Genomic DNA, 72089 nt, shown 5'->3' on the forward strand with positions numbered 1-72089 from the left:
TTTTTAAACCCTGTATATTTATTTACAATTTTGAAGTATTATGTACTATAAAAATATTTTGACTAATCAAAGAGAGGCACATGGTTTTTATTTTATTCATTATACAATAAACTCACACATGTAACAAATTATAACAATCATTAAAGATCTGTGTTAAATAAATAAAATCTGGAGTGCATCATAAGATGGGTGAAAATTCAGTCTCGACTCAAACGAGTCCAATTCGACACTGATTTTTCATTTCTTGTTCTATTTAGATAAGGTCATCAAAAGGTAAGGCGGAAATTAGTTTGGGAAGTTTATTAACTTTTGTTCCCATACACGTGAAAGAATTTCATATGCTAGAGAAAAATAGAGATAAGGTCCTTTCTCTTTTTTCTTTTTCTTATTAATTTATTCTTGTTACATCTCAATGGTTATCCCATCCCTTATATCCTCCCATTCTTCCCTCCCTCCCATTTTCCCCTTATTCCCCTCCCCTATGACTGTTCCTGAGGGGGATTACCTCCCCCTGTATATGCTCATAGGGTATCAAGTCTGTTCTTGGTAACCTGCTGTCCTTCCTCTGAGTGCCACCAGGTCTCCCCCTAATAGGTGTGTGTTTTAACTTATGAAATTTATCTTGATTATTTTGGGGTTTGTCTTTAGAAGTTAGTTTTTTCCCTAAAGCAGAGGGCATTAAGTAAGGAGACTTATAAATCATAGAACTAGCTATTATTGAAGCAGCAGAGAAGAACCCAAGCCAGGGGGACCTGGCTTCAAATCATCAGCATCCATGTACAAATTCCAGACTTCTGGGTAGGATTATAGGCTGCTTCCCTCCCCTGGAAACTTTTATATATAGTACCTTTTGGCCATGAAATCTAGTTTGAGGGATGGAAGCTTCCAAGTCAGAGTCGGGTCTTCATGGTTTTATGTCCACAGTCATTGGCTTCTTCAGCAATGGGGACTTAACTTCTGGGAGGCAACCAAGGGCTACAACCATAGCACACATAGTTTTGGATGAGCCACCTAGACTCAGCCAACCAACAACTCAAAAGAGAGTTTCTTATGTTTGGCATTAGGATTTTTGTTAGATAGTCTGTGGCTCTTGAAGAGGCTTTGTCAGCTCAAAGACTATAGCATTCTGCTACTCTACAAGAGTCAGTTCTTATAAATATATGAATCGGGTCTTATAAATATGAGAATATTTAAGCAAACAAAAATGCCGCTCGCCGTCAATTACTCCTAGTCATTCTCACTTTCATATTGATCACTTTTTGGCCCAACTTCTGAGAAATATTTGTCATTTCCATCCTTCAGTGATCAGCAGGGATAGAGACACATCCATTGAATAAGCTAAATGAAAATGAACCCATCAAGTACATGCTTAGAGAGATGGGATACTGCACAGTTCCCGGCCAAAGCACTTTTACTCTCCCATGTTCTTCCTGTACATGTTACCCTAAGATGGAGAGTGGTTCTTGAATAGAAGAAGTGGATAACTGCATTTTATTAACAGAAGCCTGGCATCACTGAGCAGTCTATGACAGAATTTGTTCTGTCTCATAGGTGAAGATACCAAAGCAGGGGGCTAGGGTCAATAAGAAATTCTTGGTGCAGGCAGTATGGATGAGGGGAAGAGATGAGGAACAGCTGCAGGGAGATGTAGGTGCACGTTCCTGCATGCTAAGGTTCCACTGGCTCAGGATACCTTGTCCCAAGCCCTGCTGGGGAACAGCTAAGGCAAAGAGGGCCATTTGTAACGCCTCCTTGCCAGTCTCTGAATTAATCCCTAAAAACAAAAAAGCCACCTCTAACCATCTCCTGCCCTTGTCCCTGACTTTTCTAATTTGGCAAGGTCCTGTCCTCTACCCAGAAAAGAATGCTTTGCAGAAAATCTAAAGGATCTGTACACATGGGACCTCTTAGATCCCCTTCAGGTTGCTCCCATAAGTACAGTCATATTTTTTACCATTGCCCATAAGGAGGCACATGGTTTCCTTGTCTTTTGTCCTTATTTCTGAAGGTTCCCATGTACTGTTAAACTCATGTTAAATAAATCATGGGTTTACTTTGTTAATATACCTTTTGTTACTGAGGCTACAATCAAGAATCTTGTGACAACTGTGGAAAATATACTATTTTTTCTCCTGGAGAACCAGAGCTCTGCATTGGTTCTAATGATTTTTCTCTTTATTATTTCTACAGGAATAAATTTTATTTATTATTAAAGATAAGAAGGTCTATGATATAAGGTTAATTTAAAATTCAACAACAATAACGCACATATATGGGACAGTACAAGATAAGAAAATACACATGTAATTAAAATACAAGGAGAAGTATAATTTTTAGGACTATAATTTGAATGTATTTGGTTGGGGAATTTAAGTAGAATGAAGCAGTTGAGCTGAATAGGTGAAATTTTGACAGCTTGAATTCAGGAGGCAGACAATTTGCTAAGAGGTAAGGAAAAAAATGGAGCTCATGAATTAAGACAAAGATGAGCTGTTTTATATGTCAGAAATGAACTGTGACTTGGTACAACTGTGATGTAAAAAAAAAAATAAGTTAAAAGAGTTTTAGATCAAACTAAAAAGGTTTTATTTTCCATCTGTAGACAACATTGATCCATGCGCAATGTTTGGTACAAATAGGATATGCCTTGGAAACCTGAGAGAAAGTAAGAAAACCAGTCCAAAGTCAATGTAGTCATCTGGATAAGGGGTCTTCTAGTGGATCAACTACAAGGTGAGCAAAACCATGCAAAATACTTACATGATAATATTAGTCAATAATTAGTGAATAAGCCTTTGACCTACAGCAGACATACTAGATGAAGGGAAGGGAAAGACGGGAAAAGAGCTGCAGTGAGTTGTTAGTTTCCCATCACAATCTCAAAACACCTGAAGTAATCAATCAGCAAAAAGGAAAGAATCCTTTGTGGCTCACAGTTTTGGAAACTTGAGTCTATTTTTGAGTTCCCTTATTGGCTTTGGTTCAGGGTCACAAATATATCAGTGTAGCAGAGTGTGTAGCAGAAAAAGAAAATCACTTAACTGGTGACTGAGAAGAAAGAGATGGACTACAGTCCCCTAATCTTCATCATGGGCGCATCCTTAATAATCTGAAGAGATTGCGCAGGGTCTTCCTTTCTACCACTTTCTGATATTACAACCCTAGGGACCAAGCCTTGAACATGTGGTCCTTAAGATCTAAACTCTCATATAGATAGGAGGAGACAAAGACTGTAAAAGCAGAAAGGGTGGAGGATACCAGGATAAGAAAGCCCTCTGAATCAACTAAGTAAGGTGCATATAAACTCAGAGAGAGTGAAGGAGCAAGTGCAGTGTCTACATGGGTCTAAACCAGGTTTTCTGCATATATATTATAGCTACTAGCTTAATTTTTTAATTTTTTATTAATTCATTCATATTACATCTCAATAGTTATCCCATCCATTGTATCCTCCAATTCCTCCCTCCTTTCTGCTTTCCCCTTACTCCCCTCCTCTATGACTGTGACTGAGGGGGACCTCTTCCCCCTGTATATGCTTATACGGTGTTAAGTCTCTTCTTGGTAGCCTGCTATCCTTCCTCTGAGGGCCACCAGGCCTCCCCATCAAGGGGATGTGCTCAAATATGGGGCACCAGAGTTCGTGTGAAAGTCAATCCCCCCTCTCCACTCAACTGTGGAGAATGTCCTGTCCATTGGGTAGATCTGGGTCAGGGTTCAATGTTTACTGCATATATAGTTCTTGCTTGGTGCCATAGTTTGAGCAGGACCCCTGGGCCCTGATCTGCCCATCATAATGTTCTTCTTGTAGGTTTCTAGGACCCTCTGTTTCCTTCTATTTCCCCATTCTCCCATGCTTCTTTCGCCTAAAGTCTAGCTTAATATTTTTATGGAATCTTGACTGTGATAATCAGTGGTTGTTTTACTCTTAGCCTGCTCTTGGAACTCATTTCCTCCTGAGATGGTTTGCTGTGTCCAACTAAACTTCGATATGATAGTTTTTACTTCATCTTATCGTATTGATTTTGTCATATTTGGTTGTTATCTCTTAGGAACATGTTCTTTTCTAATGAGAGAGAAAAAGGGAAGTGGATCTAGAGGTGAAGAGAAGTGGGGAGGAACTGGGAGTAGTAGAGGAAGAGAAAGAAATAATCAGAATACACTATATAAGAAAATAATTCATTTTCAATAAAAGGAGAAAAAGACAAAACAAAATTAAATCCACCCTCTCCCCCGAAAAAGACAATTACCTGTTTTGTAAATACATCACTCTTTAAAAAACAGAAAATTGTACAAGACTTTTTAATGATTTCACAGAAATACAATTCACATTACAGAAAGCATACCTGCTTAATAATGCAATTCAAGAATTGCTCAGATATCCACACACTGTTGTCCATCAGTACCACAATCCATCAATGGGATCTTTTCCAAAATGAACTTGATACTCATAGTATTTTTATTCTTTTCATTTGCTCTTTCTCCTGACCATAGCAGTAACAAACACATACATCATTTTTTCCTGGTTTATACATTTTGACAAGTTTGAGCTACTAGAGGAAAGTCTTAAGTGTTTTGATAATAAATATTTACTGAGTAAGACTTTATTTTTTTTAATTAACTATTTCTCTCACCTTTTTTTGTCTTATACGCATATAACAACAAGAGAAACATGCATCACGTATTTTTTAGGGTATTAAACACATTCTATTTCTCTTGTTCTTGAATAGACAAGAAGACTCCAAAGTGCCACTCCAGTGCAGAATTGAGCTAAGGGATACTTGAACTTTAAAGACACCATTATGTTTTTCCATTTTTCTCCTTGAAGGTGGCATCTTGAACTCTCTAAGAAAACTACTTGTTAAGGCCAAATTAATATTCAGTTCTAAAATACCTAGGCCCACACAGACTGCCACAAATAGGTGTAGATGATATAGTTTAGATGAAAACATGCATGGAATAGGAAAAAATCAGCAATTGAAGGCATAGTATATCTTCTGTGAGATTCCATATGTTCACAAGACTCCTATTAAATCCCCCTTTCTCTGCAAGCACTAGGGGACTGTCTGATGTCTCTAAGCTGCTTGATATTCTGATTGATGAAACTCGATACATTTAGATATTAGTTCACACTTTAAGATCATTAATAATGATGAGAAAGGTGTGTGAGAGAGACAGAACTTTTACCTCTTATGATATTCATTAGATAAACCCTACAGTGTGTTTGCGCTCATTCTCTACCATGCTCACACGTTTGCATCAGGTCAAAGAGATTCATGTTTAGCTCTTTGATTTGCCTCTGGAATCCATAGACTATTCTAATCAGTGAAGCATCATGAACTTGCCTGGACCCTTGGGTGTTTATTTGCCCTGGCTTGTTCCTTCTGAGTCATATGACCAACTCAACTCACTATGGTAAGCCATTCAGGCTCCTCTTAGGGCAACTAGATGTAGGTTCTTTCCTACTGTAGGCAGCGACAAGATCTAACTTCTGTCAGCTATCTTTCTTCTCTGTACACGTAGTGAGCTGTCACCCTCCGTGTCCTTACATGTGAAAAGCCCTTTATATGGGTTTCAGAGTTGAAGATTTTGAAAAACACAATTTCATATCTCTGCCCTGTACTACCTAAAATATCTCATGTGTCATAAATATTCTTTAGTATTTGAAAATTCATTATAATTGTTTTCTGGTTATATAACTTTTCGTATTTAACTAGCAAACAATGTGTCATAGAAATTCGCAGCCTTGAGTTCAGTAAATTAATGCTCTTTTCAATTTTATTTAACCAATAATTGAATATATTTTACTGCTTAAAGGTGTTTTTAATTGAGCTCGGTGTGGTGGCACACACCTATAATCTCAGCACTCAGGGAGGCAGATGCAGGTGAATCTCTGTGAGTTTGAAGCCAGTCTGGTCTACAAAGTGGGTCCAAAATAGCCAAGGCTTCAACAGAGAAACCCCATCTCAAGAAAAGTGATTTAATTTATATAGCAAAGAAAATTCAGTTGTATTTATGAACAAACCAATTGTTTACAGAACTTCAACGTGTATAAATACTATTGTATTTCATTTTATGAAGTAGCTTACTATTTTTGTGCTCTTTACAAAAAGTAAACTGAAAATGTTATGAAAACTTTTTTCACCAAAGTGGTAAAGTTAATTAATTTCTCTTATGACAATAGCCCCTGTTTTATTCAGAGCAAGCTACAGTTAAAAGCCCTTTATAATAGAAATGTTTAGGAACAGTCTGTTGCACTGTAAAAATATAAGCACAAGTACTTGATTTTATTCATATATAGTTTTCAGTACTATTAGGAGTGAAACAGTTGACTTACATTAACTTGCATAAAGGCTTCTTAGGGACACCAAACTAAATAGCTTTGACAACACAGAATTAAAGAAATTTTAAAAATTTAAAGCTCTTTCTCTTATGTTTGTTACGAATGTAGTTCCAATTTATGGTCATGATAACATAATCATTAGTCAATGAACCTTTGTATACATAAACTCTGTTTACTTGTTATATAGCTCAGTGTTGAAATTAGCTGTCCAGAGGCAACATTTAGAACACATAAATAGTGTAAAAAAAAAACTGTTCCTGATTTATTGGAACTCCCTATATTTTTCCATAGATCTTTGGTTGATGTAGCAAAGAATTACAAATGTTGTAGAGTTTGGCTTTCCTTCTGGTTTTGTTTCATTGAGACTAAATAAGTATTTCTTCCCTAGAAGAAATCAGAGGTAGCCCTGTAGATACAATGCTAACGGACAGATAGCCCAATGACCTCTTAAAGCAGGTCTGTGTAAGGTCACATTAATGAAAAGGAGAAACCAGGCCCCTAATGGTTGGCTCCAGCAAAATTGTCAACATTTGGTGTTAATGACTTTGCAGGACCTGAGATCTCTTTGTCAAAAATAATTATCAAATATTAGCTTGGTGACAAGTATCATAGAAATCATGTTTTCCTCATCCGCTAATCCCCTAGTAACACAGCCACCACCTGACAGCATGTCTCAACATGCAATCACGTGTAAGTATATTATTTATCACGTGTCTCTAACTTTGTCTTGAAAGGAAAAGCAACAGTGCTAACAACGGCACCGTCAGAAATCTTCTATCCACAATTCTCCAGCCAACTCCAGAGATGCAGTACACACTCTTGAAACTTGGTGTAATCTCTGTAGGAATGTGAATATGCATGCCAGGTTGACTCACTTTTTTCAAGGCCTATAAATAATTGTAGTCACATATTAAACTCATAAAAAATAATTTTAATAATGTGGCTAAAGATATGTTAGCAATGCTTTTCTCAAATATGATTTCCTATGGTAACATTTTCAAAATCATTTAGTATTATATTCTTTATTTTTGAAGGCTTGTTTAGTATATTTCCGCAAAAAGTCAAATGCATGACCACTAATGTGACAAGTTAATTGACATAAATGTTTATCTAAAATCTGGTCAGCCTGGCAAGGATAGTGTTCACAAAATTTTCAGCTTATATTTCAATTTATTTTTCATTTCCAAAGCACATACTAGAAATAAAGGTGACATTGAAACTGAAAGTCGCATTTAATAAGATGTTATTGTTTTAAAAGGTTAAATATTCCACTTAATTTATTTCTATAATATTATCATAATATTATAATAAAAGTGATAGAGGGTATCATTAAAATACCAAATCAGAAAAATAAATATTTTCTATTCAAATCCTACTGAACATTTTCCCATTTCAAAATATACTCTCTGATAGATTTTTGTCGATTTCTATTTTTACTTGTTCAAACACTGACTTCAAAGAAATCTCTAGTGTTTCATGTAGTCTCAGAAGTAATCCGATTTAAAAAAAAAAACACCTTATCCTGCCTTTTTTTTTTTACAAAACTTGCAATAGAAAGACATTGAAGCCTTAAATGCAGACACTTCAACCGTCCACCTGTCTGATGCCTTAAAAACCTGCCTTGTTTTTTTACTTAGTCCTGGTATCTAGCAGGTTGTCCAAGTTCTGTGAAATACAAAACAGCTGGGAAACTGTTTTTTGATGTAGTGAAAATAATAGTATATAAAACAAGGGAATTTACTAGCTACCTTACAGCTCATCTTAGCTCTGTCTACACAGAAATAGCTGAGTTATTTTTCAGCCCATCATCCAACTTTTACTCTATGTTTTCTATCTGCCATTCAGTGAAATATATCTCTTCTCTGATATTTATATTAAATCTATCTAATACATATATGGAAAACTGATATATCTATTTAATACATATGTGGCAAATAGATAAATATGGCCCATAAAGAAAGAATAGAATATACAGGCATACAAACACAAATATATTTACTATTGCTAAGCTAAGTAGACATAGTATTAAACTGACTCATGATGACTTAATATAAGGAAAATATCCTTATATTAAATGGTCTTACATACCCGCTTCATGCTATCTCTTTTCCCATAAAACAGAAACAGAAAATAATGAAACAATAAAGACTAGATGGGGGGCCGGGGGGGAAGGTTAGGAGGCAAGGTAGAGGAGAAAGGAGAGAGAGAACCAAATACAAAAACCAGTGAAAAGGTCACATGGAAAAGGAAAGAGAATTGTTAATTATGTTATAATCTCAAAATATGAAATAATTTTTAAAGGTCACATATAAACCTACTACTAGAGAGTTACCCTATAATTGGGAGACAGTGCCGCTCCTTGACCTTATAGACAAATAAAAAGCCCAGAGCCTAGAATTGGATTACCATTTTGGAGTTGTTAGTCACTGGGGTCCCCAGTCATTACCGGCTACCACCATAGTTCTTGATGTCCCTCAAGGAACTCAATGATGAGACTCTCTTGCTGAAAATACCACATACTCGAGTTACGGAACATGGTGATATCAAGATACTAACCTGAAATCTTGTTTGATATTGGCTAGTTTTCATAGTTCTGGAAGGTACTGCGCATACTACCAAAGGAGGAAAATGATTATCAGTCTTACCCAACTGTGAGCTCTGTAAGCTACAGTAGTGACCAGCCTGATAAAATAGGTCCGCTTGTACAACAATGTTGCAAATGTTATGTGTGTAACTGGTTGGATTTAGGGCCCACTCTATAAGATGGAATTTATGTCTGACATTGTCATCAGGGCCAATATCTTGTGGCTAGGTAGATTATAGACCGTAAAAGAGAATTTACTATATATTTACTATTGCTAAGCTAAGTGGACATAGTATTAAACTGACTCATGATGACTTGGTATACCCATAGATTAATACATTTCTTAAGCCTCACTAGAAAATTTCTTTTTAAGTAGATGGTGATAAACAGAGAGATACACAAATATTCAGTGCAAACAGAATAAGAGACTGTAGCATTTTCTTCTATAGATAGAACACCCTTGTGCTAAAGGCTCAGAGATCATCAAAGAAGGAAGACAGAAAAATAGGAAAAGCCAGCCATGGCAGGTAACTACAGTGAAGCTATGTTTCAACAATAGGTGTGGACCAAGGGAAGCTCCAAGCATCCAGTATCTGCTCAGTCCACAAGAATGGATGTCTCCGCGCATCATCAGTATAGGCCAGAGTCTCCTGCACATCTTCAGTATAGGCCAGAATTCTGAAGACACAGGCACTGACGCCAGTGAAAGGATAAACTTGTGAGTAACAGGAAGCACAAACAGACAAAGGGAGAAAATGTCCTTCTTCCATGCCCTTTATGTAGGTTGCCAACAGAAGACGTGGCCCAGATTAAAGGTGTGTCTTCTTACCTCAAAAGATCTGAGTTAAAAGTAGGTCTTCCCACTTCAAATTATTTTAATTTGAAATAATCCTCTCAGATGTCCCCAACTCCTTGCAGTTCAGTTAATTCCAGCTGTAGTCACCATAACCAAGAATTGCCACCACAATTTAGAAAACTTTGATTTTTAGTTTTTGGGTTTTTTGTTTTCATTTTTTCAGACATGCTTTCTCTGTGTAAGAGCCTTGGCTGTCCTAGAGTCATTTTGTAGGCCAAGCTGACCTGAAACTCACAGAGATCCATCCACCTGCCTCTGCCCGCCCCCCCCCCAAGTGCTGGGATTAAATGCGTGTGCCACCACGCCTGGCTTGAAAACTTTGAAATATTTTAAAGCAAGAGAATGGTGCAGACTTTTTAAAAGGTATTGCTCACAGATGAAGAATATGTCAGCTGGTATTATTTGCCGTGTTAACCAATTGTAATTATTTACTGAAGTGTAATTTTGGAATTAGGGAAGAAATTATACAAGGGTGCACCCTACGAGAAGTACAGATTAGTAGAGAATACAAATTTGCATTTTTATGTCAGTTGTTCATGAGGCAGATGAGCTCAATTCCCTCACTGAGGCACTGGGCAAGAGTTAAGCGCTGTAGCATTCACTAAGATCTGTTAAGATCACTGCTACTGTTAATGGTGAGTTCTTGAAATTTACGTATATAAGCACTCCTTCTGATGCTCATTTCCTTGTAAATAAGCAAACGCATTAGCGATTGGAGCAATTTGACTACCTAATTAGCAGTTACTTGGTTCCTGCTTGCTGCCTGGACTTTCGGTAGCAAAGGGACTGCAAGCCAGCAACACTACTCTTATGCCAGCATCAGCTGTTTGGAACAAGCCACAAATGCCTTGAGACCTCTATGCAAGGACTGCACCTGAGTCCCCCCAGCTCGCTGAAAACGCAGCCATAGCCAGGACTTGTGGAAACAGATTAGGCCAGGCTTTTGCAGGCGCAGCATCTGTGACCTCTCAATGACCCCGCAAATCGCATTGCCGGGAGAACACTTAGGCTTGTAGAGGGACCAGTGCTAAGTAACAAGGCTGTGATTGGTCCAAAAGCAACAGATGTGACTGGTTGGGGAAAAAAATAACTCGAATTGTGGACTATGTAAGCAGAATGCTCAGCGACTCCATCTGGAGCATCTCTCCTGTGCTGTCTCCCTTGAAGGTGTAGCAGTAAACACAGTGAAGGCTTCACCCCCAGGGGCCGTTTCTTGCTTATCTTGAGTAGCACAGGCTGTGCTGATCACATGAGCAAGACAAGCGCAGAGAGCAACCATGAATTCAATGGCACAGCATAGCTCTTAGTGCAGAAGAGGCCTCAGCATTATTGCATAATAGCTGACTCAGCAGAAGCTCACCTGACCCTGCCTTACGACACCGTACACTGCTATACCAACAGCGATCCCTGAAGGCCAACTGTAGACACCCATTCCTGAGTGATTCCTTCTCCAGCAGACAGCTGGCTCCTGACTGGCTGTTTAAATACTGATGAGAGCTTCCCTGCCTCAATCTCCGGTTCCCAAACACAGGTCAGGCAGTGCTAGACCATCTATAGCCACTGAGCCCTGAAAGGAGAGGCAGCCAGCTTTCTACCAGCTAAAGAAGCAGCTGGGCAATCAGGAGTAGCCTGGGAAGGATGAGGAGAGGCAGGAAAAGAGAAGAGAAAGCGAAGTTGAGTAAAGAGAGGTAAAATGCTGGCACAATTTGGGAACGAAGCCTGAAGGCAAAAGATCTCTAGAGAGTTATGAAGTTGTCATTGGCAACAGTGTCAGACCTAAGCGGAAAGGTGCTGTGGTGACCCCTGCCCCTGGTGAAGGGTACTGATGACCAAGGCCCGTACTGCAATGATAAAGCTAGAGTGCTTTTTTTTTTTTTTGCTAGAATAAATTCAAGAGGAGCAGTCTTCTAGAGTTTCCTACAGAACTATGCATTTTTTCAGTTAATGACTCAAAGATTATACCCTTGGTTCTTTATGCAAGAAGATGCTTGGAATCGCTCTGCTTATGATCGGCAAGACTTATCTACAAGCAAGTTGCCTTTTGCAAAAAGCATAAATGAGCTGTGGATAGACTATTGAACTTTTTCATTTCTAAAGGTGAATGAGCCAATCTGCCTTATGAAAGTACACAGAGGAAGCAAACGGGCATTATGAAGTGATAAGCCTGGGTCGAAGAGCTGCTTCCAAATGTAAGACATTCTCTAAAAGGCAAAGAAGGGGGAGTTTGCAAGAGCATCAGTGAAGGTGACCAGGAAAGGAGAGAGAGAGAGATAGATGCCGTACTGGTTAGGCTCAGGGGAGTGTACATAGTCTCTGTGATGGTGCAGCAGCTGCAGTGTCTCCATTCACATGTTGAAACCCCACAAGATGAACAGCACCTTACACTAGAGGTGGGTAACAGTGATACGTGCTGCAGGCTCACATGTTAAACAAATGTAACAGTTTTGATGATGAGGGGCCCCATGCATGTATAGAGGCAAGAATATGTGATTCTAAAACCATTCTGAAAAGTCCAGTCTATTTTAAAAAGGTACAGAGTGGAATGGTGGATCTCTCATTTAGGATGCCCTAACTCCTCAGTAGGAGGTTTCAGTCCATATCCCAGGTAACTCCAACAAGTCTCCCCCCTTTAAAGCTGTAGCTTTAATTAACCATTAAGAAAGATCTTCTGGAATCATACACTGGTTTGCAGCCACAGTTTTGCTCACCACTGATATTTTATTTCCACAAAAATTGATTTGGTGCAAGTTTTTATGAACTCAGTAAAAATCACTAAAAATTTATAGCCCGGTGTGTCACTGAAAAGTTAATTCTAAGCCTGAATCTAGTTGGTTTTTTTTTTTTTATGTTCTTTGACATTTTGTAAAAATAACCATATTTTTTCATTAGGCAGAGAAAAAATAAGCAATATCTCCACCTATCTTGCTTTGATTGAGCTGAATGAGTGACAACTTCCATGATTTTCTAGTTCCATCTTTACAAGAAAACAGCATCATCGGCTCCCTTGTATGAATATGCAAATTCTTTACATTCATAAATGTTAAAAAAAAGAGTAATGTCATAGATTGCATGCTAATTTTACTGAGTACTAAATTGTTTTTACAGGCTCTGAAGAATGGCTGATAATTAACTATCTTTAAATTTAGCACTTGAGTAGTACCTAAGGATAAGGAAGATTTTTAAGTTTCGTATACACACACACACACACACAAATAATAATTCTTCCACTGTGTGTTCTTGTTGATGAACATATCAGAAAAATATACATTTTCCAAATCTCTGGCCATCAGTCTATAGAGAATAGGTGAGATAGGGTAGAACCTCCTATTTTGTTTTGGTACCAACTGTCACAGTAGAAGAGAGCCATGTAGAGCCTTAGAAAATAATTCTTAGGGAAAACAGTCATATTGTGAAACAAATATGATGAGTAACCTAGTAAAATCACTTTTAAATGTCACTGTTATAAAATTATCTTATTTTTATTAAAATGTGTTTAAAGAAAATACAATAATATTTCCTGTTATTTATAATAATTCAACTTAAATTACCAATAAACATGAGTGGTTTAATTTCTTCCAACTTATAGTAAGTGACACAAATCCTATACTTTTAACTATGCATGTCAAAGTTCTGATTTATATCCGACTACTGTATTTATATCATATATCTTCCTTTATGTTCTGATAGTTCCTCTTATTGTTATGTTTAAGAGCATATTCTCCACACACACAGGAATGTATACAAATATATGTTTGTATATATTTTATATGTATAATATGTTGATAACTCTTTAAGAACAACAAAATGACCATATTATGGGCATTTATATTTATTATCATTGGTCCAAGAAGTATATAGTGAAGGCAGGAGATCATACACAGACGAATACAGAATTTTTAGATGATGCCAGGGAAAAAGAGAAAGAAAGGCCACAAGGATTTAAAGGAATGGATTTGGATTTAATTTGAAGTACCTTGATAGTTTACGAAGGTAATAAATTTTATAATTATACTACATGCTTTATATTTTCTTTAATAATTAGTATGTTTTATTTGTTTTCAAAACCCACTTTGTTGAATCTGTTTATAGGATACAATAGAATATTTATATTATGAAGTGACTTGTTTAAGTTAATCAATAGCTTCATTATCTCACATACTCAAGTTTTCGTGGTGGAACATCTAAATCTAATCTCAGCAATTCCCAGGTATATAGAACAGCGCTATTTTCCGCCTTCAACAGATAGCACGATACATCTCCAGTGCTTATCCATCCTTTTTTCCTTCTTTTCTCTTTTTGCTTTCTTTTTTCTTTGGGCTGGTTCAGGCTCCATGTTCCCCATTACCCTCTTGGATCCCTGGGAGTTTCCGTGCACTAGGGTTCCAGCTCGCCCCTGAAATGTTCCCCAATCCCAGTGGTCTCTCCAGTACTCTCTTTCTCCCTCCTCCAGAAACCTGGTCCCTCCTGTTCCCCATCTGCCTCCAGTCGGCCTGCTACATTTATTCTATGTCCCCTCCCCAGAGACATGCATGTGACGCCCTTGAGCCCTCCTTGTTACTTAGACTCTAGGTCCTTTTCCTTTACAGCTAACATCCACTATAAGTGACTACACACCATGTTTGTCTTTCTGAATCTGGCTTTTCTCGTTCGGAGTGGCGATTTGTTTTCTAGTTCCATTCATTGGCCTGCAATTTTCTTGATGTTATTTTTCTTTCTTAGTTTAAATTTGTTTTTAATTTGTTCACTTTATATGCCCAATCATAGACGCCTCCTCACCTCCTCCCAATCCCACCCTCCCTCCTTCTCCTCTCCCACCCCCCCCCACCCCCCGCCATTCCCCCTCCCAAGCCCTCAGAGATAGGGAGCCCTTCTCCCCTACAGGAATACTCTGTTGTGTAACTGTACATTTTCTTTATCCATTCTTCAGTTGAGAGACATCTAAGTTGCTTCTAGTTTTGAGCTATGATGAGTAAATCTGTCATGAACATAGTTGAGCTGAGTGAGTATCCTCAAGACAGAATAGAGAATCCTTTGCGTATATGCCCAGGAGTGGTATAGCTAGGCCCTAAGGTAGATCGATTCCCAGTTTTCTGAGAAACCGCCATGTTGATTTCCAAAGTGGCTGTACAAGTTTGCACTCCCAGGATTTATCCCTCTTAATGAAGGCTTGTGACTTTAACCAACATTTCTTCATCTTTTCCTCCCTGTGTCTCTTTTTAAAACTAAGTTTAAAAATACATTTTAAGTATAACATAATAACATCACTCCATGAAAGATCCCCAAAGGGAGACCCTCACTCAAGCCTTGGGATGGCGCGCACCCAAAGACACACAAACGACCATCTTGCTGTAAACACATGAGGCAGTTTATTGGCGGAGCTCCGGGTCGACATGTATCTCACCAGGAGACAGAGGGGTCGACCCAGAAGCCCAAGGCTTAGGGGTTTATATGGGCAAGGGTCGTGGGGAGTGGGAAGTTTTGGCGCGGCCACACACGATTGGTTGTTTCAAACATTTGAACATCAGCAAATTGCGTAGGCAGATCTGGGGTAAGCTCAGACTTAATCACATGGGTACAGTCCTTGGTTCCTGTCTTTCTTGGAACCTGAGGGTAGATGTTTTATCTGAGCTGACAACACATCTGGTTAAACTCAAACCTGGAACATTGTGTGCGGGCCTCAAAGAGGATTAAGCAAACACCATAAAATTGGATGAGAGGTCTTGGCTCATTACTCACTTGATCATGTCCGGTACCTGCTTCTCTCAGGAATTTGTCCTTGTGTATCCTCCCTATCTTTTATGGCCAGCCGGTCCCTGGAACACTCAGTAGGCCTTTGTCTCTTATCTCCGCATTCTTTGTGACTTATCATCTGGGACCTTGGGCTAGAATACCTGTCGACCTGCACTTATGAGTTAGAGAGCTCTGCTGTTCTGGTTGCTTTAATGCTAATTAAAAATTTTCCCTTGCATCCCCACCATCAATTTTCTCTCCTCCTGCAGAGGAAAATAACCAGCACTTTGCTATCTGTTTCTATGACTCTTACATTTTTAGATGAGTGAAATCATGCAGTATCTGCTTTTGTATGTATGTTTAATATAATGTCCTTCATATATATCCTAGGTGCTGAAAAGGTATATTCTATTTCTTTATTCATCCACTGATGAAAACTTTGGTTGGTTCTATATCTTGTTTATTATGAATAATGCTACAATTACAGTAGTAATGTAGATATAATTTCCTCATAATTATTTTATTTGCAAATATTCATAGTGCAAATACTGAATCATATGGCAGTTATTTGTGTCTTTTTGTGGAACTGTCACACTGCCATAATGGTTGTATTAGTTAATATTATCATGAACAGTGTGAAACTTTTTATTTTTCTAGGTGTCACATTGTTTCATACATATTTTATTTTTAAGTAGCTGCTTTTCTAGTGATGCTTGTATCTCCTCTATCAACAAAAAAAGAAGAAAACAAACTTGGTCATAATAGTGAAAGATCCAATTATTGTATTATTATTCTCATTATTCATTGGTATTATAAACTGTGTTTAAATTTAGTACTGCTCTGAGTTGCATTCACAAAGCAATTATAATGTAATTCTCATCCTATGCAGCATCTCAGTAAACAACCATATTTGAAAATGAAGACATTAGACGGGTAATCGTGTTAAGATTATTTCTGTAGAATGACCAAATATATCCACTAGTCCCACCTCTTCTTGATATAGTGCTCAAATCCCTCGCTATGGCAGTTAGAAGAGCAAAGGAAATTAAAGAGATATAAATACGAAAAGAAGACAAAAGTTCCCTATTTACCAATGATATGATTTTATACCTAAAAGATCCTAAAATTTCCACAAGGTAACTTCGAGAAATGATCAGCATGTCCAGCAATGTGGAGAAATACAACATGAAGCTACAAAACTCGCTATTCTTTCTATATCCTATAATAAACATGATTAGAGAGAGGGCATGGACACACTCCCATGTGCAATAGTCTTGAAAAACATCTAAGAATGAACCTAACCAGGATTGTGAAACACAACTCTGCAATGAAAACATTAAAATCCCATAGAAAGAGATTGAGGAAGATACAGAAAAATGAAAAGACAAGCAAGAAAACAAATAAAACAAAACAAAAACAAAAACAAACAAAAAACCTATGTTCGGAGGTTTGTAGAACTAATGTTGTAAAAGTTACTATTCTACAAAAAAACAATTTAGAAAGCCAATGCAGTTCCAAACAAATCATGACGTTTTTCACAAAAAAATAGAAAAAACACTCTATGGAATCACAAAGCACTCTAGTTAGATACAACAATTATTGAGCAGTTAGGAAGCTGTTATTTACTGTCAAGGTGTACATCTAAGGAAACGCTTCCACACCTAAGTTTCAGAGACATTGTGGAAGAAGTGGTGGCAGAAAGATTGCAAGACCCAGAAGGTCTGAGAGTTTGCTTTGATATTGTATTTCCTAGTGACATAAGAAGGTACAGCCATAAAGTCATGCCAACATGTCTATACAAACATGGACTGGACGAGGATGATGCTGATGAACATGCCAAAGTAAATGGGGCAAAGTCCAAAAAGCCTCAGTTCCACACCAAAGACCGAAAAACGCTGGAAGGAGAAGATGTGGTCTTCCCTAGAGAAGAGTACAATTATTGCTTGTCCGGTGCCAAACAGTCAGGCTTTAAAACATACATACAGGTAAAATTGTATGGACTGAACAGGTTGTATTTAGAAATATATACACATGTGTATTGTATATATGTGTATATATATGCATATATTAATGCAATAACAATTACTAAATAACAGGACACGAATTTGAAGAAGCAAATAGAGGGATATATGGGAGAGTTTGAAGACGTGAAAGTGGCTCTAATACAATGGGGATTCTGTCACTTCAGGAACAACACATATAAAGAGTTACATGAAATGGCAAGCAGGCCAATACTTTTCTGGTGGTAATTACATAAATTAGAATTTCTCATTATTCATCCTTTTGTGGGGCACAAACTGAACTCAGTACTAAAAACAGCAAGAATGAGCAGGGCGTGGTGGTGCACGCCTTTAATCCCTACACTCAGGGAGGCAGAGGCAGGTAGATCGCTGTGAATTTGGAGCCAGCTTGATCTACAGAGCAGGTTCAGGACAGCCAAGGCTATGCAAAGAAACCCTGTCTCCTACCGCCTACCCCCAAAGAAAACAGTAAGGATGTAAGGAAAAATTTATATGTGAACGAAAAGAGAATTCTTCAAAATCTGAAAACAATTCCCTACATATAATAGATATATTACACAATATATATATATATATATATATATATATATATATATATATATATAATGTAATGTTTCATTAACAGATTATAATACTATAATTATTTCTCAATCAACCAATGATTTTTATAAAAATCAACTGGGCTCAAAGAAGAATTCATTGTGTTTTCCTGGAAGCTACCATTTAAAAAAAAAAAAAAACCCTTCTATGTCATCCTGAGGTTATAGAGCAGACATCCTTAGGGGTGAACCATACAGGCACCAGCTCGACCTCTCTAAGTTCAGTGAGGTGTGTGGAAGTTGTCCTTGGCAATGCTTCCCAAGCTCCCATGTCAGCTTCCCCAGAGCAACTTTCTGTCCTAGCATGGCCCTGGTTTCTTTAGAGATTTGCACAGGACCCCCTCAGCCAAACCCTCAACCAACCCAGTCCTACCACTGGATACTTTGGTTATAACAGATAGCCAGTTCAGACTCCAAAGCCTAGGAGTTCTCACTAGGGTCACCCTCATAAATTCCAGAGAGCTTCCACTGCACAAGGTTCCCACACTGCTCTCCAACAGCCTCCCCGCCAATTTCAGCTGTCTCTCCTCCTCTCTCCCTCTGTCCTTTCTCTGCCACCTGATTCCTTCTGCTTCAGTCACCACCCTCCCCCCAGTCAACCTGCAAAATATAATATATTTCCCCTTCCCAGGGTGATCCATGTGTTCTCTCTAGATCCCCCTTCTTTACTTAACCTCTCTATAAATTGTACAATTATTATCCTTTCCTTTCAGCTAATATCCACTTGCAAGTAAGTACATACCACATTATTCTCTCTAGGTCTGGGTTATCTCATTCAGAATGACTTCTTTCTAGCTGTATCCATTTGCCTGAAATTTTTATGATGTCATTTATTAACAAACAGCTGAGTAATAATTCATTGTGTAAATGTACTACATTTTTTAATGTTGAGGGACATCTAAGTTGTTTCCAGTTTTTGGCTATAATGAAGGAAGCTACACTTCAAATAAAGATTTCTTTTATTCCATATATAACTTGGTGCTTATAATTTTTGCATTTAGCAAACTGCAGCATAAATCTGATTAAATCAAAACTTAAGTGATTCCTGACTCAATGGCTCAATTAGCCAGATCCCAAACACATCCTTTTCAATGTCATCTGAAATGAGACAAGTGGAGGCGGGAAGGGAAAATAGGAAGAAAAAAAAAAGATACTGATTTCAATCCCTCATGTGTGTTTAACCTTATAGAATAATTTATAGAAATGTTATTTTGTGAATATTCACTTAACTTCTAGTGTCCTGAAAGGCATTTGTTAATTGACACTCTCAGGAACCACAGCTCTACTTGTTCCTCTGTCAACCAACCCCTTCTCCGCCCAAGTGTCAGCTCAATCACTCCCTATAATTCTATATGCAGTTACTCATTCAACGGGGTGACAGAGTAGTCAGTGCACAGCAATTAGTTTTGAGATGTGGGACTCACCACCGTGTGCAAGGCAAAGTCCCTGTTTTCATACGGATTTTCTTGCAGTTGTAGAGAAAATAAATTTGAAGATAACCAGGGATATTTTAAATTGCTCCAAAAGATTTTCAGAAAATAAGACATGGAATAACGACACTGGGTGTGGTAATGAACGGCATCAGATAGTCTTTAAAGGTGATTCTGAGATTAATGGTTTTATTTGCGGTAGACAGAGGTCTAGTAAAGAGCCATTTGTACAAACGTTTGGGAAGAAATACTTTAAATGCAGCGAGCAATATGTGCACATTTTCAGGGACAAGTGGGAGTATCACCAAGATTCTAAGAGTACGGAGGAGGCAAAGCAGAAATTAAGGAGCAAATGACTTTGTGCTCACCAGTAACTCTGTCACTCTGACTTAAGGGAGGAAGATTTCTTTTGGCTCTTGGCTTCAGAGTTCATAGCACCACGGTTGGCCGGCTTCGTTGTTTCTATGTCTGTGATAACCCAAAGCACTGTGGAAGAGAAGCCTGGTAGAGTAGAGCTGCTTGTCTCAGAGAGCCAGGAAAAGCAAAAACACCTGGCCCCAAGCCATCTTCCTTTCTTTAATTCCTTTGGGCTTCCAACGTTTGGATGTTACTGCCTGAATTCAGACTATTCTTTCTCTAACATTTAATCTTGTCTAAAAATGTCCTCATAGACTCGGGTAGCCAGACGCATTGATCTTCTGGGTGTCAGTCAATCCTGTCAAATTGACAACCAAGACTAACTATCAAGAGTAGCATCGCATGAGAGTTCTACGGCAAGGCTATAATGCTTATGGATGTTACTTGAAATGCCATGGACCATTCCCTTGTGATGTCCCAACAATACTTGAAATTTAATAAGTCTAGAACCAATGCATCATCTTTCCTTCATAAACACATTTATGCTTCTGTGTTGGCCATTTTAGCCAATAAAACCATCCTAAAATCTCCATTCTGATGTAATTCTTCCATTATTTCCAAATCCTGTCAACTACTGACTTCCATAGATCACTTCTTCCTCCTAAATATGACCCACCACAAGACCTTCTGCATATCACTGCCACTGCCCCAGCTCCCTGCTGTGCACCCCTGCTGGACTGACATAATCCTTTAGTCTTAAAAGAGCCACAGCATGTGATTTATCTCTTTCAGCTATATTTTACACAGAAACAACGACTCTGAGGCAAACACCTGTGGTTCTCCTCCTCTGTTTAAGTTCTCTATTACTTCACCACTGCATGTATGACAAAGTCTGCACCCTACAGTATGGAGTCCATAGGTCCTTAACATTTGATTTTTGTCTCCAACTCCAATCTCCAACTTGCCACCAAAATTAATTCCACAACAAAATGGAAACTACCGTCAATTTCCTTACATTCCTACTGTTGGGAGCTCTACTCATGGTGCGTTCTGCTTCTGACAGGAGAATGACTGACATCATTACGTCCCTTTGTACCCTGCAGTGAACCTGAACACTTCATTCTTATGACTGAAGTTTGGTGTCAAAACTGAGCTTGATGTCATGATAAATGAGAGAGAGAGGGGGGAAGGAGGGAGGGAGGAGAGAGAGAGAGAGAGAGAGAGAGAGAGAGAGAGAGAGAGAGAGAGAGAGAGAACACTCCCTTGAATACTCACACTCCTTTCCGCACACACCTAGTCAATACTACCGCTTGACTTTGTGTTGCTTCTGTGTTACTCCAGCCGCACTGTTCATGTTGCTATATTCTGTGACTGTTTGCCTCAATGCAATGTGCAGTGAAGGTCTGTAGAGACTGTGGCTAACCCAAATAAAGGCCAGTTGTAAAGTACTAGACACATGAATATAATAATTATGAAGGCAGTCCTTTTAGGAGACAAGTGCAGAGACTGGTATCCAGTATGACTTACAGACAGAGCCACCAAAGCGAAACGTTCCTGAGCCCGTAAAACTTCCAAATTTGCTGAGCAGCAGTGGTGCAAATCCTTTCATCCCAGCACTCACAAAGCAGAAGAAAGGATATCTCTGTGAGTTCGAGGCCAGCCTGGAATACAGAGATAGTCCAAGACAGCCAGGGATGTTACACAGAGAAACCCTCTCTCAAAACAAAAACAAAAACAAAAACAAATAGAAAAACAAAAAACAAAAAACAAAAACCCTTCAAATTCTTCCCCACCTAGGGAACCAACAAGATAGGAAAGATGTTTACTTCAAGTTTGCCAAATACAAATAGTAAAATCACTATGAATGTAACATTTATGTAATTCCTGATTGTCTCGTGGCTCTTCCTGAAGTATGTAGTTTATTTTACCCATATGTAATAATATAAATGTATAGGTTAAAAAAGAAACATAATAAAAATATTAAATTAAAAAAGAAGAAAAAATAAAAAAATCAATATGTATTTTATAAAAACAAGGCTTGAGCTTCGAGTTGTCCTACCGACACTGTCACTTGCTGCATCCTTCTATGCATTGATCTTTACTTCATTTACTAATTCTCTTGCCATTTCTTTACAACTTGTAAATGCGTATGCCTTATTTGGTATTGAGAGTGAAATGCAAAAAGAAACACAGTCTCCGGCTTCCAGTGAATCACAGAAGGATTCACACATTATCAGGACATTAAGGCAGGTTAAAAGTTCTACAACTGTAACATGAATAAACCAAGCCCATGATTTTGCTAAGAAATATCAATCTAGACTCTTTAGCTCAGTGATTCTCAGCTTTCGTCATGCTAGGACTCTTTTAAACAACCCACAACCATTGTTTTCATTTCTACTTCTTAATTGTAATTTTTCTACTGGTATGACTTGTAATATAAATATCTGATATACAGGATATCTGACATGAGACCCCCTGGGAAAAGAATATTTGACCCCAAGAGAGTTGCAACGCACAAGTTGAGGAACAACTGCTTTGGATGAAGTGATAACGGGGCCATATGTTTATTCAGTGACCATTACTAAACTTTGCCATAATTTAAAAGTAGGAAAGCAAAACGACTAAACGTGAAGCGACAGCTGAGGTCACCTGTCCTCTCAGCTTGAAATAAACTCCTAACTGACAACACAAATTTATCTGTCACTCTACCAAAGAAGAATCAACAATATTTGCTACCCAAGAAACTTAGAATTTGTTTTTTAATTTTGTGTATGCTTAGTCTAGTTTAGTTCTCTAAAATACTTTACCACATTTCAGGATTAAATATTGATTTTCAGTTTCTTTCTTAATTTTCTGAATTAGGTGCAAGCCTATATAATTCATTCCTGAGGCCCTTTGCTAATATACAATATGCCAATTTTGCTTGCCACGCAAAAAAAAATGTTATGATGATGTTCCACAAAGTGTGTTGATAAATGAACTGAAACTGTTCTGCCTAGATAACGAGACCGTGTCTATTTTTCAATATAACAAATCCTGACTGAGAATATCATAAAATTTGAGGTTTCCTACTTCATAGGTTGCTCTCTTTCCAAAGGCAAATATTCACCTGAACACACTCAGTCCTTGTCATGGTTTTCTAGAACTCTGAAAAAGGCACAATTACAGGACGTCACCAGATTGATTCCCAAGCATAGATGGCTATCACAGTCATAGAAACATCTGGGGGCTCCAGTCATGTATTTAAATTACCTTATCTGATCCAAAGGACCTATCATTGTTTTTCGGTGTTTTATCAGCCATCAGTTTTAAGCCACTGAATTAAATCTCTCACTTATTTTTAGTACTGAGCAGAATGATACCTTGACACTTGGTTCCTTTGTGTTTAAGGACTACACCATGAACCAAAAAAAAGTATTATGAGTCCTAATAATTTAGTATTCATGTGAACATACACATATTTAATATGTAAATCATTAGAAAATTAAGCATGCACTTACTTTTGTATAGTTACATTGTGTGCTACATATGTACATGGTGCCAGTATTTCTTTTTCTTCCTTTTTTTTTTTTTTTTTTTTTTTTTTTTTTTTTTAGAAAAAGATTTATTGTGAAGACCAAACTGCCTTGCAACTTATGATCCTCTTGCATTAGCTTATTGACTTCTGGGTCATAGATATATAAAACCACATCCAGATATAGTGTTCGTATTTCTAATAACAATTAGGCTAATACAGACTTGCTTCAGTGTTTTCAGAACACGTAAGATGCATGCCACATGAGGACCACAACACAATCACTGGAGGGCATCCAAATTAAAATGATGTATTCAACTTCATGCACATAGGCTATCTACCAAACTAGGCTTGTTAAAAGAACAGGTAGGCCATGAATAGATTGTTTTTATTTATGCAAATATATTACTTGGGCATGATCTTTTATTTTGTGATTAAATTTCCAAAGGGCATCTTTGACATTCACATTAGCTTAGTTTGAGTGGAGATTAATTTCGTCTTGACAAGTGTTATGAGTTTCAAAATATCCCCTGTGCACTTGTTTGTTGAAAAGGTTATTTGTATTACAAATGTTCATGATAAAAAAAATCCAAGCTTTATTATGCTTACATATCTTTATACACATCGCACCATTTTTAAGTTAATGTGATCACTATAGAATACTAAGCTCAGAAACTGGCCTGGTACTTAATAATTATACAATGGTTTCTCACTTTATTTAAAAACTATTTTGGCTTTTAAGTTTTTAATTTTGTAAGATTGATTATTTATTGACACAATTTTATTGGAAGGGTTACATCAAATCCAGGGAGTAATCAGCATCTATTTCAGGTAAACCAAGTAGGAATTCCTGCCTTCACTGTCGGAGTGAGTGCGCTAGAACTGGAGGCAAAAGCTTTGGGGTAGAAGTGTATTTGATCTCAGATGCTCAGAGTGCTGAGCTGTAGGATCTCATCAGAACAAAGGTGACAGCACCTCTACATAGTAACTTATTTTTTCTGAGTTGTAGAAGGAGCCACGCATCTTGCTTGCCTGCAGTGGCTGGAAAACCCACTAAACATATGCCATAAAAATCCTTTCAATGTTGAGAATTCTCTGTTTAATTCTGAGCCCCATTTCTCAATTGGGTTATTTGGTTTGGTGGCATTTAATTTCTTGAGTTCTTTATATATTTTGGATATTAGACCTTTGTCAGATGCAGGGTTGGTGAAGATCTTTTCCCAGTTTGTAGGCTGTCGCTTTGTTCTTTTGACAGTGTCTCCTGCCTTACAGAAGCTTCTCAGCCTCATGAGGTCCCATTTATTAATTGTTGGCCTTAAGGCCTGGACTGTTGGTGTTCTGTTCAGGAAGTTGTCTCCTGTGCCGATGTGTTCCAGGCTCTTCCCCACTTTTTCTTCTAACAGATTTAGTGTCTCTGGTTTTATATTGAGGTCTTTAATCCATTTGGACTTGAGTTTTGTGCATGGTGACAAGTATGGGTCCAATTGCATTTTTCTACATATAGAAATCCAGTTAGACCAGCACCATTTGTTGAAGATGCTATCCTTTTTCCATTGAATAGATTTGGCTTCTTTGTCAAAAATCAGGTGACTATATGTGTGTGGATTCATATCTGGGTCTTCAATTTGATTCCATTGATCAACCAGCCTATTGCTGTGCCAGTACCATGCTGTTTTAAGTACTATTGCTCTATAGTACAGCTTGAGATCAGGTATGGAGATTCCTCCTGAGGATCTTTTATTGTATAAGATTGTTTTAGCTATTCTGGGTTTTTTGTTTTTCCATATAAAGTTGAGAATTGACCTTTCAATGTCTTTAAAAAATTGTGTAGGTATTTTGATAGGGATTGCATTGAATCTGTAAATTGCTTTTGGTAAAATGGCCATTTTTACTGTTGATTCTCCTGATCCACGAACAGGGGAGATCCCTCCATCTTCTCAAGTCACCTTCAATCTCTTTCTTTAGGGACTTAAACTTTTTTTTCAAACAAGTCTTTCACTTGCTTGGTTAGAGTTACTCCTAGATATTTTAACTTGCTTTTGGCTAGTGTGAAGGGTGTAGATTTCCTAATTTCTTCCTCTGTATGATTGTCATTTGTATATAGGAAGGCTACTGATTTTTTTTTGAGTGAATTTTGTACCCAACCAGTTTGCTGAATGTGCTTATCAACTGAAGGAGTTCTCTGGTCGGATTTTGGGGGTCACTTATGTACACTATCATATCATCTGCAAATAGGGATAGTTTGACTTCTTCCTTTCCCATTTGGATGCCCTTGATCTCCTTGTGTTGTCTTATTGCTCTGGCTAGGACTTCAAGAACTATATTGAAGAGATATGGAGAAAGTAGGCAGCCTTGTCTGGTCCCTGATTTTAGAGGAATTTCCTGGAGTATCTCTCCATGGCTGAGACACACTTAAAGAAATGCTCAACATCTCTAGTCGTCAGAGAATTGCAAATCAAAACAACTCTGAGATCCCATCTTACACCCATCAGAATGGCTAAAATCAAACATTCAAGTGACAACACATGCTGGCGAGGATGTGGAGAGAGAGGAACACTCCTTCATTGCTGGTGGGAATGCAAACTAGTACAGCCACTTTGGAAATCTATCAGGTGCTATCTCAGAAAAATGGGAATAGGGCTTCCTCAAGACCCAGCTATTCTACTCCTAGGAGTATACCCAGAAGATGCTCCAGCACACAACAAGAAAATTTGTTCAACCATGTTCATAGCAGCCTTATTCATAATCGCCAGATCATGGAAACAGCCTAAGTGCCCCTCAGTAGAAGAATGGATTAAAAAAAACATGTGGTACATATACACTATGGAATACTACTCAGCTATTAAAAACAAGGATTTTCCAAAATTTGTGGACAAATGGATTGAGCTAGAAATGATCATAATGAGTGAGCTAACCCAGAAGCAGAAAGACTCAAATGGTATATATTCACTTATTACTGGACACTAGCCCAAGGGACAGGTCCCATGAAAGTCTGCACCTACCAGGAAATGGGGATAGAGGTGAGGACATCCTATTGAGACTCTAGATGAGGAAAATATAGGGGATAGGCAAGTAGGGGGACCCAGAGGGTCCTAGAAACCTACAAGAAGAACATTATGATGGGTAGATCTCAGCCCAGGGGTTCTGCTTGATCTAAGGCACCAACCATGGACAAAACATGCAGTCATCATCAAACCCCTACCCAGATCTAGCCAAGGGACAGAACATTCTCCACAGTTAAGTGGAGACTGGGGACTGACTTTCACAGGATCTCTAGTGCCCCATATTTGGCCATGTCCCTTTGTTGGGGAGGCCCAATGGCACTCGGAGGAAGGATAGCGGACTACCAAGAAAAGACTTGATACCCTAGCACCATATTCAGGGGGAGGAAGTCCTCCACAGCCACAGTCATAGGGAAGGGGGAATGGGGTGAAAGTGGGAGGGAGGGAGGAATGGGAGGATGCATGGGATGGGATAGAAAATGAGATGTAATATGAATTATTTTTAATCTTCAATAAAAATGTGTTATTATTTTTTAAAAAATCCTTTCAATGGGGGATTCTCAACCTATGGATCGCAACTATTGTTTTTACATTATCTGTGTTGTAAGTAGGCCTGACTAGTGATCAATTAAGACATAGAGACTTGTTATATTTTAAAATAGCCTTAGTTAACCTGGGGCAGGGCAGATATCAATCCTCTAAACTACCTCCCATAGTGTGGCAGGCATGGGATCCCTGCCTCAATCCCATGCCATCTGCTTCCAATAACCTCTATCAAGCTACCTCCCATCCATAATCCCAAATACTTGCTAATGTTCTTCATCTGGGCTGGGTTCTCCATCCATGCCCCTGGCCATGTGCTTCTCCTTCAGCTGACCCATGGTGGCCTTCCTCTCCTCTCCTCAGGTCTCTTTCCTTTCTCTTCATGGTGATCTTTCTTTTCTTCTTCCCAGGATTCCTCTCTCTCCTAGCCCCACCTATCTCCTGCCATTCCCAGGTGGGATGGCTTTTTATTAAGCAAAAGGTGGGTCACACAGACACCAAGCAGTAATTAGCTTCAAAATACGTCAGACCATCCCCCAACATGCAACCCCTTTGAAGATTGCACATCAGATGTCCTGTGTATCAGATATTTCTATTATGATTTATAACAGTAGCAAAATTAAGGTTATAAAGTAGCAAATAAGTAATTTTATCGTTAAGGTCACCACACTTGAGGAACTGTATTAAATTGTCACAGCATTAGGAAGATTGACCACCACTGCCTTAGATGCTGGCAGTGTACTACCCAAGATCCACATTGGATTGAATATTGATTTTATATTGGAATAAGTTGTTTGCCATTATTTCCTCAAATAATATTCTAGAAATTATTTGTGGGCTAAGCACAACTCCAGAGAGTAGTTTACCTAGGTTTTTAGTTTACTGAAAAATTAAGTAAATTACAAATTAAAAAAGAAAAATAAATAAAATAACATACATTTTTCAAAAAAATCAATAAATAATGAAAAGGCTCCAAGAATGGATCATCCTCTTATTTAAACTTGGATGGTTTTTTCTTTTAAATGATTTTGGGGGTGACGAGATGGCTCCGCATAAAAGCACTTGCTAAGCAAGCATGCAGACTTGAGTTCAGATCCTGGTAACCATGTAGCAAGCTAAGCACAGTCCTTCGTGCCTACAAGCCTAACTCTGAGAGTAGAGATGGGAGGAATGGTAGTATCATTGGCTGCCAGCATAGCCAGAAACAAAGAACAGCAAAAATATGAGTTTCAAACTCAATGAGACACTGTATCTCAAAAAAGTCAGGTAGAGAGTGGCAAAGAACACACATGTGCCCATCTCTCTCTCTCTCTCTCTCTCTCTCTCTCTCTCTCACACACACACACACACACACACACACACACACACACACACATTCACACATGCACTATTTATTATTCAGACAATTTTATTTCTAAGACAGGTCTGATTTTTGAAGGAGGGAAAAGATTTCCACTACATAAAGTAAACACCCCAATATGCATAAGTATTATGCATGCACAGGTGTGTATACATATAAAATATAAGCAGATGTACATTCACCTCAGGTTTTTCTCCAGGATGATATTTTATAGGTATTTCTCTTCAAAAGGATATGGAAACAGGTAAGTATGCATGTAAGCGTGCCTTTCTCTTTCCAGAGCTTAAAGCCTCTATGAAACACTTGCGTTCACCACATAAATTATATTACCCATGCTTCTCCTTTCTAGATACAATATTTGTATTTAAAACCTAAAGGAATGAACAGATTATCCCAGTCCTGCGTGATGCCTGGTTTTACAGCACATGTTTTACAAACAAGTACAAATGGATACGGCTATTTTCTTTTAGTAAGTACGTATTAGGGTATCTCCTGCAGCTTCATGCTGATGAGTCCTGTTCCCATGATCTATTCAGAAACAAAAAAGATCACTGCAGATCCAGTTTGGAAACATGGTACACCGAAGACTGTGCTAGTGAGACAGTGGCGCTAGAGAGAAGCTGCTAAGAACTTCACCATCTCTAATGAATACGACTCTTAGACTTTGCTACTTGGCTCTGGCAGCATTTTTATGCTAGCTGAGCCACTTAATCTGAATGAGTTTAGTATAACAAGAAACTCTAGCTAGGCACTATTAATTCTACATTGCCTCGTTTCATCTCTTTTGGGGCTGCTATATAATGTTTATTACAGTTGGTCCCTAATTGCCTTATTTTCTTCTTCATTTCGTTATAATGACTAGTACAATAAACTTAAGACTCTTCATTGGAAGAAGTTCTTAAAATTGTTGACTTATAACATTAAAAGTTTGCAACTAGTAGCATAGTACAAGAAAATGCAAAAACTCTTTGATAAATGTATATGCACACTCATGTGTATACACAAATGCATATTTATATAGTCAGCCATTTCTTCCTATCTAAAGAGGTAGATCCCAGAAACCCTATGGATAACAAATTCTGTGGACATACTACTAATTGTATGAAATGACATAGTATTTAATTATAATCTATATATATCTTAGCTATTCTAAATAGTCTCAAAAATACTTGTAACAGATTTTATGTCATACATGATATGCATATAGTTGGTATGCAGTAATGTTTAAAGGAAATGACAAGAGAAAGTAGTATCACAGCCATGGGGCAAGTACAATTTTATAAACAATTTTCATCCATGTGTCACTGAATTCACAGACAAAGAACCACAAATACAAAACTTATAGACACAAAGACATAACTATGTAACCATAATGTCATTTGAAAAAAAACTCCAACTTCTTGCCTGGAAACTGTCATGAAAAGAGAGTACAAAATAGATACTACTAACTTTGGCAGAGACATCCCTGGAGACATACAGCCCATGTCCACATGTCTTTGTATGAGGAACTGCAATAAACACACAAGCTGTCTGTAGCCATAAGACACTATTTTCCATTTGTTTATGGAAACAACAGTTAACACAACTCTATTTTCTCCCCCCATGAAGCATTAGAAGAAAAGCATGCATTTTTGTTAGAGTACATGGCCTTCCTTGGTAATGAGAAGATGTTTGTTTTAGTGTCATCTTCGTTTCAATGCAGCAATAAACTGTGTCTTCTCAGAAGTAGATTATTTCCCAAAGGTGCTGGATGGGGACAAATCGGCTCTGTGGCACACAGAGTCACACTTCCACTCTGTGGCTCCCACGTTGCCCAATGCAGCCTCGTATGAGGAGATGGCAATGCAAAGAACCCTGAGGTCTTGTGGTCCATTCCGGCAGCAGTTAAGTTAGTGCTCTTTGCACTTTTGGGTGGCCATTACAGAAGCCAATTGCTGTTTTTATACGAACTTTCCAAGAAGGAGCGCCTCATGCATCCCAGAGCATAGTCTCGATGACCTCTCTATTGTTGACAGTTTCTAAGAAATCTCCATCACAGTCTCATTCCATTAAGTTCATTCAATGATCATTTCACATTTCACACCCATTTCTCAATTCTGAAAAATAGAAAGATGAATGACAAACATTTTTTTTGGTCTAAGATAGTCATGGACTATGGAATAATCAGACAATAAAACATAATTCAGGCCGGGCAGTGGTGGCACATGCCTTTAATCCCAGCACTCGGAAGGCAGAGGTAGGCGGATTGCTGTGAGTTCAAGGCCAGCCTGGTCTACAAAGTTAGTCTAGGACAGTCAAGGCTATGCAGAGAAACCCTGTCTCAAAAAACCAAAGGAAAAAAACATAATTCAAATCTAATATCAATAATATGAAGTCACGTTCATATTATTGTCAAGAAGAGTATGACATAAGCAAAGAGGCAGACTCCAAAACAAGCTCAGAATTATCAAACATTTCTTAGTGACATAATTAAAGGATGAAAAGACAGCATTGTTTGGCCCAAGGAGGAGATAAATCAATCTAGCAGAAGGAGCCTTGAGACAACAAACAAGTATAAGCATCAACAAAAAGTGTTGAAACAGCATGGGGCATAATAAATGATAGACGTGACTGATGTGTCCTACCAACCCTATTAATGGCAGTGTAATACAGCATTGCTTGGTCTGCCATCAATCCTTATATTTCCTATATGCACTGAGTTCTTTTTCTACCTGTGTGTGACACTAAGAGGCCCCCTCAACATTTTCCTAATCACTTCTTTAGCCACTGTCTAGTTGCAGGAAATAACACATTTTCCAACTGGATTTAAACTTAAAACTTCACAGTTTTTGAAGTTGAAAAAGGCAGGCAAGATTCTTATCTCATACAGAATCTAAAGGAGACTAGAAGTAGCTTTGAAGAAAATATGCAGGCATTAAAATATTTAATCAGAAAGCTGGTCTCATTAGGTGTAAGTTCATAAAGATGATTGATTTAGGAAATAGACTCAAAGAAAAAGGGATCTATGTTAGAAAATGAAGAGAGGTTTTGATCTTTTCTAAATCCAGTAAGGACCAACCTTAGTATTGCTGTAGTGGAGAAAAAAACAGTGGCTAAAAATGGTGGGAGTTATATGTGCTTGGTACAAGTTAAGATATGGCTGAAAGAGAATAGGAAATAAAAGGCAAATCTCAAAAAGCAAAAACATATCGGTACCACCTCTGAAGTTTCAGTCATCAGGAAGCAACAGGAAGATGGATTGCTGCGAGAATGAGACCATCTGGGACTACAAAACAAGCTCCAGGACAGCCAGAGCTATGCAGTGAAGCCTATCTCCAAGAGACAGACAGACAGACAGACAGACAGATGGACAGACAGACAGACAGACAGATGGACAGACAGACAGACAGACAGAGACAGAGACAGAGACACAGAGACAGAGACAGAGGCACACGTAGAGATAAATTCAGGGAGAAAGACAGAGACAGAGGAGGTGGATGATAGAGCTTAGTGGTACTTACTGCAATCATGGCCTGGCATGTTTGAGGCCTTATGTTCAACCCCCAGCATCATAAAAAGGAAATTAACTTAATAATTAGAAGTCAAACCTCAGGTTTCCAGTATGAATGGATGAAGAGATGTGTTTCCATCCAGTTCTAGGGAGGTCCAGCAGGATGCAGAAGTTTGAAGTAGACACTCAACATGTAAATATTTAAAAAGCCATGCATAGTAGCTCCAACCTGAGTTCTTAGAGCTTTGGAAGTAGATTGAACAGATGTAAGAATTCAAGGTCTTCCTCAGCTTCATAAGAAGTTCAAAGTCAGCCTGGGGTATATAAAAGCATGTTTCAAAAAAGCCAAAATAAATGACTAAATCTGTTGACTCGAACGTACATATGAAACAAAATTCAAAGACAGCCACTAGATATTTGCATCCATCCCACTAAATGCAGTGTGAAAGTAGGAGGATAAGAAAAGACGAAATTTTCTAATGAGAAAACAGAAGCAGCACAGAATCACTAGAGTCTGTGCTACGTAAGAGAGAGCCCGTACTATCATTACTAACTTACAGGTTTATTGACTTTAGCTACTCAGTTCTACCAGCAGAATTATTTTCACCTGTGTGTGTGTGTGTGTGTGTGTGTGTGTGTGTGTGTGTGTGTGTGTGTTATAAAATACATTCTTGTAAACATACTCATTAATCCATACACTCAAAAAATACATAATGCAAATAAGAGAAGCAAACAAGTAAGCAAACACGCTTTTTGAAAATGTTTCCATGGATGCACATTAAATATGGATTGCTCTCCTTTCTGTTTCTGGGGAGGGTGAGGGAAGCTCGGTAAAGTGTTGCGCTCAGGTCCACCACTCTTCACCACATGTGGATGTCAGCACTAGGAAAACTGGCTGTCTTCTGATCTTATCACAGGTTTTCTTCAGCATATTTTCAATCTAGGATTGCACATAAAGAGCTGGGATTTTCTTCCTGTTCTGAACTCTGGCTCATTAGAGTGTAAGTTTATCAGTTTAAGCTTTTTCTATGACAGAGTTTTGTTAATGCTGCCTTGAATCTTCAACTTTAAAAAATGTGTTTTTCTGTTTTATTTGTTGGTTTTAAATAGTCTTTAGAGCTGTCTCTGTAATAGGAAACTGAAAGCCCTCTTATCTGAGCAATTAAGTGAAGTACACATTGGTGGATATGAGAAAAGGCATTCAAAATCTACAAATAAAAGCCTTTCTGTAAAAAGCCAATTAAGTTTCAGATTGGCTAAGTATTATAGGCTTTATTGTTATTAATGAGAATACTATCACTTAGAACTCAAAATTTTATTCCTGTGGTGTTTTAAAATAAATTAATATCAGTTGAAAGAATCATGAATGGATAGTGTTTAATGAATTATAGCATTACCCTTTTTCATTGCTCAAAGTAGTTAATACAGTAGACATCTAACAATGAGCATGGAAATGTTGAATTCTTCTTCTGCCTGTATCACAAGAGGAAGCCATCTAAGAAAGCTGGATCATGAACACCAACAAATGAGAGGATGAACCTGCTCTGTGCACCTGCTGGTAAGCTGTTCAAGACTGCACCATGATCAACACTATAGCTTGCTAACCACAGGTGTTACCGAGCATGTTTCATCTTAGTAGAGAAAACATGAATCCAGAGAAATAAAAAGCAGCTTCAGAGAGCAAAACCTCTTCTATTCCAACAGAAAATTAATTCTCAGCCTAATACAAAATTAGCAGGCAAACATAGTGTGGGCAATAATGACACTGCCTGGTCTTCGTGTTTTTTATACACTATGAGCATATACAGGAGGAGGAAGTCCCCCTCAGGAACAGTCATAGGGGAAGGGAATAAGGGGAAAATGGGAGGGAGGGAAGAATGGGTGGATACAAGGGATGGGATAACCCTTGAGATGTAACAAGAACAAATTAATAAAAAGTTTAAAAAGAAAAGAAAAGAGACAAGATTTAGGCCCCAAGTATATAACCCTGTTAAAATGTTTCAAGTTTAGATTTCTCAGATTATAAAGACATTTAAGCAAGTGTAGGGATGCCTAAATTTTCATAGTGTGAAACAAAACTATGACCTTCATTTAAAAAACTATATTATTCCCCTCTACAAACTCTTAGAATCTAATATATGAAGTAAACACTCATTACACTTCATTCTAGGTGAATCTGGAGGTAACTCTTTTACTATCTCTCAGTCTAATCAGACTAATCAAAGAAATCCACATTAAGGGCCTTAAAGCCAGACAGAAATCGGGGGAAATTATCACAAAACTTTGATGAGGAACAGGCTCCTGAAATGTCTAAGCTTTGGTTCATCTTCCCTTTTAAGTATGAACATTAATTTTTCTACATTAAATGGATACGTTGTCATCTCTTAACCACACTCACTCCTCTTTCCTTTCTCTTGCTCTAATTAGACACTCTGACCATAAACTGACTTAGAGGAGGAAAAGGTTTGTTTTTCTTCCAGGTCACAGCCCATCACTGAGGGAAGGCGGGGAAGAAACTGAAGCAGGGACTGAACCAGGTATCCTGGAGGAATGCTGCTCACTAACTCACTCTCTGGCTTCAGATTAGCTTTCTTCATAGCCCATGAGCACCTGACCAGGACAAAGTGCTGCCATAGCAAGCAGGGCCCTCCCACATCCACTACCAAGAAAATCCCTCTCAGACACATGCACAGACCACCTGATAAAGACAGTTACTCACCCGAGACTCTCTCTTCAGGTTAGTCTCGGCCATGCCAAATTGACAGTTAATGATGACTAGGACAACAATGAAGATAAACAATTTGGTTGCATAGTCAGACTGCTACACATGGCAAAAAGTTCAAAGCTGTTATTATTAAGTTATTAAGAAGTTATTATACCATGTTAAAACATGTAGAGCAAAATAGTATTTAAGCATCTCTGGACATTCCACATTCTGATGTGAGTATCATCCCAGGATATTGAGAGAACTGGCCTCATTTGACAGCCACTATGTACTTTGTTTTTATATTTAGCCTGAATACCCCTTCATACTAAATAAACTATAACACCAATGGATGCTTACAGCCCTCTCCTGGGAGCTGCTACAAACTCTATTATTCTGGTTATTACAGTCATTTGCTTAAGATGTTTGAAAATGAAATTTTAGAAAAGAGTTGATGTATTTATTGAATAAAATTTGTAAGCAATGGCATTGTTTGGGTCTACAATGTCCTGAAAATGCTCATGTGTCTACGTCCCCACCTAGGCATTTTTAGAGGTGGTGGAATCTTTAAGAGATGTAGCCTAGTAAGAGGTCTCTCATTGGTGCACTCTCTGATAGGGTACGTGAGTGCCTAGACCACGTTTTTCTTGTTCACTCTCTGAGCAGGCATGGCGTCTTGTAATCATGTGCCATCATGCTACCAGTGCAGAGACTAAAGCCTCTGAAACTTTGAGTTCACGGTTTTTCTGCATAAGTTGACTGTCTCAGGGTTTATTTCTTTCAAAAACAACTGACTACAAAAGCAAAGACTAAGAAATCTCCCTTAATCTGAATGCTAGATGCATCACACACAGAACAAGACATGAAAAATCAGTACCCCCACGACAATTGTGATCTTTCATAAGATATATGTCTACCTCATACAGCCTCTGGAAGGAAACTAATACCAATTTTCTTTTACAAGATTATGAATATTTCCCATAGACATTTTATCAAATTACTTTGCTAAATAAACCTCAATGACAAAAAAAAAATGTCACCATAATCTAAATGGTGTGCCATAAATATTTGGTTAATAAGTAATTAAATTAATGTCTTCGTTAAAAGAATTCTCTTGTTTCTGATTTGTGCATGGGTCAAAATTTATTTCCACTTAAGAGAGCTGTTGGTAACTGCCAAGGTGTGTGTGCCACTACTGTAGCATTAGAATTATTGTGGAAAGCTGTTCATTCTTGTGGGTCACAGGCATCCTAGCACTGTAGGACTGCTGGTTGTTGTCCTCCTTTAGAAGCTTGCATGGTGCCTTTTGGTAACATGAAAGCCAATCCTCAAGAGAAAGTATTCAAGTCAGTTACAACTAAGTGGCCTCTGTGGCTGAAAAGCATGGTGTCTTCAGCAATAAAGACTTAACTTCTACCTCAGGGGAGCAACCAAGGAAAATAGTAACTTCATTCCCCACACAAAAAACTACAGGCAATTTAGAAATGATGAAAGTGAGAGGCATAGTCTTCACTAGGGAAGAGCACACAAATATGTTATACAACACCAAATGGTCAGACCTGAAAACATACAGAGGAGTAACGTTATTTAGAATGAGAAGGTTCTATTTAGGATATATATATATATATATATATATATATATATATATATATATATATATATATATATATATATACACACACATATATATATGAATATATATAGGAATATACTATATATGTGGTTATATTATATAATGCAAAGTATATAACATATTCTTCAATATAATGTATAGTATTTATAAAATGTAATATATACTACATTCTATATACATTGCATTTCTATAATATTATATATTCCTAAATATATATTTAGGAACTGACCTGAGTGCTTTATCTTGATGATTGAAATATGTATGTATGATATATATATAATATATATTATGTAGGTAGTACCTACTATCAGTTTAAAAATAAGACATGAATTTAAAAGAGAGAAAAAGGAGTTATATTGGAGAGTTTTGAAGAGGGAAAAGAAAGGAGAAAAATGATGTAATTATATTATAAGTTCAAGAATAAAAGAAAGAGCTAAAGAAAGAATTGTCCCCAGGCTGGATTTTACTATAAGTTCCTTTTTGTTTGTCATTACATTGGCACAGATGTAACTTTGACTACTTGTGTTACAATTTTTTTTTGTTTTAAATATTTGTGTTTAAATGGTGGCTTTAAATTCTCTTGTAAGAGCAGACAACATTCATAATATGAGGTTAGACCCTTCACATACTCTATTAATTATATGACTGTAGTAAAAATAATACTGAAAAAGTGTCTGCAGAAAACAGTAATGAAATGAAACGTTTCTACCATAAAGAATATTTTAAAATGTAATGGAAATGAAATCATAGTGGGATATTGTCTGCCTTTTTGTACTAATAATTTTTAAATGCAGGGTACAGAGGCTAAAACTTACTATTCAGTGTGTCTTAGTCACATACCACATGGAAAGATTAAGTAATATTTTTATACACTAAACAATAGAGATATCAAATTACAATATTAGATTTTTTAATTTTATATTATGCTTTTATTCTACCTTATTTTTGAGGCAGAGTTAATTATTCATTCACCATGAAAGCCATATTGGTCTTAGCTCCCAGTGCCGCTGGGTACGATCACACTCAGCTTAATGTACTTTGGGTTGAAAGCATTTGCAAAACGTTGTCTCGTGTTAATTCCTCAGAAGTAGTTTATATTGAGGAAAAAAAATTCACTTCTAGAAATTATTGATTTTTTCCCTCTTGTTGCCTATATATCTGTCCATATAAAGCCCCAGGCTTTCTGTTCTTCCTTTACCACCTCTTTAGTTGTAGTGCTATGGCGTCTCTTCTCAAGTTTTCATGTATTTTCTTAGGCTCTGGCTTGGCAGAAAAGTTACTCTTCTATTTCTGTCACTTTGGTCTCCATCACAAGTTACTGAGTCTGCAGGAAGTAGTCAGGAAATAATGTCTAGTTTCTCCTACTGTCCTGGCATGTAGCAGAGTAGCAAGGCCAGAGGTACACTTTCCTCATGAGTGAATTAGAGCCAAGAAGACAGGAAAGTACAGCACGTGTCTGGTAAGGGTCCAGTTGTGTAGTCAGGCTAAGCTGGCCAACAGCCCCCGTGTGACCGGTCATCAGGGCTGGAGATCAGTCCTAACCATTGGATAGAAATATTGTCTGCATACCTGTCAGTACTTTCACCGGAGAAAAATCCCTTAAGTATTCTGCACAAAGCCATATTTTATCTTCCTGGTATATTAGATGAATTTTTAATCATCTTTTTTGGCCACTGCTCCTCCTTTTCCTAAATTTCAGAGACAAGGAAGCCAATTTGTTCCACTCCTTCTGTATTTTCCAATGGGAAGCAATCCTTGAGGGCTCTTTTAAGATTACATTAAATGTAATTATCTGGTCTCAAGTGAGTAAGACCCTAATCACTTTTGAAAGAATGTGCCTGAATGATCTACGTTGGACCTACATTCAATTTGTTTTACACACACAGCAAGCAAGGAAAACATTCAGTGGCAGAAATACAATGTATGGTCTAATTTGGTATTCAGTGACTACTTCCAGCAAAGCTAACCCCCGCCTCCTGGAGAAGAGACTAATCGTCTTTTGTCAAGTGCACAATAGGTCAATAACTATATTTACATTTCTCATCTGGCCCCTACTAGGCACTCCAAGAGTAAAACTACCAGTAAATATCAACACTTACCATTCTTCATGATGTTTAAAAATGAAACATTACATTGACTTTACATACTTCTCAAACCAAGTACATATAAATAGTTTCTTTTTCTTTACATTAATTTTTAAAAAATCAGCATCTCACTTAAACATGTTACAAATCACAAGTGCTGAGCCTTGAATGCAACCTGTATATATTGCAAAGGTTCAAGTTACACGGAACCCTCATGCCCATGTGAAACTGTCCCATCAACCAAGTATGCTGCATGATACATATAAAGTGGTCTGGCCTTTCTTGTCATCTTCAGTAGGAATATAGTTTTTGCATAAAAAATGAAAATTCACTAAGCATGGTGGCACACGCCTTTAAACCCAGCACTTGGGAAGGAAAGCCAGGTGGGTCTCTGAGTTTGAGGACATCCAGATGAGTTCCAGGATATCCAGGGCTACAGAAAGAACTCCTGTCTCAAAAAAATTAATTAAAATAAATATTTTGCTTCTCTATTTTGCTGTTGTTGTTGCCTGTTCCTTTAAATTAAGTTTTTTTTTTTCTCATTGCCTAATCATTCTTAAAGCTGGCTGCCAATGTGGTAGCAAATGAGTGGCTTTTAAGTTTAGCTTACATATTGTAAGTTCTCTTGCTCATTTGGGAAAAATTCTGAGTTTATACTCCGACTCAGAAATCCACAAAGTCATTACAAAACCACAAGTGTCTTCTCCCACAGTTTATATTCTCTGACAACCCACAGCCATTTGTATTTATCTTTAAAGAACTCTCTGCCCAGTTCATTTGTACATTTGCTCCTTGGCAAATTTCTTTGTACGGGATTTGTATTTACAGCATTTAGGCATAGGAATCACTGAGATGAAGACTATAGAAGAAAGACAATCAAGGGAAGCCAACGGCGTATCGGGTGAGTGAGAAAGAAGGGTGTTGAAAGTGACAACAATTGTCAGGCTGTGGTGGTACACACTTTTTATCCCAGCACTCAGGCTGATGTCGGAGTTTGAGAGCAAACAAACAAGCAAACCAATAGTAAGTGAGTAAGTAAATAAAGAAATATGATGCTAATGACTTTTTTCAAAATTTTAAATCGCTATTAGATTCTGGAAAATGAAAACATTTACCCTTAAGAGAAGCAAAGAGGGAAAAGAATAAGCCATCTTGTAATATTACAAAATGTTAAGGCCAAACATGACAGCACACACCTTTTATCTCAACACCTGGGAGGTATGTATGTATGTATGTATGTATGTATGTATGAATGAATGTATGTATATATATGTTTGTATGTATGTATGTATATATATATACATATATATATACTTTTACACTTGACAAGCATAGACTAGTCATATTATAAATGCTCTGATATGACATTATAAAACAGAATTGAAATGTGTATACTGTCAAAGCTTTCACTTTTGCCTTTCCTTCCAATTTGTTTTCAGCTAGAATGTACCTATCCTGAAATAGACGTTGAAGGTATATGCCTTAGCAGGGTGGATAGCTCAGATTACTCCATGGGTAAATTTAAAGCAAACTTATATATTTTTTAATTATTTTTAAAGCACAGGCATGATAATGGCAATGTAAACTAAAATAGTAGAAGAGCTAAATTGAAATATTTTTTAAAATCTCACACTTCTATCCTTCACAGTATTTTTAAGTATTGTAAAACAAAATTATTAATTACTTGTTTTTGTTTTATTTATACACTTTACATCTTGATCATAGGCCCCTCCCTCATCTGCTCCAGGCGTCACCTCCTTCCCTTTTCCCCATATCACCCCTCCCTTACTTCTTAGAAAAGGGAGCCCAACCCACTCCAGCACAACAGGTGCATCAGGACTGCTTGCATCCTCTTCCACTGAGGCCAGCCAAGGCAGCCCTGCCAGGGGGGAGTGATCAAAATGCAGATAACAGAATCCATGTTAGAGACAGCCCCTTCCTCCCTTAGTAGGGGACCCACATGAAGACTATGCTGCCCATCACCTACATCTGTACAGGGGGCCTAGGTCCAGTTGGTCATTGGTTGGTTTCAGCACTTCTGATGAAAAGACCTACAGACTAATTGTCATCGATAAGCAATGTAGGTTTTGAAACAGGTTCCCACTGTGTAGCCCAGAATGAGTTGAAGCTTGGAATCCTTCTGCTTCTATTTTCCAAGTGCTGGCTGTACAGATGGGTGGAGTCAGCTGAGAACCCAGACTTTTTATTTACTCTTTTTTGGTAATATTTTATTCAGTACTTTTTGTTGTTCAATATCTTAATTCTATATGCAATGATAAAAATTAATACATTGTAAAAATTTCCCACAGCAATATTTATTTATCTTTAATATTTGAAATTTGTTTCCTTTAATGTAATCATATAAAAGAGAAAGCTTATGATCTTTCCTTTAGTTTTCCTTATGTTTTTCTAAATGTACTAAATTTCTTTTGTTCTCCATGCTATTACAGAGACACTGAGTGAAATTAAATTCTTTGTTAAAATGCATTATTTAAATAATTTATAAAGACTACTTTAGTATGGAATTGCACATTTTAAGTAGCTGGCTACAATTAAAACAGAAAGACTATGCAGATGTCAAATACATATTTTAAAAACCTTAAGGAGGAGCGACTTGTTCCTGTAATCCCAGCTTACAGTATACTGAGGGATTGGTTACATGGTTTTCAAAGCTAACCTTGGCCTAGGACAAGACCTTTCTTCCAAAAAGAAATTTCTATATCCCATTACTCTTTTTTGGCTTATGTAAAAAATTATTTGGTGCTTGCCTTGGCAGCGCAAACATTGATGTTGGAATAATACAAAGAAGTACTAATAATGCATCTGAATATCATCATGTTAGAAACAAAGGTTCAACTTCTTCAAATTTTAATTAGAAGATTTTAAACTTTTCAACAATGCAATCCATTGATGGATGATACATTTTGTTATAGTTTACCACATACTGACTTAAGACAAAGCAACTAAAAATAGAATGCATGAAGACACTACACCTGACCAGCAAGAGGTCGCTGGTGGTAAACTTTCTAAAGCAGCAACTATTCAATTTTTTCTTTCAAATATTGACTACTAAATTGTCTGTCCAAGGAAATTTCATCACAAACTCTTCAGTACCTGAAGATAGATCAATATAGTCCTCACAGGAGACAATTATCACTTGAGGAAGACTAGGCTATCTGAACTTTGTACTTAAGTCTTTACTTCCTCATTAAGACTTGCACTATTTTCAGGAATTTTCTAAAAACAGAGCTCCACTGCTAGGAGCAGTAGATTTATAATAGAAATAACCAAGAAAAAACCTGCCTGTGGTGGACAACAGAAACAGACCTTGGACCTGATCATGAATATCAAGAGTTAACAAGGTTTTGGTGTTTACTCCTTGTGATTGGCAGCCCAGTCTTATGCTTCTGTTTGAGCAGAAAGAGAGAGATGATGCTGTCCAAATGCAGGATAACATAGCCCACATTGGATCAGTCCAGACTGCAGAGCAAAAACTAAATGTTGGACATGCTAAGAGGAGACTCATCTTTTCAACGGCTGTTATGGTGTGAGCTGTATTCCTATGATAGTTGCTTACTTTCTTCATTATTATAATAGGAGGTTAGATGCTTTACATAATTCACAGTGCTATTTAGTATGTCTTGATTTTAGCAGTTTGGAGATAGGTTTGTTGAAGTTCTATGAAATGGATAAAAACCTGAAGAGGGGGTTGGCCATCATTTGTTTTTCAATTTATATAATGCTACATCAAAACCATGAACCTGACCTTACAGACACGGATAAGCTCATGTAATACCTGCTGATAAATGCAACCATGGATGGATTACAGATGCTGGGTCTGTCTTTAGACAGTGTCTGATCATCAATTCTCTAGATCAGTAGGTCTCAACCTGTGAGCAGTCTCAAAGCCATTAGAAAACCTCCATCTTCAAAATTATTTACATTATGATTCAAAACAGTAGCAAAATTATAATTATGAAATAGCAACAAAACTAACCCAATGGTTGGGGTCACCGCAATATGAGAAATGGTGTTAAAGGGTGCAACACCAGGAAGGTTGAGAACCACCACTCTAAGGTGAACCTTAGAACCATTTGTCATGCCAGCATCATGGCTTCATTAATGCTTCTCTATGATACAAAATTAAAGACCAAAGCAAAGGTACTTTGGTTTGAGTGTTCCCTAAATCTACATATTGGATCCTTCATCCCTCAGTGCAACATTTATTAGGGTGGTGGGTAAGCACACCCAGCCTTGGGTTACTACCTTTCTTGTAAGAGTAAATTCTCATTCTTGGGAGAAGATTAATTAGCATAAAACTGAGCTCTTGCAAAGTACTCTATAGCCACTGTTCTCTTAACTGTGCCTGCTTGCCCTACTGCTTCCCACTTTGTGCTGTAAGTGAAACAGCAGCAGCTTGAAGTCCTCAGCAGATGTAGCCACGCAATCATTGGTTTTCCATCTTGCAGAACCAGAGCCCAAATAAACTTCTTTTCTAAATGAATTTTTAAGTCTTGGGTATTCTGCGGTAACAAGAAAAAACAAACTAAGACAGAAACTTGGTACTTTAAAACACCTTGTATTCATGGAGTGTGTGCGTTGAATTTTAAAAAAAACTATTAATTCCATGATAGATGATGAAACATTGCACCAATATAAATTTTCCCACCTGCTAAGGCTATAGATTAATTATTTGTTAAGAACTCATATAAATATTATCACAAGACCCCTATTCAACAACTGTATAAGTGTTTTTAATTCAAATTTTCCAATTCACTTTGCATCAGCAGCCTCACCATTCACTGTAAGAAGCAAAGAGAATTTTAAATCTTAAAATAAAAACAAGTACACCAGAACAAATTCATTTTATTTGTTCAGTATAAAACAGTTTGTTATCTTTGTGTTATTAACATTTTTAGAATATACTAAATTAATATCACATTATTTAATATTCATAACTATTACTGCCAAGGATCAATAATTATCCCCAATTCTGGGAGGCTGATATTTGTATAACATTTCATAGTTTCTAGGGTAGCTCTTTGCCTTTGTTCTTCCACTAAATAACACCATAACCCTCAGGAAAACTCTAAACATTTCTCCTGTTAATTCTTGACAAGAAAGTCACACATCAAATATCTTCTGAGCTTAAAACTTCTATAGTCCCCTGTGCTTTGTCATATGTATCAGATATCCTTTTTACCAGTCATGACTATTAATGTCAAAACAGATAGTAGGGGTATGTGACTCATTGTAATTTGTAAACAATGCCTCAATGCATTTTATATACATGGCACCAGATATCTATACATTTTTATTATCTCGGTTATTAGTAATACATATCGCTGTGTATAAACTGCTATACTATTACAGAATGCTACAGAGACTTCTTGGCCAACATGGACACTTTCCTTCTTGAAAGAATTGTTACAGCCCTTTGTGTCTGACTATTTCAAGATGGAAGGTTATTTTCTTCTATTCTACCCACTGGTAAACAAAATCCTAAATAAAACAATGCATGTGTATTATTCTGAACAGGGACCTCAATTCTTCTCTGCTTCCCTTTTCATTCATTCCTTCCAGCCAATCTACATTGCTATTTTAACACAAACACACCTGTTAATGTTGTATAAGTTTTTTTTTCTGTAAATTTGCCGTTGGTATATCTATTCAGTGCCTCATTCAATGTACCATAACACCAATGTGTGTGTGAGAAACACACACACACACACAGAGAGAGAGAGAGAGAGAGAGAGAGAGAGAGAGAGAGAGAGAGAGAGAGAGAGATTTCATAGTTGCTGAGGTAGATTTAAGTCATCACTGTAGCCTCCTATAAAACAAGGCACTTTTGTCTCATTGATTTTCATAAGGATAAATAAAGAAAAAGATTAAAAAGTACCTAACTGAAAGGTTTTGAGTGTCAGGTGTGTGACAAACTAGTTTTACCAAGAATAAAGAATAAACTACATATATAGTTTTTCTTCTCTAAATCATATGGGGAGAATGCAGAAGTTTGGTTGGTATTATGATGTTCCCATAAAACACGCATTTTCACAGAAATAAAAGGGTTGCGTTTTCACATTGTGAGGAGGACTGTCAACTTCAGCTCCACTAATTTCTGTCTGCTAAGTCTAGGAGCAGAGATCAATCCCCAGAACTAATTACCTGTGGCTGTACTCACCTATAATTTCATTTTCTTTCTCTCCAACAGTGTAATTTCCTTGGATGTCATAAACCTATATCTTTGATATCCTCTGATAGATCACAAGGTTGTGTTCTAAGAGACAAAGAGGCACATTATACAAATGCTCACGGTTGACCCTGAAAGCTCCTTTTCTTTTACTACATTTACTTGTATTAGCAGAGAGCAAATGCTGTCCTGATTCTCTGAAATACTTTGGTAAGCGTGTTGAAAGATTGACACCACTGTATACTAGAAAAGTAAAGATATGTTCTAGACCCACTCTAGATGGGTTTTCCAGACTTAATACATGTCTGCATGTTTTATAGGTGGTTCTAACAGTCATGTTGAATGAAATGGACTCAGTGATTTTTCTCAGTTTTCCAGACCACAAGTGAGGCAAGATCATAGCACTGCCCAGAGAAAGGGCTGATCTTACAAATCAGCTTACTTCATCTACTGAGTATGGTGGGTTTGACCCTGATAAAGAGATGAAAGAATTTTTTTTACCTCTATTTCTATTTCATACTTAACTCTCACCATTCATGTGTAAATCCCTGTTTTTCTTATCCCCCAGGGCCTGTGCATTTGTGATGCCCATGGATAGTCAGCCCCTTCCGGGTCTGTGTTTCTTTTCTCCACAGAAACCCCGGTCCTCCAAATTTATCCCTACACTGAAATTCCTACTTCTTCCTTGTATAATTGCTGCTTCCACAGAGCTTTCTTAAAAGAGCAATGGCATTCATTCTTTGTTTCAGCGTTCTGGAAATTAGTGCATGTGATAGACTATGAGAAGGTGAGCATTGTAGGCTTTGATTTTTAAAAAAACTACTTTTATTTGGGGTTAATGCCTCTACCTCCCTTCCAACCCACAAGCCCTAGGTAGGAGACAAAGGTTAATAGACTAAGTTCCTTGTGGTGATTCCACTCTTTGTTGTCAGGATTTCAGCAGTCCAGAAAAACAACAGCAAACACAGGAGCTAGGTGCAGCAGGAGAAACAGTAGGGACCCACAGCAACCTCTTGAAAGTTTTCTCTGTCTCATTTCTCTCTAGGAGGGTCTCGAAGCAAATCAATGTGAAATGATACAAAGAGATCTTTCTCTGGTTTGGGGACTTTTATTTATACCCTCTCTGAGTCTGCAACAGGATATTTTCTCACTGGCAAAACCTACGCCCCTGCACAAAGCAGTAATCCGCTGACAAAAGATCACACGCCCTCTCAGTAGTCTGTTTCCAATTGACAAATTACATGCACCCTCTAACAAGGCAGTTTCACATCCCACACAACATAACAAAAATTTCCACTGAAAAGCATGGGGTTGACAACAAGGGATACCAGATATTGCAAGCCTGAAGGACAGTTTCCCAAGATTAAAACTGATTTGTGCTATGAGGTGATTTCCAGGTCAACCAAAATAACGTAACAAGACCGTGTCTTAAAAATCAAGTAAATAATATAAATATAGATACATAGAAAGAAAGAAGGAAAAGAAGGAAGATAGGTAGACATGTGTAAGTGTGCCTAAGTGCACACTTTCGAATGAATTCTCAGGTGGTGTGACATACCAAAGAGTTCAGGCAGTGTAAAGATGTTCTCCAGACTGCAACATCTTCCTATATTTTACATTGACCGAAACCACTCATGTTTTAGCCCTTGTTATCTCCTGTTTCTGTCCAAGTCTGACATGATGAGAAGAAAAACTAATATTGGTGTCACGTACTGCATGCTAAACCAACTAATATGTTTTCCTGGACACAGTTTTCAATTTCCGAGTCATGCTCACGCTTTAGCAACCACTAAATCTTCCTGAATTTTTATCATTGTTTACTGATTAACATATTGACAAGAGGACAAACAGGATATAAAACACTTCACTGCAAAAATATTCTGACAGCATGTCAAGGAAACTTTTGGAAGCTGAGGCTATCCTAAAGTTTACACAGTTTCTTCACGTACTCAACAATATGTTGATAATGACTTTGTTACAAGTGTTAATACTGCTGCATACAAAAACTCATGTGAATTAAAGTACAATGAAATGGACACTAGTTTTATTTAAAACTCCGTTTCTTGTGTATTAGCACATACACATCATGGAGATTATATGGTTTCCCTATTTGTGTAAGTAATTAAAGTTATTTATGCTTGGTTTTTTCAATGTAAACTCTAACCTTAAGTTATCTATGATCTTAGGATGTTTTAAGTGATACATATATGTACATATATATATTCAAATGCTGGAGATACCATGTGGGAATTATAATGTAATTGCAGGAATGTGTTATCAGTGTTTGACCTCATATTTTATCAGCAGACCCAAAGAACAGTCACAAGACAGTGAAGATGTATATATTGAAAATATAAATTTTGTAAAACAGAGAACGTGTGAGGAATATATGTGTATAGAAAATGCATAAGAACTATTAATGTAGTTATTTGACCAAAAGTCTTTAGAATATGTTAGTTTATGGGTTCCTGCCCTGTACTTAAGTTTTGTAAGTTTAGGGTGTAGTACTGAAACAAAATTGCTCTTTTATAAAAAACTAAATATTCCACTATAGGATATTTTTTTGTCATTTATTTGGCACAAATTTTGTTCCTCCTACTTTTTTCTGACTCCTAAACTATGGGCATTCGTATTATAACTTATTATAGAATCCTTTCCATGTTTTTCAAAACCACATTCAAAACTATTATCCCATTTTAGACAATTGAACATGGATGTTACCATTTAACAGATATGGAAATCGATACCCAAAGAGATTATGTGTCTTGCCTGAAACACTAACATCAGAACCTCATTTCCTCCTTTCCTATTGAATAAATTTTCCACTGGGGTCATATTGCTTTTGGAGTTAACATTTCATCACTTCTCATCATATCTATGTCTACATACATGGTTGGAAATAGTGTCTGCTTGTAGCCACAAACCACATTTGACTTGTGTGGGGTTTTATTTAACTACCTCTTTCTTCTCCCTGGTATTTGTCATGTATCCCCCATTTTGAGCACACGTTTCTCCTAAGTAATCTGTTACTCAGACAGCTGTCTTGTGAAACATTCTTAGTCTCCCTTTTCTTTCTTTTTGCTTAATAAATTCTAGCATCAACAAAAGAAAATATTCTAACAGTTTTCCTTATGCTTCAGCACAAAAGTGATACGAACTTTGCACAAGTATGCCAGGTACGTCTAATTGGGGACAATACTGAGTTAAATTTGGGATGGCAATATAAGTGATTTGTGATTTAAACAACCAAGAACCTGGAGATGGTATGAAGAAGATGTGTGCTCAAGAATTAAATATAGTTGAGCAGCTATTCTTGTTGTGTGGTGGAGTACCTTTCAAGTATATGCTCAGGAGCTGGGTCTTATGGTAGCACAATTACTAATTTTCTGAGAAAGTGCCACATTGATTGCTAAAGTGGTTGTACAAGTTTGCGCTCCCACCAGCAATGGTGGAGTGTTCTCCTTTCTCCACATCCTTGCCAGCACAGGCTGCCACTTGAGTTTTTGTTCTTAGCCATTATCATAGTTGTAAGGTGGAGTCTCAAAGTCCTTTTGATTTGCATTTCCCTGATGACTAAGGACATTGAGCGTTTCTTTAAGTGTTTCTCAGCTGTTCTATATTCCTTTATTGAGAATTCTCTCTTTAGCCCAGTGCCCCATTTTTAATTGGGTTATTTTGTTTTGTGGTGTTTAATTTCTTGAGTTCTTTATATATTTTGGATAGTCAACCTTTGTTGGATATAGGGTTGGTGAAGATCTTTTCCCAGTCTGTAGGCTGTCATTTTGTTCTGTTGACAATGTCCTTTGCCTTACAGAAGCTTTTCTGTTTCATGAGGTCCCATTTATTAATTGTTAGTCTTAGAGCCTGAGCTATTGGTATTCTATACAGGAAGTTGTCTCCTGTGCCAATGAGTTCAAGCCTCTTTCCCACTTTTTCTTCTCACAGATTTAGTATATCTGGTTTATGTTTCGCTCTTAAATCTATGTAGACTTTAGTTTTGTGTATGGTAATAAATTTGGATCTAGTTACATGTAAACATCTAGTTAGACCAGCACCATTTGTTAAAGATGCTATCTTTTTTCCATTGTATGGTTTTGGCTTCTTTGTCAAAAATCAAGTGTCCACAAGGACTTTTGCTCAACTATGTTCATAGCAGCTTAATTCTATTTTCTTTTTTATTTTTAGTATTTTTAACATATATATTTATATTATTATACATGAATAAAATAAACTTAATACAGCAGGCAGAACTTCTTATTAGACGGAATCTGCAAACAACTTAGATGTCCCTCAAGCAAAGAATTAGATAGAGAAACTGTGGTACATTTACCCAATATAATACTACTCAGCAATTAAAAACAAAGAAATCTTGAAATTTGCAGGCAAATGGATGGAACTAGAAATGTTCATCCTAAGTGAGGTGACCCAGACCCAGAAAGACACATATGATATATACTTATAATATATATAATATCACTTATAAGTGGATATTAGCCCAAGATATATGTCCTTGAAGAGACTCCACCCAGCAGAGGATGTGGAAGATGCTGGGACATGCTGCTGGACTCAGGGTAGAGTGATGAGAGTGGTATGGAAGGATAGGGGGCTGGAAGGACCCAGAGGGTTCAGCAGCCCCACAAGGAGGCCATTAAGGACAGTGGATCTGGATCTGTGGGGGCAGGGGGAGGCTGCAGCAACCAAGGACAATGCAAGCAGTAAAACTATACCTCCTGTTCAGATCTAGCCAATGGATGGCTCGTTTTCCACAGTTGTGGGGGGAGCAGGAACTACCTCTGACATGAACTCTGATGCCCCTGATTTGATCACTTCTCCTTGGTGGGGAGGCCTGATGGGCACAAAGAGAAAGGGGAAGCAGGCTATCCAGATGCGACCTGATAGGCTGTGGTCATATGGTAGGGATGGAAGTCCCCTTCTGTCAGACATCTAGGGGAGCAGAATAGGGCAAAAGATGGAGGGAGGGTGGAAACGGGAAGATACAAGTGAGAGGATAACAACCAGGATGCAACCTGAATAAATTATAATAAATTAAAATTTTAAAAATTAAAGAATGTTACAACACATGTGTATACTAGTAAATGGCTTCCTAGATTAATAGGATATTTATAAACATTGCATGCAAAACTCTATTTGGAAAATACCCATAATAGAGTAAGCTGAGAGGTAAGTGTTCCATGTTGTTGTTGTTGTTTTTTCTCCGTGACTATCACCGTATTGACAGGAGGGACAGATTTTCATTTAATCAAACCTCCCTTATTGCAATTGTACTTTCCCCCAAATTATCCTCTATTCTTTACCTGGATAATCCTTTCATACAGTAATGAGATCAAGCCACTTTCCTTTAGGGATACATCTCAAAAGCAACATGAAGTGCACATTTCAAATTATTTAAAATTATACAGACATAAGTCTACATTGCAGCAGTCCTGAGCTAAGGGCACCTGGTTACCTTCTCTTTCACAGGACCTTGCATCTGGTCAGGTATGATCTATGAATCTCCAGCCTCGTCCATAAGAAGTATAGACTGAATAAAGTGTGCCCATAGCATCCTGAAAAAGTTCCACTATAATTTATTTCATGAATTGGAATCATTTGCTTATCTGTATGCACCATGACTTGTTAATTAATATATCTTTAAAATCCAGTGACAAAACATGTTCTTAGTAAATATTACATTAGTGAGCAGCTATCTATAGTTATATTTTATATCATTATGTTGCAAATGGTGAATTGTTAGCAAATACAATTCCAGATAGCGCAATGGACTTTGCAAGTAAAGACATCTTAAGTCACTTCTGTCTTGTTAACCTTGTGTATTTGCATAAATTAAGTAGTAATTTTATTGTTTTCCTGAACTTTAATATATACTATGCATCTCACATTTCTAGAGTTATATCAATTTTAGGTTTGACATACAAGATACCAAAACCAATGGAAATTTTGCATAAATTGGTGTTATAATGGCGTATAGCAATAGAAGACAAGGTACTTTATAATAGACATTCATTGCTTAATAATAGCATTCCTGATAAGCTTTCTGCCAGAGCTAAAGTGAAGCCAGTAAAATAATATGCCTGCTTTAGAAAAGCATTGATACAAAAAGGCTCATGACTGATGATAAATTTGAGCTGGCTTCCTGTATAACAAATTGCTCAGCCACACGATGACTTTCCCATAGAACACATTTGCATGATCCTCAAGTTCACTGCTAGACAGACTCTAAATAATAATCAGGTCATAAAACCAGGGGAAGGCCTTTTAGGTTGCGATGTAATTTTCACCGAGAACTTGGAGAATTACAGGAGAAGCTGTGCCTTAGTGATCCTTCTTAGATGATAATGGAAATAATTAGGAAGGCTTCAAACAGTCGATTTCTGTAAAAGTTTAGTGTCCTAAATGTGAGAGAGCAAGAACATTGAAAGTTACTTAATAGCTTTGGTGAGCAGCTCTCACATGTCTAGTTTTACCCTGTGACACAAATTAGGTCTTCGCTGATGAAAATTGGAGCTACGGTCGCAGACAAACGCTCACATTCTTACCTGCTTGCTCTTAGCTGCTTGAACAAACGGTGTTAGAAAATAATAATGTGCCTGCCTTGAATCACTTGGTTTTTATGGTATGTTTGGGGTTTTTTTTCACTTAGAAAAAAAATGGAAGTCTTTTCAAACTCAGCAAAAAAAGATTTCAGTTCTCTGTGAACTTTATAACGTTTTATAAAACATATAGAGTCATGACAGGATCTTATTTATATTAGAAAAGCTGAGCAGTCAGAGAAACCATGGAAGAATTCTGAGCCTTATTATTGTACCCTCCATTTCACTTAGTATATCTTCAGGATATTTTCTTTTTTTAATATATTTTATTAATTTATTCATATTACATCTCAATTGTTATCCCATCCCTTATATCCTCCCATTTTTCCCTTCCTCCCATGTTCCCCCTACTCCCCTCCCCTATGGCTGTGTATGAGAGGGATGTCCTCCCCCTGTATATGCTCATAGGGTATCAAGTCGTTTCTTTCAGGATATTTTCAACTAGGAATTTCAATTATCTCATTCCAACCCTAAAACAGAACTTAGCAGTATGTGGAAGCACCAAAACATTTTGGTTGTAGAGAAACCACCATTTAACAATGCAGTTATCTGTTGGTGCTGAGATTTTACACAATGGGCAACTTTTGGAGTATGTTCTTGGTTTTTAAACAGTACAACAATAAAATCAACTACACTGGCAATGACCTAACTCAGACTCAACTTTAGAAATCCAATGAAGAGGAACATGGACTATAGCCAGCTGTTAAGGGACCAGTTAGGAGCAAGGATGCTTTTCTGTAACCTATTGAGATGGTGTTTTGGAGAGTGTCCACCAGCATTCAGGCTTTATTTCACACATTCAGGAGCTCAGATTCACGAGGACACATTTATTCAAAGGCTTCAGAGAACGATTCATTCAAACTGGCCTGTGCTAGAGGCTTGACTTCTTTACCCTAAGCTCTCCAGGGAGTGAGTAGACTCAGAATGTTCAGACTGACAACAGATCTAAAGAGAAAAGTGTAGGAAAGTTTTTCCATCGTCAACCACATTGCAAGGCAATTTTGTGGAAACACTTCAGAAACTTTCAGTAAAGCTCATATTGAATATAGCCATGTCAAGATTCGTAGCTCTGTTTTTCTGAAAGAGGTGAATTCTTAGTTCACGAACATATATTCTTTATATCTGGAAAATAAAGATAATTGCTTGATCCTTTGAACTCTCTCTAGGTATAGGGTGTGTGACTTTAGTGTCCTCTATTTATTTTTGTTTCTAGGCATCAGGAAATCCAAGTACACTAAATACATTATGGAATAGTGTTCTTGTAGGATTTCAGATCAAGGTAGAAAGCTCATTGGATAAATCAACTATGTGTGGAAATATAAGTACATATGCAAATACATTGAGAGAAGAAAGGCAAATTGAGAAACTGGCTTCTGTAATTTTCTTCATATAAATTTAGCAACTCTCCTTTTGTGTGGTTGATGTCTAATGGTTCTTATGAAAATGGATCTGAACATTCAAATGACAGCAATTTCATTTTTACATATCATTTTAAACAAATGTATCAGGATTTTATAGTGATGTTTCATCGTTCTGCTTCTCAATGCCATTTGTCTGTGGCCTCTCTGCTACATTTCATAACAGCACACAGATTTAGGTGACCTATGATCTCCTGCCAGATTAGAGCGTGTATGTTTATCTACCTGCAGGAAAAAGGACAGTATTCAAAACAGTATTATTCAACAATAATTCATAAATTGTTTTTGAGAATAAGTGACCTGGGAAATCTTTATGAGTGCATTTTTCTCAAGTTCCACGCAGATTTAAGATTCCCTTTTAACCCAATTTTCAAGGTTGCCAATGTGTTGTAAGCCCATCTCAACCTTTCTACTGTGCTGAAACACATTCAGAACACATGGGAGAACATTATTCTTTTTCTTCTGAGTTAAAACCTCTTGAACAAAAGGCTATGGGCAGGAAATGCAGAAGTACAGGTTGCTTCTTGAGACAAAAAAGAAAAAAAGACCGTCCCAGGAGTGTTTTCGAGGTAACCTACTTTCTTCATAGATTTGAAATTTCACCCACTCTTGTGGGTCTTTAAAAAAAAAACAAAAAACAGAGAATCATGCCCAAGATGTTACTACCAATGCACATCAGCACTTATTAATAAGACTACTGGTTGCTGAGATATTTCTTTCCAGTTGTGGGCAAATATAAAAGTTTAAAGTTTATTTTTAATGTATTCTAAATAAAAATTATAATTTTTGGGCTTTGCACTTCCTTGCTTTGTTTCGGGGTGATATTTGTTGATTCAGCAACCTCTCTGAACTTCTGTTGGTTGGCCAACGTGACTATGTCCAAGTTTTTTGCTTTGTACGTGAATTCATCCACTTTCTTGATTTAAACGACTTTTCTATTGAGAAATATTTGTATCTCACCATTTGTTTTTTGCCTTTTTGTATTACTTTTCTTATGGAACAAATCATGAATATTTCAAACCTGACTAACAATTTTTTCACTCTGATTATTTTCTTCTTCACATGGGCATCTTGTCTTTAAAACATCTCTATTTTTAACGTTTTTATAGATATCATCCCAACTGACTTTAGACCCATTGCATCAGTGTTTGTTTTCATCATTGCTTTTCCTTCCAGTTGTCAGCAATCCGTAGTGTCTCTTCCTTCAAAATTCTGCACGTCTACTTTCCTTATTATTTTGTCTAGCATGAGTTGCATTATTGCATCTCCTTACCAGTTGAAGTATTAAAAATGTGTGACATGGAAGTAGAAAGGGGTCTGTGACAGCAGAGGAAGAGATCTACAGGAAGAGCAGGTAACTAAGAAAAGGCAATGGAACCAAGCTACAAGGAAAACAGAACTGGGCTCTATTCCAGTAAAAAACAAAACAAAACAAAATACATACACACACAAAACAAAACAAAACAAAACAAAAACAAAAACAAACAACAAGAAACAGATCAGTAAGAGAGAACGCATGAGGAAGGGGGTGAAGAAGACAAATGTGAACACAGTATAATAATATATGGATGCAGAGGTCACAATGAAACATATCTATTAGTATTTAACGGGTTTGAATAAAAATATCCCTTACAGGTCCATTAGGAGTAGCAATATGAGGAAGTGTGACCTTTGAGTAGGTGTGGTCTTGGGGGAGGAAGTGTGTCGCAGGAGGGTGGGCTTTGAGGTTCTGAGATACCAGGCCTGGATGGAGTATCTCAAACCTCAAAGCCCACCCTCCTGTGACACACTTCCTCCACCAAGGCCACACCTGCTTCTGATGGATCCAGATGTAGAACACTCAGCTACCTCTTGAGCAACATGTCTTTCTACATGCTACTGTGCTTCCCGCCATGACAAGAATGAGCTTAACTTCAGAATTGTAAGCCAATCAAATGTTTTACTTTATAATAGTCCCCATGGCAATGGTGTCTCTTCACAGCAACAAAACTCTGAGACATAAATCAAATGAAATTTTTAGAATTTTAAATATAAAATGTAGACATTTATTATTTTGTTCCACTCACTACAAGAATAATTTTATCACTTCCTTGACTCTTGAGTAAATAGAGCTTCTTAGACCAGTCTTATAATCCTGAGATATACTGTAAATGAAAATATTTTCTACATCAGAATTCAAAAGGATTTAAATATAAAAATGTCTAAATATTCCTTTACAAAATTTCTGCCCAAATAGCAACAGAATTAACTACAAAAATTCGCAATGGTCGGAACATTTATAACTTTTTTATCATCAGTATTTCCCATTGAAATATTGCTATCCATGTTCTCGTTAACTTGGGGAAAACAGGGAGATTTTGTGAGTGAAATTCAGTTAAGATATACGAAAGCCACATCCAAGATATTTAGAGTCATTATAAATTGGCGAATTTATAGAACAGTGCCTGCTGTTTTTCTAAATGTTCATGGCACAATACGAAGACTGTTTTGCTAAGTCTTAGGTTAGACATTTTATCTAAGCGTAGACACGGGAAGAGGTAAACTCTGAAGTTCCTCCACAGTTACAAAACTATAATTTGGCTATAATTCTCATTATTCATATTTACCTATAGAAGTTTTCTACTGCTTGAATTATTGGAGAGACTCAACACATCAACTGCGAAACAGAGAAGAGAGATGTGCAAAGCTGATGCCTATGTAAAGCTAAGTGCCCAGGGTTCCTGCAGCTCGGAGACAATGGAAGATTCCAATTTTCCTATGCTTTCTTTTCTCTTTTCTAATCCTCCATGTTCTGGCAACTTTATACAAAGTCACAGAGGCACTGGATGCATCTACTTGTTCCCAAGACCATAACTTTGAAGCTGTAGAACTCCCTCTCCCAAAAGAAAATAAAGAAAATCCTTGCTTTTTTTCTGTTTGATGTCCTTGGCTTGTTGTTATTGTTCATTCGTTTGTTTGTTCCTTTTGTTTCACGCTCACAGATGCCAGTGTTGCAGAAAGGGTGGAGGAGATTAAATAAATGCTCTGATTTCTGAATAACTCAAGCTAGACAGGGTGGAAAAGGAGGAACTCGGGAAAACAGCAACTCTGTGTGGTTTTGGCAGAGAGTTAGGCACATAAATCAAAGAGACAAGAGGAGTTGCTCCGAAATACATCCGCCCAGCTGATTGTTTCAGAAAAGGACAATATTTCACCATTGGAATGATATCCATTGAGCAAAATGTGTTGATAAAATTAGACATCATAGGTCAGAAATTATCTGAACCTGAACTTCATACTTCCTATGAAAACTGACTCAAATAGATCATAAATATAAATGTGAAATGCAAAGCTTCAACCTTCACGACTCCACGAGGAAAATCATAGCATGAAGAGACTGCGTTCTTGGACATGACGTTGAAAGCTCAGTCCTCATGGGTGTTCACATTGAAAATGCTGAAGACACAACTGCATAGTAACGTGAGCCCAGATGTTCAGAGCTGCTTTATCTGCAACAGTGCCAAACTGGAAACAACCCCTAAATCCTTCAAACCTCAAATGGATAAACAAATTATGCTGAGATGTAAATAAATAAGCTATGGATACACTAAAAAAATGTAGGTAATTACAAAGCGGTTTTTTTTTTAACAGAAAGAAGTAAATTTCAAAATGCTGCAGTATAGGAGCTTAAGAATGGTTCCATTGTTAAAAGTATTTGCTGGGCAAAGAAGTTGATCTGAATTTGAATGTGTAGAACCTATATTGGATGTAAGGAGCAAGCTTCTGTAACCCCAGTGCTCGTATGGAAAAATGTAGATAGAGACAAGAGAAACCATGGAACCATGGAACCTCTTGGTTTTGCGAAGAAAAATAACAAAGAGAGTTTGTCTCAAACAAGGTAAAAGTGAGAGCTAACACTTAAGATCTTGTGACTTCTACATATGCACATTTACACACACACACACACACACACACACACACACACACACACACAAGTATGCACATAGACATACACAGCCCTCGTGTCCACACTTAAACATAAAAATGGTAAATAGCATCTATATCTATTCCATTTCCATAACATGACTAGATAGTAAAATCATAGTGAAGCTCTCCAAAGTAGGTCGTTGCAAAGTGTTTGTCTCCACTAAGATTTTTTTCTAGATATGGTTTAATGTTTTTTGCCTTCTACTGAAATGTAACACATGTTGTAAAATGACGGTTCATCATAGCTAATCATAATACAACCTCAAATGTCTATAAATACAGAACAAAACGGAAAGTAAAAATGCATGTGTAAAGGCTGTGGAAATGTTAATAACACCTGAAAATTGGTTAAAATTATTGCCTGAACAATGATTTGTCAGGGTGGCCATGTGCTGTGGCCGTCATTACCAGTCACCAGCTTGAGACAAGAATGAGAAGAACTCAATCTTTCGTAATCTTTGCAAGATAGCATGTTCCTAAACAGAACATACAGTTAGAACAAAAGTGAACCCTGAATGCTGAGGGATAATCAAGAGCCTGAACCAGGAATGAAAGAACCATAAATATACTGAAGAACAATTTCATTCTTTGAGTTTGTGTATTTACCTAGTAGCACAGAAACTGAGGCAGCTTTATGTTTAATAATATAAAAATATGCAGGAGAACCAAGTAGCGTAAAGTTAAAAAGCCAACTAAATGTAATAATTATACACTTAATAGTAAGCCTTATTATATGAATGTATTATTCTCAAGGGCAGTAGTTTAAATTAACATATATTCCTTAAAACTAAAGCACAGATTAGCAAGTACTTTATAGTTTCTGAAAGAAATAATTGTTGTGAAGGAAAAGCTCATAATGTGGGTTTTATGGTTCTAAGACAATATAATCAAATTTAGGGGAAAGTCTTTTACTCCTACAACGCTAGCTCATTATGCTGATCTTCATTTATGTGGATGTCCAAAGGAAGACAGCAAGAAACATCCCAGTTTCATATTCAGTCCCATAGAGATAACTCCCTGTAAACTTTACTGAAATTAATTCTTTTTGTTTTCAGACAATCTGAACAATTGGGTGATTTTGGACATTAATGCTAAGTTTCAGTCCTTCTATACATGCCATATGCTTCACGTATGATGGATTGCTTCTTTAGGCCAGTTATGTCTCCAATGCCGGGGGGATTCTTAAAAACACTAACATTTGCAGGAAGTGGCCTTCACCTCGCTCCATCTTGCAACAGCTGTCAAAGATGCCTCTTGACCGATCTCCATCACATAGAAGTATGTTTATATAGCAAAATCTCTCTTCTTCCGCCAGGACAATTGGAGGGCTTCCTTTTTGTAAGGAAATAAGCACTGTTATTTCAACAGTGAGAAGAATCTCAGGTGACAACAACCAAGATAAATGCAGTAGATTATAATGTGAGATTTATAGCTTGCCCTTGTCTTACAGCAACAGAGATGCTCAAAATCCTACTGATGCTAAGTTTTTGTCAAGTTAAGAATAAAGGTTGGGACTAAATCCAGAAAGTGTTTCAGCTGTCAGTGACTTTACATGAGAGTAAAATTTCTGCATGGACCTAATCTGTTTTTAAAATGTGATTGCCTCACCTCTGTGCCCATTGAGTTTGGCAACTACATGGGAACCTGAATAGAATTAAATAAATAATCAAAATAATGAGAAGAACTGTAAGAGAAAACAGCTTCACTAAATTTTCCTCCATATTCTATGCAATGTGCCTTCAGACCAAAACACCATGTTTTTAATGCAGATCTTAAACATAACATATGTAAACACATCTCCTATATGTGTTGTGGTTCTTGTTTCTTGTTTTGTTTGCTTATTTTGATTTTGGTTGTTTTAAAGAATGAGAAATAGCCCAAAATTGAGTGAGTAGGAAGTAGGAAGAGTTTGGAAAAAATTGAAGGAAGGTAAGAAAATTATTAAAATATATCGTGTGAAATTGATTCTTCAATTAAAACTTTTATAAATTTTCTCATTAAGAAGTATCCCCCAGCAGCTGCAGGTTCATGGCTGTCCCGTCATATTTATCACCGAGTGATTAAAAGGCACCTGTGACAGTATGTATAACTGACACAGATTTTCTTCATTGTTCTTTAAGTCTTCTCCCCCAAAGGGTGTTCCCAGAAAAGTTCTTGTAGCATTTCTCTACATGAGAGGAGGATCATGGGTGGTTCTATCTCGAGGGCAACTGGGTCCAGGGCAGGCAAATGGGATGAAGGAGCTAGATGCTTTCTGAGCTTCAGCACCAGTCCATCATCTTTGAAGAAGGTTGCTTTTCACAATTTTTTGTCTCTCCCCAACAAACCCCTTTGAGAAGGGAGCCATTCACCTAAGTCTCTGCTCTGGCTTTCACACGAATCCTCTGCTGTAAATCACCAGCACTGCTTATAGGCAATTCTGCAAACTTAATTCCGAGACTAAAACACAACTGCAACCAACATTATTTTAAAGCAGAACCAGCTGTTGTCCTATATTTTTTTCACAGGTTCTGACTACTCTTTTATGAATACTTCCATGTCATTTACTGAATTTTCCTAAAACATAGTTTAGCTTCTAACATAGTTTAGTTCATCTTCTGTCAATACTGAGACCTGTTTGACCATGTTCCTGTTAGCTTTGACATATTTTTAACTTTGAAGTGGACAATATTGTGTCCTTACACAGAAGTAGCTACCTACTGTGATGCTTAGTCTACCTACTTGTCTGGAACTAAAATTATCTGAGGGGTAAAACCATGAGTGTTTCTGTCAGGGCGGCTGAACTAAAGATGGAAGACCCACCCTAAGGTTGAGCTGCATAACAAGACTAGAGAAAGAAGAAAACAGTGCAGAACCTATGTGCTCCAGCACCCACCACTTCTGACTGCAAAAGTAATAGGTCAATCCATCTCATGCTCTTGCCCTCCAGGTTAGACTGTGACTCCTCAAACTGCACGCCAAAATAAATCCTTTCTCCCTCAAGTTGTTTTCGTCAGGTGTTTTATCATAGCAAAGAGAAGAGCAACTAATGCACCTAGTATACAATTATTTGCTAGTTATGAAACCGTGGTTGCAAAGTGAGTTTGACTTAATACATTGCCAACAAGTTGTATTCTAGTAGTTAATACAAAATTGCTCTCCCATGAACAGTATATAAAACTTCTTTTTTCCTCGGTCTCTCCGATATACTTTATTTTGATTTTTTTTAATCCTGTCAGTTATATTATTACAAACAATATCATTTATGGTATAATTGATGTAAAAAATGTGAAGTATCGCTAACTAAACTATCAAACTAAATATGCCATAGATAAGTGATGTGTGCCTAAATTCATTACACTAGGTAATGATATGCATGGGTTTATACACATTATGCTTCCATAGGGCTTTTAAAATAAAATCTAATTACACTTGAATAATGCAAAACCTTTTTTCACACTTGAACTTAGACCAGGCCCTTGAGGGATCTCTTAGTCTGTTTTCCCCATCATTAATGCAAAAAGAGTCAGGGGAATCTCCTTTGGAGGGAATGACAGTATGTACAGACCTTTTTTCTTCACATACAATCTCTGAAAAGAGTTCAGGTAGGTTTTCTGAATAAATATCCACAAATGAATTCACAGGAGTAAAGTAGTCTTTTCATTCAATACAGTGGAGGAATCAGGGCAAGCTGACCATTCTGTAAGAATGGCTGGGAGAATAGCAAAGTAGAAGGATCCAGAGGGTCCTAGAAGCCTACAAGTAGAACATTATGATAGGCAGATTTGGGCCCAGAGGTCCTGCTCAAACTATGGCACCAGCCAAGGACAATACAGGCCGTAAACTTCAAACCCCTACCCAGATCTAGCCAATGGACAGGACATTCTCCACAGTTGAGTGGAGAGTGGGGTTTGACTTTCACACGCACTCTGGTGCCTCATATTTGACCATGTCCCCTGGATGGGGAGACCTGGTGGCACTCAGAGGAAGGATAGCAGGTTACCAAGAAGAGACTTGATACCCTATGAGCATATAAAGGGGGAGGAAATCCTCCTCAGGCACAGTCATAGGGGAGGGGAGTAGGGGGAAAATGGGAGGGAGGGAAGAATGGGAGGATACAAGGGATGGGATACCATTGAGATGTAAGAAGAATAAATTAATAAAAAATGTAAACAAACAAAAAAGAATGGCTGGTTTTATTCTTTAAAACCTTCAAACTTGGAAGGATTATGGTTCATCTCTTTGCATTTAAAGATAATTTCATTATTTGTTACAATCTCTAAGATGCACAGAAACGGAACAATATTGAGCAAAGAAGTTTCTTTCTTAACTCACACTTAGACTGTCAAACACACTTAAATCTTTTTTAAGTAAGAACACTGAATGACATGACAGTCCATGGTCTTTGTAAAACCATGTCTGTGATCAGATCTCATTAAAAGATGATACCACAAGTCACCGCCCAAACTGATTGTATCATGAAGCAATGTTATGTTATGAGCTAGTAGACTTTGAAGCATTTTCTTCAATTTCATATTGCATATGGCTTAATATTAATGGAAGCACTGATTTCCATTATAAAGCAAATTCTAGATCACTGCCCAAATGTAGTAAATATGATTTTCCCACAGATATTGCAAGTACTTCACATTTTTTTATTCAGATCTTTTATTTATTTTATTTTTATTTTTTGTCAGAAAAAAGAATATAGCATTTTTATTAACTACTACTTTAAGTAGAACAAAGTAAATACATATTTAACAGTTTGGGTTCATTTATACAGTATGCTTTCTAAATTATTTGTATCAAAAAAATGACTTGTCCAAGAAATACAAAGTATTTTCAGTACCATTGAAACACAGAATTCGCTTTGCTAAAAGATAACAGCTTTCCTTAAGGGAAAAGAAAAAAGTGAATGATATAAGTTGCTACTCCTAGACTATTCATTAAACATTAACCAATGTTCAGCTATACTTATTCCTGTACAGAATCTGAAACCACCTAGTAAAGTCCAAGGATGAGATTCCTTCCCAGAAGATGTGAGGGTTCACATTTAATGGTCCAAAATGAAGAGAAGCTGCTTCTATAGAAGCAATCCTCTTGGTCCAAGTTGGTTGAACTATGTATTCAGTTATTGTGTGTAAGCCCATAGTTTTCAATACACACCTAAGAGCATGGCTGAGAGTTTGCCTGAATTGACTTAATCCACAGAAACAATCAATATCATATTTATTAATTTTCCCCAAAGGCATCAGGACTGCAGAGAAAATGGGAAGTAAATAAAGTTAGATTGCTAAGCCTTAAAAAAAACAGCCAACACAAATATGAGCATTAAATATGATGGCATAACAGAAGAAAGGCTTCTGGGCACAGTGAGGAACTTCAAGTTTTTCCCAAAAGTGCCTTTTATTTTCTATTCTATATACAAAACCCCAAGCAAGTGGGCCCCACAGCACTGCTGTAGCTCCCATGGTGAAGGGAAAAGGGCTGGTGGAGCTGGCCATAGTTTTTTAAACTTCTGGTGCTTTTTCCTATTTTTCCTCCAGAGAACATGTTTATGTGTATCATAAATAATACAATAAAAGAAATTTTAATATTAAGCTAAAACAGGCCCACAAGACCCAGTCACATACAATAAGTTGAAAAATATTATCAGAGTGGTTTTAAGAGGATTTGGGCTATTATTTTCTGGGATGACCATTTCATACTTGGTAAGCAGTTTGTATGTTCTTCCTTGGGGAAGACTAGACCTGCCTGAATTCTGTCAGTGATACACTGTGGTTTGTAAGATAAATAAAATCTTCCCTGAACTCACACAAAAGACAAAGAATTTTTCTAGAAAGGTACCCAGCATGGGAAAAGACATTATTGGTTGTTCTTCAGATTGGATTGGCCACACTGGTAAATAAGGAGGTTTTAGTAGAACATTTTATAACTGAAAAAATACTATGCTCTATACTCTATATTGAAGAACAGAATTTATGTATGAAAAAGGGACTAAATATTTGGGGGGAAAGAGGATAAAACAAATAAGGCACATTTTTCAAGGAGGCAGGTGAGAGACCCAGAGAACAGGAGTTGGGATTGACTAAAGGTTGAAGAAAAGGGAGGTCAAGACCTCTTTAAGACAAAGGAACAATTGGCCATCAGCACCTAGAGAAATGATTGAGTCCTGAGAAATGAGACTGTTCTCTTCAGAGATACAGAGAGAGAAAGCAATGATTATTAGTATTTAAGCTAAACTGGGTGACAATGATAACATATATCATTGAAATATTAATCCATGCAGACACCACTCATAGACTACTTACCGTTAGTAGACTATATACTATTCAGAAAGAGCAATTTAAAAATCACTTATAGCATTAGTGGTGGATAAAAGCAAAAAAGTAATACTGTAAACTAAGTCTTTGATATACAAAAATAAGCTTAATATGCACTTTTGCAAACTTATTCTAATCTATTTAGTACTAATTTGCACATAAGACCTGGGCACACAACTTATACACAATACATTTTGTAATCTGTATTCATTGGAGGATGGCAAAATTGAGAAAGAATTATTCATATCCACTTTCTCTTCCTCTGTGACCAAAAGAATAGTTGGAACTGAGTGTTTGTACCACATTGAGACTCTGCCCATCTGACCCATAGTAAATGTATGTTCCTATTCTTGGAGAAACATTGAAACTATAGTAATGTCTCAGTTGCTATCCCCAAACGATATTATAAGAGAAGAGATAGGTGGCCATATTTTACTTTTATGAATATGGGTTTTCTATATGCAGCTAGACAAAAGTGTTGATGTCAGCAGACAATAGCTGCTCTAACAAGCCTGCAGCCCCCTATACCTTATATTGCTGGTGTGTGGATGTTTTTCAGAAACTATAACTAATGAAGTCTTCACAGAATCCAGTACAGCCTACTTTATAGAGTGTTTTTCAGAAGGCATTTTATCTGTTTCATTGAGCCTACAAAATAATTTCTCCAGTCACCTCACTTTACTAAAAAATTATTTTTTCCTTATGCAAGAGGCTGTGCTTTGAGAATGTGTGTTCCAATCACACACTATTCTTTTCATAATCCTCAAGTTGCTAAGAAAAAATTATTAATGAATTTATGTGACTTAATATAATAGGCTGAAAAACCACAGTCATTTTGTTTAGGAGATTTAAGTAAAAGAGCAATAAGGGATCTTTCCTATATGTAATGATATTTAGGTTAATAGTCCTTGTCCATTTTCTATTGCTATCATAAAAATTACTATAAACTTGGTAGTTTGAGTTAACAAAAATATAGTATGTTACAGTTCTGTAAGTTAAAGTCCAGGAAGCATTTCCTATGCTACAGTGACTTGAGCTGAGTTCCTCCACAAAGCTTCCCTGCATTCCAACTCTCCCCAGGCCAGGAGCATTCCTGAGATTTTTGGCTCTTCCATTTTCTTAGCAAGTGAGTTTAAATTTCTCTGACAATTATTAAGCCATTACTTCTATCCTTGTCTCTGTATTTTATTTTTATGAATAGATAAGCCTTTAATTTTAAGATGATTCATAATAACAATTTTAATAGTCTTTTAAATTTATTCATTGACAATTTCACACATGTATGCAGGATGCTCCAATCACTGTAACTGCCCCCCCCAACTCATTTCTATCTCCCTTCAACTCTATTATCCCTTGTTTCACCCTATAAGCTCCTCCACCACATCCGTGTCTTCTACTTTGTTTTGGGGACCACTAGGTTAACCATGGCCATCCCTGTCACCATGGGTTTGGAATCATTCACTGTAGCCAGAGTACAAAACTTAAAACAATTAATATCCCTCCACCCATTTCATCAGGGAGAGGTAGTATTCTCCAAACCCCTTCTAGTTTGTTCAAGACTGTAACAGAAAGCATCTGCTGATGTGGAATCATGACTATAATGGCTCCTCCATACTCAGAAGACAGAATTTAACAGATCATCTCCTTATCTTCTGGCTCTTACATCCTCTCCATCCTTTTTCCTATAATGTCTCCTGTGCCTTAGAGGGAATGGTAAAATGTCCATCTTAGACTGAATATTCATCCATCAATTGTTCTCAGCCTCTAAGCAGCCATCTGTCTCTGTTTACTTTCATTTACTTTTTTAAAATGATGCTTTTCTGACTAAGGCTAAGACTAGCATTTACCTATGCCTATGCATATGAAAGTAGATGTATAGAAATCACATTGGTACCCTGTCAGTTTCACTAAACAACCATAGTAAGTTTGCTCTAGGGAATTCAAATGCTCTGCTTCTCCATAATTTTGGGTTTTGTTGCTGTTTTGTTGTTCTTGTTTCTTTGTTGTTTAAGACATTCTGTGGTGTAGAGTCAACACAGATTGAAGAGTTTCCAATACTGTTATCATTAGAGAATTTTCATTGTTCTTCTAGAAAATCCTGCTTGATAGGAAAGGAAAAGCCGACAAGAAAAAAATAACAATATTGAAGATCTTAAGACTTTTTAAATGTTATTTCAGTGTGAGGAAGCTGTTTTTTATATTCAATATGGTGCCATTAGTGTTCTTATATACTAAGCCTAATGATATAGAGGAAGAGACTGGAGGAAATAGTTGGGTATCTCATACAAGAAATAAAGGCACATGGTATGATATTGATTCATTTCTGTCCTATGAGAAAAGTCATAATTATAAAGGTCAATATTACATGTAAAATACAGATGCTAGAATAGGCACCTTGGAAACATGACATTTTATTCTGCCCATCTCAGCACATTGTTGTTGTTTTATTGCTTATATTTTAGAGAAACCCAATGTTATCTGTGATACTTTAAAGCAAGACAATCCATAAAAGTTGCCAAAAGCATAAAAATATCCCAACTATGAACAAAGAGATGTAAATCAGTAACAGAATGTCACCATCTGGGTGGGAATTATAGGATGTTTGACAAGCTATTGGGGGTCCAGATGTGTGATAGCTCAGAATTATATAGAAGACCCTCACAGGCTTACCATTCCTCCATGGAAAACACCAAGGGCACCATCAGCTGTAGGTTCAGCATCCACAAAAATATCTTCTCTAACCATAAAAAGACAGGAGCAGGATGGGGCCCCATGCTTCTATAGACATGGTGAAAATTGAGCACAATGGTGTCTTCCATTAATTGAAAAGCTTTCTCAGCCTCAGGCTCAATAATTTCATTGGGGAAAATCAGTTTTTCTGCCTTCCACACTATGGTCTCACTCAACTCATTCCACAGATGTTCTGAAACAAGATGAGTGTCTAGTGCCTTCCCCCTGCATAGCTCCAGCATCAACAGGCATACACTTTCTGAAGGGGTACACATCACGGATGGGCACAGGCACTACGGGGACAATGATGACTTGAACATGTGTCTCCTGAACCCCCTTTTCTGTGGAGGATAACAACCAGATGCAACAGAACTGCAAAGGTTACACCTGCTGAACCATCCAAAAGAAGCTCATACAGGTCCTGAAGTCCCTTATCACAGAACACCAGCCAGGCCTAGAACTATCTGTTCCTGGTGAGATGGAGAAGGAGTTCCTGACCCTGACAGCCTGTCTTTCCACTCTCAGTAACCGTCATTTTTTATGTGTCCATAAAGAAGTGGCTTGCTAGCCTAAAAGAACCCACAGTGTAACATCATCTCTCTCCCAGTAGGAAGGTTTCTAACAAAATAAACAAGTTTGGATAGCATCGTGCATTGGGAGAAGCAATGAGAGACTGTGGGTTATTTCCCATTACACTTGAAGTCATAGGTGTCCCCAGCGTACTCGGGGCATTGGGTCAGAACCATCAGCTCTGTGCCTACAGAGGCTGCAAATTCTAACATGCACTTAGAAAGTGCTTTGCTGAAAAGCATCGATTTCTCACTCTAGCCCACAATGTAAGGAAGGAAGGAGGGAGGAAAACTCTGGCTGTCTGACTTCTTTTTCTGTTAGTGTCGCTTACTGTGAGCCAGATTCCTGCTGGCCAATGCACAAACATCTTAGTCATTTGAAGAGTGTCAGTCGACCTAAGTTAGCTTGCTCCTATTGAAGGCCTAAGGTAAGACTCTTTGTCCTAAACCTGCAGTCACTTGGGATTCCAGAGACACTAGATGGTCACCCACGACAGACCACCCCTTAACTATGCTTACTTCTGCCTTCTGCTCCTCATCTCCATCTTTTGTGTCTAATACATCAACAGCCTGAAGATGAAGTTGGGTCACTGAACCTCCTTTATCTGTTCCTCTTCTCCAGGTGGACATTGCTTTTCACCATTCCCTATTTTTTAAACTGCTGTACTGGGACAGTCATGTGTGTTTTGTCTCTTGCACTGTGTGTGTGTGGCTGGGGGAGGTCCCTAAGAACTCTAATAACAGAATTATATCTTTAAGAATTAAGACACTAAGAAGATGCCCTTGTGAAGTGCACATGTGCCCAGGAGTAAAGGCAATTTAATTTCTCTTTTAATTAGAAGCAACAGCAAAACTCTTGTCTACAATAACCCTGAGAAGCTGACAGGATGAATCCTTGTAGTGTCAATGTAATTCAAGCTTAGAAAGTTTAATTTGTGCTTATGTAGTTGGTTCAAGTACTTTACACAGACAACCGAGCCTTTAAAGAGGCAGTTAAGTCAGAGTGCTTCTCCTACTTCATAGTATTAAAACTGGGTTTTCCTGTAGACACTAGAGGAGTAGGCACAGAGACAAAGAGCTAACAGAGTAGTGAGTCATAACTATTCTTTCCTTTTATGCAAAATAAGCATTTTAAATATGTATATGAAATAAGTGGGCTTATTATAACACTTTTACATATATAACTTACCTTGCTCATAGTAACACTCATGTTCCCTACCTTGCTCATTCTGAACTCTAGCTAGTTTCATCCTTAACCTTTCAGATAGTTGCCTTCTCCTTTATATCTCTATCTCTCATCTATCTGTCTATCTATAATCTACCTACCAATCTATCATATCTCTATCTGTACCTGTATAATCTGTCTACCTAACATCTGTCATCTGTTTGTCATATACTTAAAATAATATTCTACAAATACTTGCATATATATTCTAATTACATGCCATATTATTCTTTCTAAATATGCTTTCTTTTTCTTTTTTTTCCTTTTTTTTTTATTAATTTATTCTTGTTACATCTCAATGGTTATCCCATCCCTTGCATCCTCCCATTCTTCCCTCCCTCCCATTTTCCCCTTATTCCCCTCCCCTATGACTGTTCTTTTCTTTTTTCTCATTTATCATGATGGTCCCACATCCCATTCATTTTCCCAAAATTTATAAACAAGTGCATTTGGCTTACATTGTGGGTTTGCATTTCGGTAGGTACAGAGCCAAAATTAAAACAGTGAGGGCATCATAGAGAAGAGAAAGATGTGATACCTGAAGCACAGATGGAGACCACTGGAGACATTTCCAAAATAGTGCCCTCCTCAAACAAAGGAAGATCAGTAGCCTTATGTGTGGAGGCTATAAATGTGAGTATAGGAGTTAGTCTCTTCCTGAGCATCCTCAACCAAAGGGCACAGCAATTAAAATGACTGAAAGGCTTGCTTCTGCACAAACTCAGCTTATACCAAGTTCTGGTTGAATCTGAAGAAAAGAACGTTTGGGAGTTCATTAACATGTCAGTCTGACCCTGAAGGTACCTGCCTTGCTTAGTGTCTGTATCACTATAAAACTCCGTTCTTTATTATCTAACCAAATTTCATTATGTGTATGTACATGGATATCAAGGTTGGTCGCATACCTTAAATGCTGTCAATGCACTGTATATGTAGGTATTTCTGACACACCTTGACTTGTATTCTTTGAAGTACAATCCTAGGAACAGCATAACTCCATAATTTTTTAAAATTTTGTTAAAGAACATTCATATTTATTTCCATAGTGCCCAGATTATTTTATCTTTCCACAAGCACTGTGTAGTTTCCTTCCCGACTCCGAATCTAACTGAAATAAAGTAAACCCTCAATAAAATTTTGATGTGTATTTTCCTACTGCCTAAAGAGTTAAGGATACTAAATATCTTTTATATATTTATTGTCCATTCATGTATTATAGAATATTTGTTAAACTTATTTGCTCATTGATTTTTTTATTTTTAATTTTTACTTCTTTTCATTTTAGATGTATAGTTTATGATACATTCTCTTATTTTGTATGTCATCTTTTCATTCTGTTGGTCATCTTTTTTGCTATATAAAGCTATTTTAAGTCCTTTCATTTAACATTAAAGGAAATGTATTCAAGAACTTGGTACAATCTAGAACCCCTGTGTGCTTGATGGGAATATAAAGAGTGAAAACAGTGTCATGGGGCTCAAAACTATTAAGTTCATAATAGCCACAAAAAAAAAAAAAACTGCAAAAAGAGCCTCCAAGAGTGTCTTGAAACATGAGTTCTTAGCAAAGCAATTCACAGTATCCAAAATATAAAAGCAATCCAAATGCCCTCAGTGTTGACCAGGTGAGCATGCATGGTATGCACATAAAATGTTATTTTTCAGTCTGATAAAGAAAATATTATGTTTCTTGTGCTAAGGCATAGCTACAGCTTGAAATTACTGTATTGAATGCACTAAGTCAGTTGCTTAGCAGGCTATGTAATGCATTAATTAAAAGAATCTAGCATGGGCTGGAGAGATGGCTCAGAAGTTAAGAGCCCTGTCTACTCTTTTAAAGGTCCTGAGTTCAATTCCCAGCAACCACATGCTGGCTCACAACCATCTATAATGAGATCTGGTTCCCTCTTCTGGCATGTAGGCAAGCAGAACACTGTATACATAATAATAAATAAATAAATCTTTTTTTTTAAGTATCTACCACAGTGAAATTCATAGTTAAAATTGGTGGTTATCAAGGCAGAAAGAGACTGGGATAAGGGAAATTGTCATTCAAAGAGTGCTGACAGATGAAGAATTTCCAGAGCTCTCTCTCATCCCTGTAAATGTATTGAACTTAATAGGGCTAAACTTCACACTTGCAAAATGAATTTGAAATAGAAAATTTTATGTAATACATTTTACCATATTTTTAATTCCACATATATCCTATTGAGAGTTATGTATTATAAAAGGACAAAATCAAGGAAATCCTACAGCCAATAGCGAAACATTACTGGCAATGACTTCAAATACACAGCCTGTGCCTTCAAGGCAAGTCCCAGTGTATCACAACAAAGGGTTAAATCAGAGCAGCTACGCTCCAGGTAATATCCTACAATGCTATGTACATCTAAAAACCCACTAATCTCTTGCTGCAGGCGGAGAGAATCCTCCTGACAGGCAAAGCCACTATCCTATGGAAGAAAAGGAGACTGGGAAAAAACCAGTGAAATATTGAGTATTTATCTAAAAACACAGATATTCCAATGTAACTATGTAAGACCATAGGGTCCAATATTTTAAAGAAAGTTCATGCATAAATGGTTGAGACCAAAACAAAATTGCATTTCAATGAATATTATTAATAACATATCTATCTGCTGTCTTATTTCAAAGAATGGGCATATGTTGATTATATTTATATGTGTGTGTGTCTGTGTCTGTATGTGTTTGTGCATGTGTGTGTGTGTGTGTGTGTGTGTGTGTGTGTGTGTGTGTGTGTTCTTCAGACTACGTTCATAGTATTGTTAAAACTAATATTACCCTCCTTACTTTTAACTAAAGTGGAAATCCAGGATAGTAACCGAAAAGTTATTGAAATTGGGCCGAAGTCCATTTCAGTGGACTTGTAAAAGAGATAGGTGAAAATGGTTTTTGTTATTCTCAAAAGACTTTCAACTTCTGTTCTTTGGAAAATATTTAGGAGAAAATGAGATGACTTTTTTGTAGGAAAGACACTGGTTTCCTTCACTCCGATGGCCTACCGGGCTACCAGATTTTCCTAACAGCCAAAGGCACCTGGAGGGGTAAGCTCTGTATTTGTTTGGAGAATTTAATGGAGACTCAGGTCCACAGAGAGTCTTGGGGTGTCCACCACAGATACTGGTCATTTACTATCACCTGCTGGCACCTGATCTTAGAGCCCTGACCCTTTGATGTGAGTCTGAAGTTCTTACCATGGCTTCCTTTTCTCTGAGGCTCCAAATACAGCAGAGAAGAAAAAAATACAAAATCTACCTTTTGGGGGTTCATCTTGAGTCCTGCCCCCAGAGAACTACCTGGAAGGATTCCTCCAGGAAAGGATAAATCATCAGTTTCTCAGGAACTGATGGAAAAAAAATATAAAAGGTTGGCCGCAGAGATTAAAAAAAAAATCCTACGTTTTACTGCCATAACCAGAAAGTAAGCAATCTTTCACTGTTCAAGGACATGTGCGCTACATGGGAATAGGAGGAAGAATGCGTGGGAAAACTAAAACTCACCAGTCACTGGAGTCAGCATCATGGCTTGCCTAGTTCTTGGGGAAAGCACATATGCAATCTTTTGCTGTGCTTTTATTGTCACAGCAGCTCTTCTTCTCGTTGTCCACTGAGAGAGAGAGCTGTAAAAGGGGGGAAACAACTCCATGAAGAAAGTGGAAACATTTAGTGAGGCAGAGCTCTTACCGTGTCCCCCAAAGAAATAATTGGAAGACTGAAGATGCCTGACAGTGTCTGCACTGTGGGTCAGCATGAAGCATCCCAATTAAATAGAGAAATAATTCAATGCTTACCCAAATATACATATCACAGCTAATGTTTCTAGGTGCATTTTAAGTAGGTTGCTGCCCAGACAGCACAAAGGATTGCTTTGCACAGCTTGAGAAATGGCCTTGCATGCCAAAAAGTTTCTTCAAAAAACCACAAAACTACTTGATATACAGTGTGCCTAAAAAATATTCCCAAAAGGTATCATAAATTGAATTCCTTAAACATACTGCCCACAGATGAAGCAAAACTGTGGTTTAAGTGAGAGACAGACAATGCATTCCTTTACATAAAATTTCATCTGAAAGAAAAAACATTGGGAATTAAAGCTGTTACATTAAATGTGCTATTGTACGTTGAACTTTATCTGCATTAAAAGAAAAATACACATAGGTGCATGAAAAACCAACCACAAAATGACAGAGAAAGTATTTGGAAATTTTAGCTTATGTACGGGCAACATCAGTTTTTCTAAATTTTATTATTTTATGAAACCCACCGTGCTCATACAATTCTTGGAGAGTCAGGCTTCCTTAGTAGTAAAAATGAAAATTGACTGACTTAATCAGATGTTGTGTTTGACTATTTTACAAAAAGGTCAACATCAATTAAAGTATAGCTAGCTTTTGAAACAAAGCACCCCTTTACATGTGTGTAGAACTGTAAAGGTGCGCGGCATATAGATTAAGTGTAGAATTTGTTCCCACTGCATTCTCCTCACTCACTAAATTCTCATGATTGTCTTTGTGGATCTTGGCAATGGGCTCTTGAAAGCTTTCCCCAAGAATTGACGTGTGCAAACATGGTCACAAAGAAGTCTCTTAACCTGAGACCATCATGTCTTAGTGTCAGAAAATAATTACTGTAGACAGTAGCAGTTACACCATGGACTCTTCAGGATGACGTAATTGAACCTTATGAAAAGACAAACATCTATGTTTTCTCCTGTCTCAGTAAACTGGATGAAAGTTTGTGATATGTAAAAAGGCAAAACTGAGAAGCCTGAAAGCATGTTTATGGTGGATAAGAGCTCCAGGAACTTAA

The sequence above is a fragment of the Acomys minous genome (genome assembly GCF_964271855.1).
Source record: "Acomys minous genome assembly, chromosome: 15".
NCBI classification, from domain to species: Eukaryota; Metazoa; Chordata; class Mammalia; order Rodentia; family Muridae; genus Acomys; species Acomys minous.